The 63,823-nt window shown below is 38.3% G+C and overlaps 2 protein-coding genes and 1 long non-coding RNA gene across 6 annotated transcripts; 1 reads left to right on the plus strand and 2 right to left on the minus strand.

Moving 5' to 3' along the window:
* The first annotated feature begins 11,080 nt into the window (after positions 1–11,080).
* On the plus strand, positions 11,081–27,286 carry LOC5575223 (succinate dehydrogenase [ubiquinone] flavoprotein subunit, mitochondrial). Of its 2 annotated transcripts, none has more exons than XM_021854488.1 (4): positions 11,081–11,349; positions 17,606–19,357; positions 25,726–26,219; positions 26,910–27,286. In XM_021854488.1, the coding sequence occupies exons 1-3, from the start codon at positions 11,305–11,307 to the stop codon at positions 25,903–25,905; spliced, it is 1,977 nt and encodes a 658-aa protein (XP_021710180.1). In that variant the 5' UTR covers positions 11,081–11,304; the 3' UTR covers positions 25,906–26,219; positions 26,910–27,286. The 2 variants fall into 2 exon arrangements, with proteins under 2 accessions (XP_021710180.1, XP_021710179.1); XM_021854487.1 differs by having other exon boundaries at positions 25,726–26,112.
* A 3,409-nt stretch (positions 27,287–30,695) lies between these two features.
* LOC110678883 lies at positions 30,696–31,256 on the minus strand. Of its 2 annotated transcripts, none has more exons than XR_002502017.1 (3): positions 31,083–31,256; positions 30,798–31,022; positions 30,696–30,735 (listed from the first exon to the last, which is right to left on the minus strand). It is a non-coding gene; the product is annotated as an uncharacterized LOC110678883 (long non-coding RNA). The 2 variants fall into 2 exon arrangements; XR_002502016.1 differs by having other exon boundaries at positions 30,798–31,009; positions 31,083–31,255.
* A 5,145-nt stretch (positions 31,257–36,401) lies between these two features.
* LOC5573615 (acyl carrier protein, mitochondrial) lies at positions 36,402–51,937 on the minus strand. 2 transcript variants are annotated; one of them, XM_001660897.2, is made up of 3 exons: positions 51,608–51,937; positions 51,418–51,531; positions 36,402–36,743 (listed from the first exon to the last, which is right to left on the minus strand). In XM_001660897.2, exons 1-3 carry the CDS (start codon positions 51,770–51,772, stop codon positions 36,564–36,566), a joined length of 459 nt encoding a protein of 152 aa, XP_001660947.1. In that variant the 5' UTR covers positions 51,773–51,937; the 3' UTR covers positions 36,402–36,563. The 2 variants fall into 2 exon arrangements, with proteins under 2 accessions (XP_001660947.1, XP_001660948.1); XM_001660898.2 differs by lacking the exon at positions 51,418–51,531 and adding an exon at positions 51,214–51,339 and having other exon boundaries at positions 51,608–51,932.
* Between the last annotated feature and the right edge of the window lie 11,886 nt (positions 51,938–63,823).

Raw genomic sequence — 63,823 nt, forward strand, 5'->3', positions numbered from 1 at the left:
AGAAGGGCCCGCTGAATGGATATCACCAATGGTGGTAGTCCCTAAAGGAAGAGACGACGTAAGAATATGCATCAATATGAAGCATCCAAATGAAGCTATCCAACGGGAGCATTACCCGTTGCCTGTCATCGACACCTTTCTGAATAAGCTTAGAGGATCTAAGTTCTATTCACGATTGGACATAACGTCCGCATACCATCATGTCGAACTTCACCCCGACTCAAGATGCGTCACAACCTTCATGTCCGGCATAGGCTTGATGCGTTTTAAACGCCTTATGTTCGGCATTAACTGCGCGCCCGAAATTTTTCAACGGATCATGACGGAAATGCTTGACGGCATTGAGGGCGTCATCGTCTATATTGACGATATCGTCGTATCGGGGAGGACCAAAGAAGAACACGACATGCAACTGAAACAGGTTTTAGAGGTGTTAGAAAGGAATAATGCCATGCTGAACATGAGTAAATGTGTCTTTGGAGTCGAAAAACTAGAAATACTAGGCTTTGAGGTGAGTGCGTCCGGTATAAGTCCATCGGAGGAGAAAATAATAGCAATCAAAAACTTCCGACCACCATCATCAAAGGAAGAAGTCCGTAGTTTCCTGGGATTGCTGAATTTTGTTGGTCAGTTTATCCCAAATCTCTCTACGAGGACAGAACCCCTGAGAAAGTTTCTTCGGGGAGAAGTAGATACATTCGGTAAGGAGCAAATGAGTTCGTTTAACGACTTGCGGTTGGAACTGTGTAACAACGTTCGGCAGTTAGGATTTTTTGACTGCAATGACGTTACCGAAGTGTATGTGGACGCTTCTCCTGTCGGTCTCGGGGCTGTTCTTGTCCAACGAGACAGCAAAACTAAGGTAGCACGGATTGTATGCTTCGCCTCAAAAGGCTTGACAACGGCCGAAAGAGTGTATCCACAGACCCAGTAAACATTTTGGCTGGTATATTTTTTGCTATACATCATTCTATATGAATCAAATCACTCGTATAAAATGCATGAAAACGATATATACACACCAAAGTGGAGGCCATATACGCACTTCCCACGACTTTTTCAGACTTTCCATGGTCAGCAATACGATGCCACAAAATTCCGATAAAAATAAAAAAAAAAGTTTCCAGCGAGACTCGAACACCAGACCTTTGGATCCCTAACACAGTATCATACCACTACACCACAGACTGCTTCATGAATAAGGAGTGATTATTTGCCAATATGAAAGGAAGCTTGCTCTACAACACACACGTTTTGTTGTTCTTTGAAGCCCACCGCCAGAAGATACCAACCTCGGGTGGTAAATTTCGCTAAGTTATTGCGATTTCATTTGATGCTAGTCTGCATTGATATATGATCTGTCAGTTTATACAACTTGACGCGATTCTAGATTATACAATTTACGGCATTGGTCTGTTGTCAACAAAGTTTGTCGACAATGAATCGTAGTGGAGAATTATATACAATTTGTGTTAACATTTATTCGTTTTGATTTGGCATATTGTGCGATTCTGATTTTTGATGTATGAATATGAGATTTTTGGCACACATTCTTATACGATACGTGGTTCACTGGGGACGCAGCGTGAAGCGTTAGCTGTTGTATGGGCCGTGGAAAAATTTTACCTGTACCTCTTCGGCATCCGGTTCACGATTTTCACAGATCACAAAACCCTTCAGTATATATATGGCGGAAAGTACCGTGACGGAAAACGTGCGTGTTCAAGGGCAGAAGGCTGGGCGCTCCGCTTACAGCCGTATGACTTTGAAATTAAGTACATCCCGGGATCGACGAATATCTCGGATGTGCTTTCTCGTCTGGTGAGCGAGCCCGGTAAACCGTTTGATGAGCATGCCGAACATTTCCTTTTCGCCATAGGAGAAGGACCTGTGGCGATCACATTAGAAGAAATCAGACATGAAACTGTTAAGGAAGAAACGCTCACAGCAGTAATGAAGGCACTGGACACCAAGCGTTGGTCGCCGGAACTCTTCAGGTATCAAGCATTTGAGAAAGAACTTGGAGTAATCGACGGTATACTGGTGCGAAATGACCGCATTGTCCTTCCGGCGAAACTTCGACCAAGAGCACTAAGAATTGCACATCGTGGACATCCTGGGGTTGTTGCCATGCGAAGAAATATCAGAGAGAAAATTTGGTGGCCGTGCATGGACCGGGACGTGGCAGATGCCGTGCAAGAATGTGCTGGTTGTGCCGCTGTCAGCAAGCAGCATCCTCCCGAGCCAATGGTGCGTAAAGAAATGCCGGACCGTGCATGGCAGGAAATTGGGATCGACTTTTTCTCGGCCAAAGAATGCGCAACGTTTTTAGTAATCGTAGATTACTACAGCCGTTTCTTGAAAGTGATTGAAATGAGAACCACAAATGCTGTTAAAACTATTGAAGCACTGGAAACGGTGTTCCGTGAACAAACTTTTCCCGAAACCATTCGTAGTGACAACGGCCCACCGTTTGCGAGCGAGGAGTTCGCAAAGTATTGTGAAAGCAAAAACATCCGATTGGTTCGCACCATACCCTATTGGCCGCAAATGAACGGCCTAGTAGAAAGGCAAAATCAGGGGATCCTCCGGGCCCTACGCATTGCGAAAGTTACCAATTGCGATTGGCGGAAGGCAGTTGAAGATTACGTGTACATAAACAATACTACACCACATTCGGTAACCGAAAAAGCGCCACTGGAACTTATGACCGGTCGTCCAGTCAAGGATCTTTTGCCCTCCTTAAGAACGGATCCTCACTGGCAGCGAGATGTGGAGGTGCGAGAAAAAGATGCGATGAGAAAGATGCAAGGAAAACACTATGCGGATGGGCGCAGACAGGCCAAACACTCCGAAATCGAAGTGGGTGATTCTGTGATGCTGCGTAATTTCGAAACTGGTAAGCTTGAACCAAAGTTTAGGCTTGAGGAATTCACAGTTGTGAAGAAAAATGGAAGTAACACAATCGTTGCTAATAAAGAAGGGATCATGTACCGTCGATCTGTTACGCATTTGCGAAAATACCCATCTTCTTCTAAGAAGAATGCTGCTGAATCTGGAGAACAAGACAATTCAAACGAGAGTCCGACTGTTCATGTGCCGCATGATCATTCAATGAAGCGGAAGCGAGGCGATGACGATCTGGAGCCTAAGGCACTGAAACGTTCAGTACGAGAGAAGAAGATGCCGACCAGATATTTGCAGTGATTTTTTTTCCTACCGATGTAATTAAAAAAAAACAGTCTAATAAAATTATCATTCCTCGTATAACTTTGATTTTTGTTGGAGAAGGAGAGAGATGTAGAGTCTTAGCCTTTGAGTTTTACACAGGAATTTGATTAAGTGTACATCCTGGAATTCCACTACTTCTAAAAGGCTGGTAAATTGAAGTGTAGAATCCATCTCCTCTGAATAGCCTTTATGCACAAACGTCAAGGTCAATGTGTGAGTGTGTTCGAGTTCCTAAGCGGTTAGAGGTGAAACTCGTGGACGACGATTGACTCGGCCACTTGGATTCAGACCAGCGTAGCGTAGTTGGCAATACCCGAACCGACTCAACACTATGGGAAATCTTTATCTACCATCGGTTATTGGATCGTCAGATACGAACAAAATGGGATCTATAAGAGAAAACAGCGAAAGCAGGTATATAAGAAATTAAGTGGTGCAATGAGAGAAAGGCTGGTGGATCTTTACCGTCGAGAACCTGTCCTGTTCCTTGAAGAGGCAAAGCAAAAATTCCACAGAAGATTTCAGTGTGTCATCCATATGTATCATCCTTCACGAAGCAGGGATGACATGGAAGTGTATTGAGCGGAGAGCGCAACAGATCCGGGAGGACGAAATAACAAGATTTGTTCAAGAAATGTAGGCAATTCCCTGGGATATCTGTAATCTTGTGTTTCTGGACGAGGTCAGCTTCGACAATCGTGATATGCTACACAAGAAGGGATACAGCGTGGTTGGACAAAAAATCCTATATCGTGGAGAGTTTTGTAGAAAACCACGAGTGTCCTTTTTATGCTTCCTAGGTATTGGAGGAATGCTAGAAAGCTTTTGGACCGAGGGAACTTTTAATCGAAAGAAGTTTTTTCAATCTTGTCGTAACTTTGCTTTGAAGAACAGAGAGGTACAAAAATATCCTAGATTTCATTCCGTCTGGATTTTAGATGGGGCAAGAATTCACTGTGACGTGAATATAATACGATATCTAAGATCAATCGGCATAATCCCAATTTGTTTACCTGCGTATTGCCCTTTCTTCAACTCAATTGAGGTTATTTTCGGTTTGATTAAGAGAAAATTGAAGAAAGAACACGTTGAAGGAACTCCTGTTTTACCAGACGTTTGTGATATTATGACTCGCTTCAGTTTATCCACGCGCTAAAATTTTTGGGCACTGTGGGTATCTACCTGGCGGTACATTTTTACCAGAAAAAGGTCTCCAGCACGATGTACTAAACTTTGACTTGAGTATCCGAACCAGATAAATAAATGAAGGCCATTTCTTTCAGAATATAAGAAATAAAACAAACAAAGAAGCATATATGACTTATTATTTTCATTACCTTGACATAACATGTGATCTTAAACCACGAAACGTTACTTATGTCTCTCACTGGTGATCCACGTCTTCACAATCAACTACAATATTTGCCAATTGCAGGCTCAATTCCGTCTCCTCTGGGCGAACAGCCAACTCCATGGAATCCAACAGATCGTTTCCAACTAATCCACGTCGTTCCATCTCTTCCACCTTTAATAAAGCCCCTTCCAACATATTTTTGCAGTCAAGTAAGGTCTTCTTCACGTTTCCAATTTCTCTCAGCCATCCACTGTTGTTATTCTGCGCGACGATCATTCCTTTATGCACAGCTTCCAATCTGCTTGGTTCTGACGTGGCAACCCATCGAAAATACTTCGATAGTTGCATTGGTGGTGCTGTAGATTGCTTCATTTCTCCCTGTTTAAATGCCGGTGCCGAATGGATGAAATTTTCCCACAGCAGCCATGAGCTGTAATGGCGTTCCAGGTGGGTATGAGTGCCCCGCAGCCAAGGGGTGGATCACTTCTGATGCATCTGATAAATTTGAATTATTTCATGCATTCAAATGCATTTAAATGCACACTTAGCAACTTCACATTCCATGGCATGCTCCAATGTTTATTTGCTATCCTAGTCTGAATGTCAAATTAATTTTCCCACAAGCTCAAGCAAGAAAAGCTTCTGCTCGCCCAAGAAAATAACGAAATTTCGTGCCTTAACCGATTATGACGATCCTTCGATCTGATTGACATAGGACTGACCCGCCTAGGACCCACAGTTCGGAACACTCCAAAAACCGTACTTTTTGCCGGCTGTGGAATGGACGCTTCTCACCAGCTTCTGGCACTCTTCGAATTCATTGAAGCGTCGGAAATTAGCATTTTGGGCTTCACTTTTCTATGTGCAATATTTATAATCCTTTGTCCGCTAATGACCAGAGTTTGATATCCAGTACCGTTAACTTCCGTCAGTCTGTAAGTTAGACCACGTAGTGACAGGGTACCCAGAAGCGAATTTTATGGTGAGAGTTGTGGTCTTGAAGACAAGGGGCCGTATGAATAAAATGTAGTAAAGTTGAGTTTACTACATTCTCGGTAGTAAACGCTATATGTGGAACACGAGTGGAATATGTTTGTGTCATTTTCCTTTCTACACCTTTCGAACATACTACAAACAACGCATTGCTATGAATAAAGGTAGCATTTACTACAAAGCTACTGGTAGTTAGCTTCAGAGGTTGCTACACATGCTTTGAGATTGCGGAATTGAATGGAATAATTTACTTTTGAGTAAAAATCATGGGAAAACGATATGAGTTTTGATATTTCGGAAGGTATTTTGAGTTTTGCTTAGGAATATCCGTGTGAATTCTGGCATTACGATAATTATGTTATTTTCTAGGAATTTTAGGATGTCGGTAGGAATTCAGATATTTATAATGTAATTTGAAATTTTACTTGTAAACTCTGACATCTCAGATTTCCTTTTGAATTCCGGAATTCCTGTAGGAACTTTGGGATTCCGATAGGGATGTCGGATTTTTTGTGATAATTCTGGAAGTTTAAATACCATTCTAGGAATATTGCGGAAATATTAGGAATCTGTTAAAAACTTTAGAATTGGGGTGGGAATGGGATTCCGAATATTAATCTCTTGGAATTCTGTGGGTATCTTTGAGACGGTATTTTTGTAAGAATCTATGAGATTGCGGTGGGATTCCTGCGAATTATTGTGTGAATATTTGTAATTCTGAAAACCAATCTTCGTAATTATTGTAAAAACCTTTAAGACTCCGTTGATCTTCAGTTCCGTTGGAATTTCAAAGCAAAGCTTTAATACAAGGGGCAAGACAGTGTTCAAAGCAGAGTGAATCTGGAGCAGCTCAGAGTAACTCTGAGCAACTCTGAGGAATTTGCGAATTAAAATTCCCACTCTTGAATCATCTTGATTTTGACAAAACGGTACAAAAAAACAATAATAAAGCAAACTCAGTCTGTCGAATCTAATCAGCGATAAAACATAAAGATGAAAAAATTTGAAGTGATTTCAAACTGTGAAGTAAGTAAATCCACATTATTATTATTTCAAATTTCCCTTATTTATTATGATTCTTTTTTCCTGGCAATTATTTCTTAGCTGCATACAGCAATAGATCCAGCGTTGAAGACATCCCTTGTGCAACAATCAAACGATAATCCTGCTGCTCTTTCGCCTACGCTCTGACAAGTCTGGAGATTAAAACCAAATCGGAATCAACTACCAAGTAAGAGCTGAAGCAGATGAATTTGCCCAAAACATGGGGAAAATTTCTAGAAAAAGAAAGCGCCGACTCCTAACGAGGAAAATGTTTGTCCGAGAAAGACAAGAGACCGATAGACCTGAAGGAAAAAAACAGCAAATGCGTTGATTTTCCAGTGCCGGAGAGAAAAGTTCCGGATGGTTCAGTTCACAATTCGGGTAAGAAGCAGGAACTATTTCCTGTCGGAGATTTTACTTAGTTTCAATATTTGTTGTTGAATACTTTGATGTTACACTTGAAATAAAATGTGAATTGAAAATATTCTCATGTTCTTTTGTTGTTGTTTTGAAGCTCATAACGGAGAAGATTCGAGCTGAAAGACCATCTCTTCTCAGACAGTCGTTTTGTTCGACGCAGCATACGCATTGTTCTGCCGGAAAAATCCTAGCGGTTCGGCTACATCAACGGTGTGCATTCAATTTATATATAATTGCAATGTAAACCTTCAGCATACGTGTAATGACCAAATAAATGGTACACAATAGATCCACTTATTCATCGATCGAAAGTAATCATACACAACCATAGTCAATTTGAAGAGTAGCAGCTGGCGGCAGAATTTGATTTGGTCTGATTATGTCTGAGGCAAACTGAAGCATGCTGAGCAAACCTGAGCAACTCTCGTGTTTTCTGAGGAAAACCCGTTTAGAACTTCCCACCATGTTTTACCTTGGAATCACCCAAAAAATTTGTAATCTAAGTGAATTTGATGAATTATGAGTAACTCTGGAGAAAATATTCACTCGTCTTGAATCTGTCTTGCCCCTTGCTTTAATATAAACGATTTGAATGTCGGTAAATATTTTATAGATTTCAATGGGATTTTTTGTGAAATCGACAAGAATTTTGATAATTTCAAAGGGAACCATGGTGTTTTAGGGGAGATCCTCATTGAATTCTAACGACTGCCAATGGAATCACTACAATTCCCATAAAAATCTCGACATTCTAAGTTCTAGACATTCCAAGGATACTATCAGAAACCCCACCAAAATAGCGAGAATATCGTAGAAACACTTAGAACTTCCGGAATTCAACATGCTGTTAAGAAAACACACGGGGAGCATCAAAATTCTACCGCAATTTCACCAGAATCTCAGTACTGGTGCTAGAAAATATGTGGTTCCAAATTTGATAGCTGTAATCTCAAGATCTCTTCATAGATGTTAAGCTAGTATTTAAAAATCATCAATCACTGGCGTTGGCGAAGGCCGAAAACCACCCAGAAAATTCTTTGATGTACCATCATCATAAAATCATAGACATAAAGAGAATACCAGACTAATCGCAAAATTACACTACAAATTTTGTCAAATAACAGCACCTTCATGATTTGTGCAAATTGTCGCGTAATCGATTAGATTCCATGCATTTTCTTCATATGCATGATTGTATTAATTTTAGGCGTCACTCTGAATAGATTGTTCTTTACGTGCAGAATCACTCTGCACTCTGAATGGAAATTTCTTAACGTGCAGCTTCAGTCACTGCTCATGTTCGAAAGTAGTAAGTACTACATGTTCGAAAAGTTTTTTATTCATACCAAAAGTGTAGTAAACTTTGTGGATTTTGTTTTTGAGTAGATGCTACATGTAGTAAAGTTCAAAATTTTTTATTCATACCACCCAAGGTCTGTTATTCGATGACCCACACACTATTTAACCCCTTTACATAAACTTGTGTCCCTAAATCCAAACGTTGCAATGATTCGACGTTCCGGTGAAGAAATATTCATCCTGTATGAAGGAGAAGAACATCAACCTTAGGAGGTTATAGTTCATTTCCTGTCCCCAAGATCCCTGAACAACATTAAAGGAAATAAAACACGTCATTAGGACAAACAGTTTCATATTTGTTTCATTCTGTTATCCTAATTTAAGAATGTATGCGCATTTCTATTTGCCACCAGTAAGTCGAAGTCTGTAAGTTTATCGGGAAGTAAATTCTGAGAGTTCTGACTAATCCAGATTTGTTCACAGGAGTTGAAACAATGTATCGTACTGCTTGTCATGGCCGGACGCTTCAAAAGGCGGACAGTGGCCTTTTTATTCTTGCAGTCGATCACCATTTCCCCTCTGTGCATCTACCATATCCATAGATCGTTATTAAAATCCTTAGAAAATCAGATGCCTAATGACTCCAAGGTCTAGAAATGGCACCAATTAGGCCTCTAAGTTTAATTTATTTTGTCGCATCAATCTTGATCTTGATCTAAAACGAATAAAATGTGTGATAATCGAATAAAATGAGTGTGGAGGTAGACAGTTTTGAAATTACCACGATGACGCGTTGCTATAGCACGATACAATGGTATGGTCCATGGCTATGTTGATAAATTTATAGAAAAAATGCATTTAATGCAAATTGATGTGCATTAGATGTGCATCGAACAAGTGATCCACCCCTTGCCCGCAGCTCATCCGCTAAAGCAGAATCGTCTCGGACTGAATGGGCTCCAGCACGGTCTGTGTTTTGTGGTTAGAGCAGCTTAGGGTTTATTCACAAATTTCATAACGCCAAAAATGGCTATTTTAGACACCTACCCACCCCCTCGTAACACTTTTTGTATGAATATTTTACAAATTTTGTATGAGCCATAACATCACGAGGACACCCACACGCAGAAAATAAAAAACACTAAAATGATAAAATATCATACTAAAACTATATTCAGTCCATTCACTCATTGGGATGCATATTTGCGCAATATGATTTGCTAGTATAATCAGATTTTATATCGGCGAAAGTATATTCGGAAATTATTAATTTAATGCATAAATCCGTAAAATCCTCTAAACGGATTTAAATTTACCATTTTGATTTGTTCTGAAAAAATCAAAACAAATAATGAATGATAATTTTGAAAATAATAAATTTTTGTCTTTATTCACCAACAAATTATTGCGGTCTTGTTCCAGACAGTAGTGCCGTCGTTTCGCTCCAAGTGAAATCCGTTCCTCTTAGTGCCAATCTTTCCAGCTTCTCAAGGCCACCGGATTCATCCACCTCCATGAAGTTCTCTGTAAATAGTAATATTTTGAAGAATAAACACAATAAACTTTGCAGCCAGTGAACTCACCTTTACATACAATATCGCTTCCGGTGGAAATTTCCCGAAGAATGCTTTTTAGGATGAAAGCTGCACACTTAAATTATTTCACCGAACTCAGTAAAATTTTTCACCGAGAACCCAACAGCTGAGAGCTCGGTAAATTTTAACGCCGAATCTCGGTACTTATTTTACCGAGATTTCGGCAATCCGAATTGTTTGCCGAGATCTCGGCGAACGTTACCGAGATTCGGTAAACGTTTACCGAGATCTCGGTAAAAGTTTTACCGAGAATCGTCAAATTATTACCGAGATATCAGCTGTTGGGTTCTCGGCGAAACCGTTTAAGTGTGTGGAGGAGAGCCGATGGCACGGCGGAACCAGTTTTCCTGGAACTTGGAACCTGGTTACTGATTCAGCACAAATATTTTTACAGCCACGATGAACATTAAGAATACAGGTAATACACAAAAAATGAAGATTTTAATGAAAATTTGGCAAGATATAATATTTTCTAGCGCGATAGCGTGGATTACGTACGATTACAGAACAAGTTTGATTTCACAAGCCTCAAGTGTAGCGTGAGCCAGCGGATATAAGGCAATCCATGAGACAGCTGCGATCAGCTGGTTTTTTGTTTACCATGAGTTTTTGACGTTTCGCGATTGGAGTGACCTTTCGATTACAAAAGAAAAAGTAAAGCTCTGATAACACTCGCATGCTTTGTTTACCCCTTCTTTTAAGTTGCATGCACACTTTTAGCTGTCAGTCCTATCGCGGAAAGTCCTCAAGGATAGCCTTATACCCGGCAAAATGTAGAACAAAAAAAATGCATGACGAAGTATAAAAAATGTATATTTTAAAATCATTACAATGATTAAAGGAGGATTATATTATAAATGTAATATATAACACACTAACTAGTATTTTCGTTTTTAACCGTGCACCTTTAACCCCCTTCAGCGTTATGAAATTTGTGAATGAGCCCTTACGTAGTATTGCTTGATGTTGAGCACTTGTTTGCACATTGGTTGACCAAACGTACACATAAATGTAACCCTCCCTTCAAGAAACCTTGGGGTAGAACAAAAACCGTAACGGTCTCTCATTTTGCTGTCATTTCGTGATCATTTTGACGGCACGACTGTCACTTGCGTGTCGGCGGTTCGGTTGTGGCGTTTTCTTTTTGCTTTCTGTCTGTATACGCTTTTCGTTGCCAGTGAGCAGCAGACACACGCGTTCACGGTTCTTCTTTCGCGAGTGATTGAACTGCGCGACGGCGGGTGGATAATTTTAGAGGTTTTGGGCTGAGAAGCACTGTGTGAAAATTTCCACCGATAGATTATCCTCTATCTGGTGGTGTGTTTAGTGTGTGATTACGAACGACTCCTGATCGGTGATTCGAGCGAAATGTTGCGATTGCCATCGCTAATGGCCAAGAGCGCCCTGTCCGCGGTAAGTAAAACGGAAATCCAGGTGATTTTTGGATTTGCAACATTGATTTACCACACAAAAGCTCCGAACAGGAGATTACACAACGTCAGAGGAAAAATTTTCTCGCTGATATGCGGCCTCAGATGCCGATTTTGCTTGTTATGTAATCTGATGATTAGTCGGTCGAATGTTTCTACTAGATTCAGCGGAATATTTCCAAATTCTATGTTTTGTGATTAGGTGATTAGCAAAGGTGAAAAAGTAGATCATTTTGAATGTGAATGCTTTGCGAAATTCGGAAGATTTGCGTTCTTGATTGACGCACACAAAATGCATTTCCCCGGGGACGGGCAATCTCTCTCTCGAATAAGAAGGTTATGGCTAACAGGGCAAAGATAGCAAATAAAATCTTATCTCTTATCAAACTTTTGAGTGTATTTTTAACTGTTTTACTTTGAATCTCCGTTAAATTTTGAGTTTCAATGAATTTTGACTAATTAAAGGGTAAGAAACCGGCTTATTTCTGAGGAGAGACCTATTCTTTGCACTCTCGGCAGAGGCTTCGAGAAGGTACCGTAAAACGGGGTAACTTTGATAGTTTTTTCGAAGAAAACTTGAATATTTATGCATGCTGTTTCAAAGAATTAGATATTATATTTTTAAAACAAGTACTGGCATCCTAGCAATCGATTGCAGTTGATAGATTGCCAAAAGATTTATTTTGAATGGATATATAATTTTTCATATAATCGAAAGTCGGTTTTCTGTTTTGGGGTAACTTTGATAATGGGGTATGCATCGAACAAAATTGAATGAATAACGAACATTTGTAGTGCATTGCATACCTCTAGGCGTTTAACGTTATATGGAAATTTCTGACTAAGATTACAAAAATGGTCCCAGTTTGTGAAAAGGCTATTCGCTAAGAGATTTGAGACCGTATTCAAGTTCTATGATAACTAGGCTGTCAAAGATAAGTGGCCAACTATTCAAAACTACATCAAATAGTGATCGTAGAACAGATTGTTTGTAAGCGTTTCGAAAATGCTAAAATCGTGTCAATTTTTAATATTCGTATAAAAAGCCTCAAATGTTCTTGATTCAAATGAAAACCACTCTTACATGAAGTGTCATACTAGTATTCTTTAATTGTGAATTCGTTTTGCTTAACTGATTAACAGAAATTATGATATTTCGTTTAGTATGTAGTAGGTTACGCACTATCAAAGTTACCCGCATTATCAAAGATACCCCGTTTTACGGTACCTTTAAAACTGGTTTAGTTATTTTCAACACTAAGCTCACTGATTCAAGATGTTATTTGGTAGCTAAAATCGAATAAAAAACTATAGAATTATTATTAGAAAGATTAAAAGCTGTGTTAAAAGTTTACAAGAGCATGAGATGGCCCTCTACCGAGTACCAAAAGTTGATCTACAAAGTCTTTACAGAACTAATAAAACAACTTAATTTAATTAAATTAAGTTAAAGAAGGTTGAAAGAAAGTGTTGAAGAATTTCGCCTTTTGCCATTGTTGTAAAGTTTGCGCAAAACTTATCAAATCGTTCGGAATCTTCCAAAGTTGTTTTTCGCAGTGGGTAGGTATCCATTGGTATATTTTATGATACTATAACATTGCACATAAAACCATTCCTCAGAATTTCATTTCCAAGACTATTTCTCATATTTTAATTCCCTGTAGAATACACAATTAACCAGAAAACCAAACCCAAGGAGCTGGTCATATAGGGGGATTACAATTTCCCGTCAGTAAACTAAATGATCATAGAAAAAATATGCATATATGAATTTTAATTTCCAGATTTTATTAAGTTTTTAACAACTGCGTATAACATAATTATTTTATTCACTTCAATTTCCAGCTACTTTCGTTGTTTACAGTTGCCACACACGTTATCCAGAAGCATATATTACAATTATAAACGTGATTAATTTCACCGAAATTTTCCATAATTACTATCTCTATTTCTTATTCAGAAATCAAAGGTGTATTTAAATCATATCTTACTAGAAGGAATAGGGGAAAGTGGGGCAGTTTGGCCACCTTAAAGAAAAGTCGATAAAAGTGCTGAAAATATTATGAATTTTTCGAATGTTTTTAGATTCCCAACAATTTTTAGATGAATACACTAGATCCGCATGATTTATTAAAGATAAAGTTCACGAATGAATGATTGATTTTTCAAAATTTGTGGAGTGGATTTTTTACTGATGGGGTGATATGAGCACCCCATTTTTGATTGCAAAATAATCTCGTATAATCTAAAAATTCAATTATGTTGTTACTACAGTTGAAAGTTATTACTATTTATAAACACTCCGTGCAAGACGATAATTTTTTTTTAAGAACATTCTAACAGTCAAACATCATTATTCTGAAATGATGAAAATTTAAAAGAGTCATTCGGGGCAATATGGGCAGTTTTTTCGGACATCATTTATTTAATTTTCTTTGAGTTTTGAACACTGACTTATAACATGCCAATTTGCTTCATTTCCTCATCAGCTTTGGGGTTGCATGTTATTTCAGATGAAAATTCAAGAATTTATGTAGTTTTCAAGGGGTGCTCATTCCACCCTATTGGCCAAACCGCCCCGACTACCCCTACATTTCTACTTTCTACTACTTGTTCAATAAAGACTCGAGCGATAACTCGCACTACATTCATGATTCAAACAAGTGAAGTGTGTGAAGTGAATCATTACTTGACAGTTATTGAATAAGTGCAAAGATGCATGCGTAATGCAAACAATGTTGGCTTTCGGTCAAATTAGGGCAATGTTGTAATGCTTGTGGTTACATGGGATATTTTTGGTAAGTCATGCATTTCGTCTTCTACCATCTGTATTGTTAAGCACAACATTCAACCGCTAAATAACGGCGATTTTGACAAATGTTTAGTTGGCACCACACAGCTATCATCATATGGTCATTGTCTGTAACAAGTGCCGTCAGCAATCATATGGGAGCTTATAAATCATATGGAAATTGGTAAAATTCAAATTTTATAGCATAAAAAATGCTAATTCGCTTATACCGTAAAGTGCCCTAATTCAGCGCATTGCCTAATTCTGCGCATTTCATACAAAATTATTTACATATGGAAATACACATCTATACTTCAGCAACTTTTAACGCCATTTGATGCGCCATTTGAAGTTTGAATCACAAATAAAAGCAAATAGAGCAATTTTTCGCGGCGTAAAAAAATAATCAGTGGAGGCCCGTCTGAGTAGACGCCATTTTTTCAATTTCCTTAGCGTCCGTGCTAAGACTGTACGATACAAACAAACGTGATTTCTATATTGAAAATGTTTTGTTATTTATGCAATATTCTATGAAACTACTTGCTACAGATGTGTTTCGTGATGCTTCTATGAAATCTTATCAAATTGAGATTTATCCCAAAAAGTATTGCGCGGCATTAGGGCACGTCATTTTTCATAAGTCCCTAATTCCGCGCACTGCTATTTACAGAACAACAAACAAGTAAAACATGCTATATTGGTCTTCACAGCTGAATATTTATCTGAGGAAGTATTTTCATGCATAAATACGTTTCGCAAACAACCGGAATATCGGGAAAGGCCACTTACAGGGAAACTAGCGGCCGTTCAGAAACCACGTGGTCATTCATGGTGGGAGGAAAAGTTTGTCCAAAACCAAGGTCCATAAACATTTGTTATTGTATGAACAGTGCAGAATACGAATATACAGACTTAAATTATTTCACAGGAATCCGTGAAATTCAACGTAATCCCAACAGCTGAAAATTTCAGTGAAATAAATTAACGGAGTACGGTAATTTTTTACAGTTTTCGGTAAAATTTCACCGCAATCCGTTGAATTTCGGTTAGATTACGGTGAAATTCACGGATTACGGTAAAATAATTTAAGTGTGTAGAGGTAGTCGGGGCGATTTCGCCAAACTGCATATTTTTTTTAAATTTCTTCTGGAATAACATGCAACCCCAAAGCTGACAAGGAAAAGGAAAAAATATCAACGTCTTCGCAGTCGCGAAACGTCCAAATGCTGAAAAATTGAAAAGTATTGTATTCAAAATAAACTGTTATAAAAACCTCAGTGTTCGGAGCAGTTTTTCCAAAGCTGCTGATAAATCTAAACACAAGACAATAGTTATTTCAAATGTCTGCAACTTTTTCTGGCATAAAATTTCACTTCAAAGGCTTTTTATGTTTCGGTGTGATGCAATCGCAATTGCATATTTGCTGGGATGTTCATGTGAGGGTTTGCGCATGATTGATACAAACACAGAGGAATAAGTAAAAAACTCAGCAATGACAGAATAAGAAGACCGTCTTCACGAGTCTCGTCTCAGGAAAAGACTATAACAAATGTGTATCCTTATTTCATGTGATAGTCAAAAAATTATAAAAAAGTCTACGTTACGGCTCATACAAAACTTTACTTTTTTTTCATACAAAAAGTGTTGATAGATGACAAAAAGCGTTAGATAGATGACGTCTTCGGCAAAATTGATCAGTAGCTTATGGGCTATCATTATTATAGCCAAGAAATTCGGGATTTTGCCACTAGGCGTCGCTAGTGAGCATAAAACATTTGTTTCGCAAATATCTCAGGAGCCTGATCACTTAGAAAGATGGTGTCTTCGGCAGAGTTGTTCAGTAGCTCAAATTCTTTCTTAAAGTTGGAGATTTATTAAAATAATGATAGTCCCTGAGCTTCTGAACAACTTTACCAAAGCTGCCTGTCGAAAAAGTCAAGATCCTGCAGTATCCGCAAAACAAAAATTTCATGCTCACTAGCGCCGCCTAGTGGCAAAATTTTGAATCAATTAGCTCGAAAAATGATAGCCCTTAACTTACTTAACAACTTTGCCGAAGACAACATCCTTCTAAATGGTCAGGATCCTGAAAAATCTGCAAAACAAAAGTAAAACTTCCATGCCCACAAGTGCCACCTAGCGGTTAAATTCCGAATTAAATGAGGTACCATCAGATAGCGCTTCACCTCCAGAACAACTTTACTAAAGACCCCAAGTTTCTATATTATCTGGATTTCGAGATATGACGATTTCAATCTGTGGTTTCCTTGAACCGTACATAGTGCGTTCATTATTATGCGACTTCCATGTACACTTGCTGATTTTACCGTATTATAAAGGGTCACACTGTAAATAAAAACTGTCAGGTATTGTTCTTAGGAAGATTCTTGAGGAATACATTTTGGTTTGGCGTCGATAGATATCTTTGTTGCAAAATGATAGCATATAAATCACAATTGTTGTACAAAGTACAACAGCACGACAGCCCGAAGGTTAAGCAATTTCAACGAGTGCACTTTTTCAAAAAAGTCATAATTGTAACGTGTGAATACAGTCTAGTTTATATTTTTGCCATAATCTAAAACAGATTTGCTAGCGATCCACCCATAAAGCTTTTTTGTTGATGCAATACTAATTTTTAATTAAGCATTTGAAATGTTTTATTCGTTAACTGCGCTGAATTACGGCACTTTACGGTATTTAGTATTTGATTTTTGGAAAACATTTTTCTTGATTGTTGATCCATAATATGGGCCAGGGAATGATTGTTTACCATGGTTATGGATTGTAGTTATATGAAGAGGTTTTTCTCAAAGCGTATTTTCGAGCCAAGACTAATCTTGGTCTAAACCAATAACTGACAGTATTATTCATTCTTGGTTTCCATACTGATAGTTCTCTAAGCCAGCTTATCAGAAGCAGAAATCGCCAATAAATTACGTCGTTTTTTTCGGACGAAGAGAGAGGTTAAGGGAAACTTGGCGATTTATACTAAAGTTATGATTACTGTTCATGAAAAGTGTGACGCAACAGGGTGAGCGAATTAAGAAATGATTAAATGTTACGTAACATAATTTATGGATGGAAGTATATACCAAGACATTTGGAATTAGTTGTATTATTCGTTTTAATCGAACTTTTTTTGTTGTAATTGAAAGTTACTTTTCCAATAGTTTTGTTTTCAGTAGGTTTTATAAAGAATCCTACAGGACTTCTTCCAAGAACATCCACAAAGGTATATATTCCCATTGGCGTAAATAAGGGGAGTTAGGGAAGTCTTAGCCCCCCATAGAAATCTTTAAGCCTTTCCTAGGAAATTTAAAAACTCCCCTTTAGATTTGAGTTCAAGTTACGCTAATGCATATTCCAGAGTTTTTGAAGAACAATTGTGAACATAACAAGAGCAGGTAATTCATTGCATCTCCTTATCTTGTGCTCTCTTCAACAGGCTCGCGGACTGTCGGCCGCCACGTCAACGCAGCGCGGATTGCATTTCACCGTCGGCCAGAACAATGCCAAAACGAACCCGGGTGCCATCTCGAAGGAATACCCGGTGGTAGATCACACGTACGATGCCGTGGTGGTCGGTGCCGGCGGGGCCGGTCTCCGTGCCGCCTTCGGTCTGGTGGCCGAAGGCTTCAAAACGGCCGTCATTACGAAACTGTTCCCAACCCGGTCGCACACCGTAGCGGCCCAGGGTGGAATCAACGCAGCTCTGGGGAACATGGAAGAGGACGACTGGAAGTGGCACATGTACGATACGGTGAAAGGGTCGGATTGGCTGGGAGATCAAGACGCCATCCACTACATGACCCGCGAAGCCCCGAAGGCCGTCATCGAGCTGGAGAACTACGGTATGCCGTTTTCGCGTACCCCTGACGGTAAAATCTACCAGCGGGCGTTCGGTGGACAGAGCTTGAAGTACGGAAAAGGTGGCCAGGCTCATCGTTGCTGCTGCGTGGCCGATCGAACTGGACATTCTCTGTTGCATACGTTGTATGGCCAATCGTTGAGCTACGATTGCAACTACTTCATCGAATACTTTGCCCTGGATTTGCTGATGGAAAACGGACATTGCGTCGGAGTGATTGCTCTGAACTTGGAAGACGGTAGTATCCACCGTTTCCGATCCAAGAACACCGTGCTGGCCACTGGAGGATATGGTCGTGCCTACTTCTCGTGTACCTCGGCTCACACCTGTACCGGCGATGGAACTGCTATGGTTGCTCGCGCTGGACTGCCTTCGGAGGATTTGGAATTTGTTCAGTTCCATCCGACTGGAATCTACGGCGCTGGTTGCCTCATCACTGAAGGTTGCCGCGGTGAAGGTGGTTACTTGATCAACTCCCAAGGCGAACGATTCATGGAACGTTATGCCCCAGTGGCCAAGGATTTGGCATCCCGTGATGTCGTGTCCCGTTCGATGACCATCGAAATCCGTGAAGGTCGCGGCTGTGGCCCTGAAAAGGACCATGTCTACCTCCAGCTGCACCATCTGCCCCCAGAGCAGCTGGCCCAGCGTCTGCCTGGTATCTCCGAAACTGCTATGATCTTTGCTGGAGTCGATGTGACCCGTGAACCGATTCCTGTCCTACCAACTGTGCATTACAATATGGGCGGAGTCCCCACCAACTATAAGGGCCAAGTTCTGACCGTTGACTCCAGCGGTAACGATCACGTTGTTCCCGGATTGTATGCTTGCGGAGAATCTGCATGCTCGTCGGTTCATGGCGCTAACAGACTGGGTGCTAACTCCCTGCTGGATTTGGTTGTCTTTGGTCGTGCCTGTGCCAAGACCATCGCTGCGGAGAATCGTCCCGGAGAAAAGATTGCCGACATCAAGCCGAACGCCGGTGAAGCATCGGTTGCCAACTTGGATTGGGTTCGCAATGCCAACGGAGCTGTTCCTACCTCGACCCTGCGACTGAACATGCAGAAGACCATGCAGACCCATGCTGCGGTGTTCCGCGAGGAGAAGACACTGCAGGAGGGTGTCCGCAAGATGGCCGACATCTACAAGACCATCAAGGACGTTAAGGTTTCGGACCGGTCGCTGGTGTGGAACTCGGATCTGGTGGAAACGTTGGAACTGCAGAACCTGTTGCTGAACGCCAACATGACCATCACGGCCGCTGAGAACCGAAAGGAATCGCGTGGTGCTCATGCCCGCGAGGATTACAAGCACCGCGTGGACGAATACGTAAGTAGATAATTGTACACTCCTGATTGTTTTTTCAACATCATTATCATTGACGACTTTCTCACCAGGACTGTTTTTTTTTAGAGATTTGATTTCTATGTTAATGCAAGTCTCTGTTTTCAATAGAAGATCTTCAAAGTATTTTATTTTCCTTTTCCATCTGGTTCTCCAGGAATTTCTTCATGTATTTCTCATGGGAATGCTTGAAGAATACTTCTAGTAATCTCTCTAGGGTTTCTACTAGAATACTATCAGGAATCCCTCTAGGGGATTCCTCCTTAAATTCCTTCAGCGGTTTCTCGAGAGATGCGCAAAGGTATTTCTCCAGAATTCTCTATAAGAAATTTTTCAGCACTCCAACGAGACAGAAATTACTCTGGAAGGAATTTTCCCATGATTTCTCCTATTACATTTTTCAGTTATCGTTCCACAAATTTATTAACATTTGCACATGAGTTCTTCCAAGAGAATCCACACAAAGGTTTATTTCAGATCTTTTAAGAAAATTCGTTCGAGGATTTTTCCTGGAAACCCAACAAGAATCCTTCCAGGGGTTTCATCGCTAGTTATTCTTCCATTCATTTTCATAGAGATTTCTTTCAGCATTTATCCGTTTTTTTTTTCGAGAATTGCTTAAATTACTTGAATTCCATTAAAAACTCTCCCAGGATGTCCTGCATAAATTAGATGAAGGATTGTCATGAAGTTGCTCCAGGCATTTCTCCAAGTATTTGACATGCATTTCATACAGGAAGTACTCATGTAGTTATGTAGATATGCCAAAAACAAGCCAATCTTCTACGCAGTATGATATTTTTTGACTAAAATTACCAATAACAGTTGCTAGCAAAAAGTACAATTTTCAAGTAGTATATATCTATCTAGAAATAGACCAAAATGTCATTCACACCCCTTTGAATTTGGGTCCCTCAATTACTTTTTCAGAAATTTCTCCATAGATTAAAAAAAAGGCCAATTATTTAAAACATTCGTGCAACAATCTTAGAATCTCTGGGGTAAATTCTAACGTTATTCTCAAATAAATTTCTGGTTGAAATGTCAATGAAATCTAAATCGAAAATTTTGTAGGAATTTCTAAGAACTTCTTGGAGTCATTACTGTAAGTTAAAAGTAATTTCTGGAAAAAATGAATTGAATACTTGTAGGTATCTCTTATTAGAGGAAGTTCGTGAAAAATCACTATATGAACCCCAGAATAAAAAAATCGGTGTAATATCTAAAAGAAATTTCAGACGAATGCCCTAATTAAATTCTGATAAAATTCTTGGAGAAAATCATGAAAAAATACACATAGTAATACAATCGATTAATTCCCATAAATTTTTAGTTAGAGTAATGCCAGATTTTTTAAAAAACTTTTTGGAAACCCTTCCATCTGATTCCTATTTGATGTTTTGATTTCTGTTTGGCCTTTTTCTGATATTATGGCTTTAAGGTTCCTATTTTCATGGCACACAGTCGCTATCAGCCCTGTCTCTTTCAAAATCATACATCATTCTCTCTGTATTTCTTCGAATATTTTTCACAAATCCCTTTAATTTACCTTAAATTTTTTTTGATTAAAATTCTGTTATGAATTTCTTCAAGTATCACTTAAAAAATCCAATTTGTTTTAGAAACCGATGAAAATTTTTAAACGATTTTAAGCCTTGCAAATGTTTCAAAATAAAATCATGTTTGCACATTTGACAAATGATCTCCAGTAAAAAATATTGAAGAAAAAAAACTGGGAAAATTTTCTGAAGATAAAGTTTTGTACTCTAACTCACTTTCTACAGTTCTGTAAACAATCCCATTTATATAGGAAATCCAATGAAATATGGGACTGTTCTGCGAGTAGGTGTGGTACAACCGAGTGAAAGAAGTTTCAAAAAACAAATTGTGAAAATAGCTCTTTAGAAATACCTAGAAATATCTATTAGAGTGATTCAAAAAATTGTTTTTGCTCCACACCACTCATTTAATTCTAGATCAAATTGTGAGTGCCCTCCCTAAATTTTAGCTCATTTAAGTGAAAACTAAGACTGCACAAGCCCTTCAAAGTTTGTATGGGAATTACTATGGGAAAATCAAGCAATTCATTGACATGGTCGTAGTGTTTGCCCATGTGCACTTGATGGTTAGAACAACGCTGATACTGTTAGATACATTCGTCAGCTACACAGCCCATAAAAGCATAATTGTCCCTTATGAATCTTTGAACCCACATCTTTTTCCGTCGTAACATCCATGTTTTAATATATACTTTACTATGCATACAAAAATTAACACACTTTGTTTCAGAATGTTGTGGAAAATATAGGGTGTCCCAGAAAGTATGGGCACGACTTTGATAATGAAAATCATAGTACTTTTCCAAACAATCAAATAATTTTATATTTTTGTATTTTTCTATACGTTATTTCAACCAGCATCTGTGATATATTTGTTTAATTTAATAATCGTTTACATAGAAAATTTTAATTTTTAGAAAATCAATTCTTATCTGGTTAGCACAGACCCTACATTGTTTTTGTTGAAAAAAGAAAACTAGTAGAATATGTTTTGATAAACATCTTTCGCCGTGGTGAGTTCACTTCTAGACCAATGAGAAACTCTTGGAAGACTGTCTTGTTAAATTGCTGGAATAATTATCGAAAAAAATCACGAAATAATATTTCAGAATTCCTACGAATCCTCGGGACAGAATCGTTGATAAATTGTGTATAGAAATCATTAAAATTATTTCTGTAGCATTTCCTGGAAATTCTGAACTAACTTTTCGAAGATCTCGTAGAAAAATATTCTTAGCTTAGCTTAGACTGACTACACATATCAATGGTTGCTATTCCGTGATTGACCGAAGTCAGTGAAAATGCACAAAGAATAAACTAGAAGTTCGACTGGGATTGGCCATAATCTTCTTCAGTGTGCATAATTCAGTGCCATTTATACAGGGTCAATAACGGCGCCGGCCACGTCCTTGCAGTCAGATGGGATTGGGGGAAGGAATGTTAGTGTGTAACCTTTGCTATTTGGAGACCGTGTTTGCCTCTACATCTCCACGGGAGGGATGTTTGTTAATGGGGAGGATCGTTGGGTCACAGGATTCACTTTGATAAGCGATTAGACCATGAGATATAAACATTCTTATATGTAAATATAATATTTTCATTTGATTGAACAATTTCTATGTAGAGGAAAATTATACCGACACTTGAGGTGACGAACCATCCAAAGTTTGTTGAATAAAGTGAACCTTTCGCAAGTCTACACTTGTAGTGTCGAACCATTCAAAGTTTGTTTTAATTACAACAATAAAAGTAAAAAAATGGAGAGTTTAGAAAAAAAAAACATAAATAATTAATGAATCAGACTCACAGTGACGAACCATTCATATTTATTTGAAAAATCATATTAACGATTAAATGTGCAGTCATACATATTTTATAGATTAGAAATAGTAACATGAAACGAGCTCACCAATTGATCTGTCATCCTTGACTGAGTAGCAACAATCCACTTTCAGCTTCACTCGTTTGCTCGGCAATATAAAAGCACTCAGAGAAAATGACGCGCGACCCGAGAGGGAAAACAACTGACGACTTCTCGGACTTTCTTGACGCACTGCCCAGGAGCAAGCGTCAAGGTCGAAGGATCAAACACCACACAAAAATATTCAGAGGAGTCTGCTGCAGTAGCAGACTCTGTCTGATTGAATGCAGAAAAATCCGCGGATAAATCTCTGTAAGAAATTTCTGAAGCAACTTAGCGAAAAAACTATCTTTTTAAACATTTTTGAGGATAAATCCTCGTAGAATTTCATGGAAGTTTCTATGGATAAATAGGGTCCTAAAGTCCTGTCTCAATTTTAGTGCCAAACGCTTAAGTTCAGGCCAAAAACACATGTTTACTCAATTTTTTTAGTGTTTTCCATTTGTTTAAGTACAAAAAAACATGTTTTTATAGATTTTGTCACACCCCTTGGTTTAAACTTAAATTTTGGGTGTATTTTGTTTTACGTGTCCCTTCCGAAATGTCAGATAGGAACAACCCCAGTGTTAAAACTAAAACCCCTGTGGTATTTTTGTCGACTAAGCGAACGTCAAACATGACCTCAAATGTCAAGGTTCATTTATAGACCCAATTTTTAAATTAAAATTATAATATGATATATCCGTTATTTGAGCGGGAAGAATTGCTAAAGAAGTTGCAGTAACATGCTCTTTCGTGTTATTAAATGAAAACAAGATTTCATTAAACATTTTAGGACCCTATTCCCTATAAATCAAAAGATATGGTAGAATTCACGGTAGAATCCCTGGAAACAATGTTGGAATAGGGCGATATTTAAAACTGAAAAGCCAATAGATGGCTCTTATTCAGTGGTAGTTAAAACGAAATCCTAAAGCAAAGAAAGCACCACGGAAGATGAACTAATAAAAAGTTATGTATTCACTTTACACTTGATTTCTTATCACCACTTTTTTATCCAGGTTCCTAATTGCAAGTAATTTACGTTTTTCATTACTTTCCATACGTTTTGACAGTTCTACGACTACCATTCTTCCATGCGCTTGTGTTGAAAGTTTGAAAAAATTGAGAATCCAGCGTAGCGCGATAAGTGGGTGGAATACAAACAACAGTGTCGTCGCTCGGCGGCCAGTGAAAGAAACTGAATGTTCGAAAGGTTGTTGCCTGTACTTTTTGCCGCTGGCGCCAACTGTTAGCGTTTAAGAACGCAATAAACAGTCGTTACCCTATTCTAGTAATTTTGACATTTATTCGCAACAATGAAATATTATCGTTGAACTATTGAACGATTTCCGAGAAGAAAATCGTGAATGATTTCACTAAACATTCCTTAAGAAATTGTTAAAAGAATTTCTGGGCAATTTGTCGGATGATTTTCTGGAGGTGCCCCTGAATGTACTTATGGAACTCTTTTTAAAAATTAGGAAAAATAGAGAAATCTATAGTAGAAACAGTACTATTTTCAAAGATATTTTTAGAGCTTTAGAGATTTACTAAGTGAGTTTTCTACGGACTTCGTAAGAAATCCCTCCGAGAATTTAGTTCAAGAATTCAATTTGGAATTTACTCCAGAAGTTAGGAGTTCAAATTCCATCGGTCTATGATATTTTCGTAAAGATTTTTTTCTAGGTTTCCCAGGGGTATCTTCATGTTTATCTGCCAAACGATATACGAATGGAATTGGTCAATTGGCAATGAAAGCTCTCAGTTGATACCTGTGGAAGAAACCATAAGAACACTAAGAATTTGTAAAGCAATCAACTGGAAAAATGGCTGTGAAACGTTAAATAAACTTTTTGAAAGTCGTTGGTGATTTTACTTGACAAATTAGAAATGTTTAAAAGAACTGTACTGCCCCTATGTACATGCAGAAGTAATTCCTGTAGAACATACATAGAGAAATGTGTGAAAGCACTTCATGAGGGATTCTTAGTTGAATTTACTGAGAAATTTCTGGAAGAGTTCTGGAACAATTCGTGGAAGAAACTGTGGACGAACTCTTGAAAGAATCCGCATAAAAATGGTTGAAAGAATAACTAAAAAAATAGAGGAAATCTGCGCAAGAACTCCTGGAAGAATCCTTAAGGTATTGCGGAAAAAGCCTGAAGGGAATTCTTCAAAAAATATTTCTACAGTTTCGTATTCACTGTATTTCGAATTACTGAAAGTTCTGCTATTGTAATAATTAGAGAAGTCGAAGGGAGAGTTAGTGGAAAATACCTGTAAGAACTCCTGAGATCTTCTTCTCATTTCTGGTGTTACTTCTCAACTGGGACAGAGCCGGCTTCTCAGAGAAGCCCTAAGAAGTCAAGCAAATGTTCAAACCAAAAAGATCCTCGACATACGGGATTCGAACCCCCAACTCTCAGCTTGGCCAGGCTGAATACGTGCACCTTTGCCATTATGGTTTTTTTTGGCCCTTTAAATCCTACGATAGTTTGTAGGAAAACTTTCAGAATTTGAAAACTGATGGCATTATTATAAGTAGTAGCGCAGAAGTGTTCAAAGAGTAAATTCTGGAGGAGGGCTTCCGAGGATCCCTTTAAAAATTATTGGAAGAATTTCTGGAGAAGTATTCGAGAAGAATTTTTGCCAAGAAATCTGGGAGTTTTATCTGTGTCATGTCTACCTATCTCAAAAATCTGGTGACTTTACAGACCTTTCATTTTAAACAGAGACTTCATCAACACCCATTGAACTAGTGATCATGCCTCTAAAAAGACACCTGCGCCCAGCCCTAAAATTACAATGAAAAACCTAGGCACAGAACTCGCTGGGCTTCCATCCTCAAGAAAAATCCTAGCTACACCAATGACCATCTTGTCTATTTACAGGACTACAGCAAACCCCTGGAAGGCCAGCAGAAGAAGCCAGTTGAAGAGCACTGGCGCAAACACACGCTGACCTGGATCGATCCGGAGACGGGTGCCGTCAAAATTGACTACCGACCGGTCATTGATCAGACCCTGAGCGAGGAATGCAACACCGTGCCACCGGCCATCCGTTCGTACTAAGAGCAATGCCGTTTCGAATGTTTCCCCACAAAGCAACAACACCATCAACACACTGCATCACAGCGTCAGGCTATCTGTACGGAAACGATTCGTATTTCGTCTTGTGGCATGAACAGGCGGAGGAACATACGTGCCACGCGTGAAACGGAGAAAGTGACTAAGCAAAAAGAAGCAAAGCTTACGCGACAGAGTATTATTTGTGAAGATGTGAGTAACTAGGCGAAAATAATCTAGAAATAGGTATTCAGCTAGCGCCAATCAATCACATGGTTTTGCTGCAATCAGCCGTCACGCCACTTTGCCATGAAACGGAGGTGTGTTCTGTTTTGCTAACGCTTATCTCCCTTATAATTTACATACTTTGTAACCCGTAAACACCCGGGACGATCTTAGTTTGCTTAAAATGCTATAAATTGATGAATTCCTAATATTTTAGGTACTTTTTTCTTCAAAATCAAGTGGAATGAGAACATTTTTGAAAATAAAATTTCTTAGGTCGATTTTTTTTTATTTTAGTTTGATTTTTTTTATTTCAGTTTGAAATTATCAGATAGGACAACTTAAGTGTTACAGAAAATTATTTTCTTCAACTTTTTTTTCCATCGAAATATCAAAATAAGATTGCACACCGTCAGCTTGTTACGGAGTAATAGTTAACAGACTAACAATCTTTCGCTGTATTATACAATAAAGCTTGATAAATCTCTGGAATATCTTACCTATCGTAATGTTCTTAATGGTCCCAAAGGCTTATGCATGAGTTTAAAACGTTAATTCACATTTTTAGTAAAATATACAAATTATTTTCACTTGTCAAACTTACCCACTTACGCCGCGGTACCTTGACTAAAAAGATTTAAACACCAACTTGTAGCATTTTCAGCAATAAAGTCCTGGGTATTCATGGGTTAATGTAATGTGATACGGTTGGTCGCGCTCAATAATCATCTCCGCCACGGGTGATCGCCACTAATCTGTTGATTTATTTTCCCACGTCGTTCCAGATCCAGAAACTTCATGATAGAACCCTAAGAACATCTTTATCTCATTAGCCGGAAACTGTCTCATCGTCGTTACAATCAACAAAAGGTCACACCCATGGACATCGTCGAACATTTGCAAATTAAGAGCGCCTTGGCAGTTTACATCGCAAGCCCCCACCAAGGAGCAACAAGGAGGCACGCCGATCCAGTGAAGTCTAAATTGTGCTTAACTTATTTTAGGACCTATTTAACAAAAAAAAAAAAACGTGCTGGTGGACATGGTTAACTCTTCGGATTATTATTTATTGTTAATAAGCGTTTCACGGAAAGAAACCATCAACGTACTTCTACGAAGCAAAGCAAATAAAATTTAGATTCGTAAACCTAAACTCTTTAAATTGATTTGGTGTTTTGTTTTCCGATGATTGGCATTTGAAACAAATTCTTAAATATATTTTCAGTGGATTCGCTTATTCTCCAAGTTCTGCTACTTTGCGTTCCTTTTTAGAATAAGTTTCATCAATGCACAAAAATAATTGAAAAATATAAAAAAAAATACTAATAAGTGGGTTTCACTATAATTTAATATGCGCCTGATACATAAAGCTTGCATATGATGATATTCATAGGGAATACCCAAATGTTTCCCTCGGATAGCACTTTGCATAAGGTCAAACAGGGTAAGTTATTGCAAAGAGCTACGGCGAAACGATTTCTAATATTACGTAATTCTGAATCTTCTATCACTGAAAATTCCTTCATAAGTATCATTTTGAACATTACATTCATTTCTTATATCTAGATGTTCTGTGTTCGATAACACTAACATCCTAATTCGATGAAACTAAATTAAATTTTTATCAACATTTTGTTAACGACTTTTTACATTTTATTTGCCGTAAAGACTGGACTCGAAAAAAATGAAACATCCAAAAATGATCACCAAAAATTAATTATCAATCGGATACTTCTAAAATTTTCAGGGATTAAATAACTGTATATTACCTATGGTTTGACATAATTTACACAGCGTAACAAAAATGACATTTTTGCGTGTCTCAAGGATCAAATTATGTGTCTCAAGTAGATTTGGGGTTGCTGAATCTGATGCCATTTTCAGAAATGTTCCAGCACGTCACAATTTTTAGCTACAGGTCGCCAAAGTTGTATAAAACACTGTTTTTATTGATGTTTAAATAAAATTTAAAGTGTAATTTATCAAATTATTTTGTGATCTAATCTACCACCAAGCATGCTATTTTGCACTTACACTTTCATATTAGATATAATTTGTTTGCAATTGTACGATTAAATTTAGATTAAACCGATTTTTTGACATGCTTGCTGTCTCCATACCAAAAAATAACTTTTTCGCATCGAAAGTATTATAAACTTTGCCGATAAGTGTTGTTATACACATAAAGTTTGAATTCTGTAGCAAATTTTTTTTTCGTGTGGTATTCAGTTGGAGCTGCCTGACAGCTTAACTTGTCAAGGCTGAACCCTCGGCCTGGCTTTTGCCAAGTTTCCCCTCTACCAGGACCAATACTCAGACGGACTAGGCAATGGCGCCCACATGAGCACTGCTTTTTTATTAGTATTGTGACGTGGTAGTTTTTGAAAAATACCCATATTCCCTTGCTTCTGAGAAAAGGAAGCATTATGAAAATCAGCAGCTCTATCAGAATTTGTTTTAAATAGTAGTGTAGTAGTGTCATTACTAATATTTGGGTTTATTCTACGACTGGCGTGAGGTGACAATTGTCGGTCTCGTATAGCGAGGTGACAATTCTCGACTCGAGTGAAGTGACTCTCCATTTGATTTACACAGCGAGTCACTTCATTCGAGTCGACAATTGTCACCTCGCTATACGACACCGACAATTGTCACCTCACGCCAGTCGTAGAATAAACTCAATTGTCTAGTCGGAATGGTTTTGTATAATTTGTCATTCAAGTGATATTCTGATTACTCCTGTCTTCTACGTAAGATTAGAGTCTTAAATGTCAATTGTTGTCAAGTCTTAACAAAATTAGGCTGTTTAGTAGTAGTTCTAGTTAATTTCATTTTTTGTTAAAAGTATTTTATTGGTCATTACGTTCATATATCCTTAAAGAAAAAAGTCACTTTCCTTGTCTGTTCAACAATTTTTCGAAACTAGCAAGTGTACCCTAATGATCGATCTCAGCGTCTTATTTTCCATAGTCATTTTTATAGTGAATATTGAAGAGTAAAGTTACCTTAGGCTTCTATTACAGTCTCCTACAAGATTCACTTTTCGGTGGCAAATTCAATGCTTCACAACGCCTACTTTCTACTTGTAAATTTTGCGAAAATGAAGCTGGAATTAGATTATTTATACCGTTGTTACAAAAGAGGTATTTCTTTTTATGGCAATGTAAAAACCATATTAAAATAAGATTGTCGCCACTTATATCTACTCAGTGAATCTACTAGTAATTTTCCTCAGAGTAATATTCCATAAGTCGTACATGATAACGATGCGTCTAGCTAGCTAATAGTAAGAGTGGCTACGGATCATTCTGGTTAGCAAAAGGCAAGCTGAACGTTACCAATAGTATTAATGTCCACTTCGAATAGATTTATTATTTAAAATGAGCATCAATTCTTTCAATGACGCAGAATGTCCGTTGGATCACATCCGAGATAGATATTATTGCGTCTATGCCATATAAATTATGACGCGGCTTTAAGCAAAAAGTAAGAGGTTGTTTCCGAGATACGACCGCCAAAGTGACGTTGGATAACTTTAGCTTCTTCTATTTCCTGGCTTGAGACCGTCACGAACTTATGAAAGATTTCTAAGAGAACAGCACCAATTTTCGACCCAACACTAATTTTCGATACGGTTCGATACAAAGTAGGCCATTGTATGAAAATCCGAAAATTGGCACAGAATTCTTGTAGGTCGAAAATAAGTGCTCTTCTAATCAATTTTCACACTATTTGTTGCATGACAATTCTGACCTATTATGAACATTTTGTGTTATTATTTGGTTGGTTCGATGAACACTTCAACCGGTCGATGGAAGAAGAAGCATGAGCGGTAACTTTTGCTCAACAAATATTCCGTTTGAAGGTCCATGCATGATCCAATTAGATTGATTGCTTAAGTGGGTTCCGAAGCCTTTCGATACTCGTCGTATTCGTGGCGAACGCGCTTAAATTGCATTGAAGCACAACTTCAAACAACTGCCCTTTTCAGGGCCACAATTGATTAAATAATTTATTTAGTTATGCAATTATATCGGATGATAAGTTTTCAACCGAGATAAATGGCAAAAAAAGTTTAACAAAAGTTTCCGTTGTTCGGGTCGGGCGGCGGTAGCATTTTCACAATGTCTTACCAAATCGAAACGTCAACAAAGCTGTTGCTGATTAGTTTTAGCTCTGTGTTCGACGAGTTGATACTGATCGCTCTAGTATCATGTAGGCAGCGACGGCGACAACGGCATTATGCGATCATCTCTAAATACGAAACAAACCGGGAGGGATTCTTCATTCAAGTGCCGTTCGTAATTTATCCAACTCATGCACACACTGTCGACGATTGCCCCGCGCGCACACAATGGGAAATTTATTTCCCATTTATGGTTGCGTGCAAATGACTGACCAAAATCTGAATCAATCACATCCAATCATCAGTAATGTCGCTCTTCACGGTGGAAAATTCTCACAACTCTTTTAAAATGAAATTGTCGTCCTGAAAAGGACGGTTGGTGGTAGTCACCGTCGATCAAACTGGGTTTTCATTCCATTGTTAGTGTTCGGACACAGAGTGGTTACTATTTTTTGAAGCAGCGCGTTTTAGAGAAACAGCTCAAACTAAAAAGAGATTTTATTATTATCGAATTTTTGACTATTGAATACAATATGGATCATCTTACATATTTAGTTTCCAAACCCTGACTCTGAGAAAAGTGGTAGGTAACGTACGAATGAATGGTCTATACAATCTAAATAAATCGAAATTTAGCAATTAGAATCATTCAACGGCTAAATTGTGGAGGCTTACATGTGTTGTATATTGGAGTTCAACAATTCTATGGTGGTATCCGCAAGTACTTCGGGTTTAATGGTACAATTGAGGGGAGATAACCTATATTGGCAAACTACATATAAAAACAGGGCATTCTAACAACTATTTCACGAATTCAAGATTGTTGAATTACCTATCGAGCTTAAAGATATTTCACCAGTTCAACGACTTATATGTACCAAATTATAATCGGGAAATTCACAAAATCAATCATATTGCACATAGAATCAAGACCACCTTAAATACACCATTCGATGGCTATTACGAAATCAATAGTGGTTATCACGCCCAATGGTATGGGTGCCCTAGTGTAGATGTAGTTGTGAACCTTAGAGGAAAACAATATGCACTCAGTCTCGAAAAACACCCAGAAACCGGGTTTAAATTTTTCAAATTGGGTAATATTTACATATGCATTTTGGTGAGTCTGGAAAGCGTGTGCAAGTTTCTTTAAGGAAAACAAAATCAAACTGTGTATGACGAGCGTATGCTAGTCTACGTGTGTTCAAATGTCACTAAGCTCTACACGCTCGTTCAGATCTACTCAAAAGTGAGTAGATTTCGACTCACTTCGGAACAAAGTGGAACTGCTCAAAAGTGAGTAACACCATCGTTACTCACTTTAGAGTAACATTGTCAAATGTCAATATGGGAGTAACACTTACTCACTTCGTTTAATCTGAAATTTGCGAAAGTGAGTAGATGTCACTCACTTCAGGAAATAATAATTTTGGAAATAAATGTATTATGTTATTTATAAAATCAGAAGAAATATACAAAGAGCATAACATTTATTCATTATCTCATACATAATACATAATAATAATACATGATAAGGGTTTATTCATAAATTTCATAACGCCAAAAATGGCCAATTTTGACACCCACCCACCCCTTCGTAACGCATTTTGTAAGAATATTTTCCGAATTTTGTATGACCTGTAACATCTTGAAGACACCCACCCACCCCCTTCAGCGTTATGAAATTTGTGAATGGGCCCATAACAAGTTAAAAAATTGTGATATTTGTGTTGAAATTTTCGCTGCTCTGGAATGGATCCCCGGATGTTATAAATATCTGAGGCATTGATGAAAGTCATGGAGGATGTAGTTTGACCGATCCAGTAGCCTTCCCGGTTAGACTGTAAAGAATTGATAATTAGTCCAATAAACAGAACGACGGTAAAACTTACAGTTTATATTATTTGCGGTTATTTGATCAAAACCTCGGTCATTTTCAATCCGACCTCGCTTCACTTGATATCAGGATAATTGACTTCGCAGCACTAATCTGGAGTTCGCCGGTTGGACTTCCGAAGCGCTCTGCTGGCTCGGCTTTTATCTCGACTGTTTTTGAAAACAGTCCGAAATCACGGCGACGGAAGAAATTTCACCACAACGGAGGATTTGTCAGTTCGAGCGCGCGAAATTTTCACAAGTCTTTGACGTTTACAAAGTGAGTCAAATATGTTTGTGTTTACTCAAAAGTGAGTAAGGTCGTTTTCTTTCATGGTTGAGTAAAAAGTTACTCACTTTGATAAAATAAAGTTACTCACTTTTGACAGCTAACTTGAAACTTCAAAAGTGAGTCAAAGTTACTCTCTTTTGAGTAGATTTGAACGAGCGTGTATTGCCTTTCAATCGGACTGTCAGTCTCATCAGCGATGACAACGTATGTAGATTAGGCAGTAGGTACGCCGACCGTTGGTAGTGGTGGTAACAGTTAGACAGAAACACACCAAAAGATCACCGAATACGATTAAATTAAAATGCGGTCGGTAATTTTGTGCTTTCTTGTCCATCCTTGTATTCGATGGTTTGCTCACTCCTCCGACGGTAATTATCAAGGTTTCTGGACGCATTCTCCACGAATTCGATGGGCTAGCTGGATGCCAAGGGCCATGATGAGCGATTACACGGAACCCGCAGCTTTTAGCTTGGGAATAAACAGCAGCAGCAGCAGCAGCGACGAACGTGTAAAATTTATTCCGATATGAGTCCTTCTCCGGTTGCTGGTCAACGATTGACTGATGCGCGTCGAGTTTGGTTGGCTTCGACTGAACACGAGATAATAAAGAGAAGTAAGAAGAAGACCGAAAGGGGCGTTTCCCTTTGAATGACGAAAATGGCTAAGATATCGCGCAATGATGTCTGTGTCAGGAATACACAAGAAAAATGTGCTTTTCTATGAAAAATAAGACATGCTTCGATATTTCCCAATTTTTCAATAGTTTAGTCATGAGAATCAATAGTTTTCATTGTTGGAGTAGATTTGTAGAAAGATTTCCAATCGATTGGTGCAAGAATCTTGAAAATCTATCCGGGCGTTAGTAAGTTATTAACAGTCAAAATTTAACCACTTTTCGTGATGCGAGCGATTTATCGTTTTTCGAAATTGTACCCCAGTATGTTGCCGTAAGACGTTATCCAACATCAAAATGCCAAAATGTGATACCACCACTACAGGTTACGCTAAAGTGACCAGACATCTTTGGCTTCAATGCGGGACAAAATTTGTAAACTTTTGAAAATTAGTGTGAGGGTTCATTCGCAGATTTCATAACGCTAAACATAGCCATATTTTATACCCTTCCACTGAATGAATATTCTACTTTTTTCGTATGAGGCGAAACATTGTTTTTTTTAAATGCCCAAGTAAAATTTGAGATAATATGAAAACTGAAAAGCAGTTTGGTCTAAAATAATCGACAAATCGATAAAAGTTAAAATACACAGCATTGCGAAATAGCTGTGATTTTTTTTTTCGACGATTGTATTCTAAAAGCACGACTTTTTTTCAGTTATGCTATTTATTTCAATTTTACTTGGAGCTTTAGGTACTTATTTTAAGGAAGTTTTAGTTCACCAATATGACTGTTTTGCACTTTTATTCGAAATTTCACATAGGGTGCAGAGCTACTTGAGCACTTCCATGATTCACTTTGGCATGAGGGGTTTTTCTCGGCCGAATTGTCTGAAGCTTTGCAATAAAAAGCACTTCCATATTGCACAACCACATTGTGGATAAATATGAGCTCAGTAGCTTACAAAAAACCCCACTGCCGAAGTGAAATTTTTTGCCTGTCTAGTGTTAGTAATGACCAACACTACAACATCTAGCCGTTCGAGTCCAGGACGTTATGCAACGATTTGTCGTTTCGATTGTGTTGTTCACACATATGGCCCTCTGTTAAAACAAATTTTCAACTTCTATTCATTTCTGTCGTCGCTCGCTTGCGATTCTATCCATCTTGTCATTTCATTACTTTCGTTACTCCCTTTCACTCTGAGTATAGGTATTGTATTCACCGAAAAAAGCCAATAAATTTTCATAATAATATAACATTGAATAACATTTGGTTATCCCTACAATCCGGTACGTTTTCCGGGACGATTGGTGATGCGGGACAGGCTGCTTAATTCCGGGACTGTCCCGCACAATCCGGGACGTCTGGTCACTTTAGGTTACGCCTTTGGTTTCCATCATATGGGCTAATGGATTATGCCCTCCCATCGCGGCAAGGTCGCATAACCAAGGGGAGGGAAGTACGATTTGTGAAAGATACATATCTGAATATTTTTGCATGATATATATTCTAAATGATAAGACCTGAGTAGGTTTTCAAAAAATCGTGAGTCATCATCAAACGCGAAAGTTCGATATTAATTACCTCAGAAATGATTTCATAAATTTTAAACATAAACGGAGATGTTGACAACTTCCGCTACCTGAGTATACCATTTTTTATATAAGACGCAAACTATTAAGACCCACCATGCTTTTTTTAGTGGAAAAAAGTTCACCAAAAATTAGGCCAGCTATTTTGCCAAATCAAATTTCAGACATTGCCAAAGAACTTTCTAGGAGAATTGCTTCTGAATTCGACAGTGATCTCCCTCTTGGAACTCCTAAATTTATTTTCCAAGTATTCTTCCAATATTTCTCCAGGAACTCTACTAAGATCATCTCCACAACCTCCTCAACGTTTTTCTCTACACATATTTTATTAATATCAAAGAAATCATTTCACCGCGATAGGGTTGTCCTCAACAGTTTTCCAGAAGGATGGGTTAATTCTACGAGTGGCGTGAGGTGAGAATTGTCGATCTCGTATAGCGAGGTGAAAATTCTCGACTCGAGTGCAGTGACTCGCCGTGTAAATCAAATGGAGAGTCACCCCACTCGAGTGGAGAATTGAATCGCTATACGAGACCGACAATTCTCACCTCACGCCACTCGTAGAATTAACCCTCATTTGAACTGGTCCCACGTTCGAATGCTCTTTCGATCGAAAACCGTTTTGCATTCCCGTTTACGCTAGTAACATCACGTGGGCCATGGATTCGAACGAATAGCATTCGATCGAAAGTTGGATCCGCCGTAAACGAGAATGAGGGTGAATAATTCGTCGGCGATGAAGTGTCGTTTTATTTATATACAGTCAAAGCTCGTTATAACGACAACTTTTATAACGACAAAAGCTCTCTATAGCGACATTTTTCGGTTCCATGAAAAATATTTCAATGTTATATCTATTCTCTATAACGTCTTTTCTCTATTGCGACGGTCCCTTGCGATGTCGTTATAACGCGCTTCGACTGTATAAAAAGAAGCATGAGGTATGACTTGTTGATTACTTATATTCACCCTCATTCTTGTTTACGGCGGATCCAACTTTCGATCGAATCCTATTCGTTCGAATCCTGAGCCCACATGATTTTGCATGAACGTAAACGAGAATAGGAATGATCTGTCGCACACCCTTCCGGAACCGGTTCCGGAATACTCTGGCCAAATCTAAGTGTTGGTCCTCTTGATGCTTTTGTAAATCGAAATGAATCATGAACCATTAAATTTTACCCGTATGAACTTCTGAATATAACATGTGCCACTTAATTCTGAAACAGGTTCTAGGTGCTCAGAATGATCAAATTTACAAAAATGTCCAGAATTCCATTATTTTCATATAAAACAAAAAAATAAATAAAATTGGCTCAAAAATGGCTTTTTGAGAACGTTTCAATGTCATGGGTAATTTTTTACCCTTAATGCAAAATGTGTAACTTTCACTAAATGCATTAGAAGGTTAAAGAAATTCCTAGTCAAAATCTTAAAGAAATCCTGAACGACAATTTGAGAGTAAATCCTAGAAAACAGTGGAGGCATCTCTATAGAAATTACTGCTTGAATTCTTTAAGACGTCTTGCGCGAAAATATATGACGAAATCCTAGCGAAATCGATGGAAGAATCACATGGAAGGAACTGGATTATTTTTTGAGAAATCCGTGATCTTTATAGGAGTTGCTAAAGCAGTTGCTGGCGAAATCTCTGCAATATTTGTAATATTTCTGATATTTTTGGAATCTAGAGTAGAGCTTAGTTCTTTTAATATATGTTACATTTATGATTTCAATGATTTCTCTATCATTTCTACATTCATGACCAACCTATTTCTGGCCGTTGAATCAAAATTTTATTTCCTTTCATTTACACTATAATCTACACAATGTGTTCTTCGGTATCTTTAAACAACATATGCAGCAATCCAGGCAGCAACGATATTCTACCACCCCCAGAAGGCGTTTCCCATTATTCGCCCCGCATCATCAGACTTACTCGTAGATGTCCTCCTTGTCGGCAATGTACTGCACAATGTCGGCCGGTCTGAACAGTTTCTCCGCATCTCCGTCGGGGATCTCGAACCCGAACTCATCCTCCATGGCCATTATCACTTCGACATGGTCCAGCGAATCCAGACCGAGATCGTTGATGAAATGCGACTCCAGGGTCAGCTAGAATGAGCGGAATATGGGGTTAGACGGGTGTATTGAGAATACGATGCTCCATTTACCGTTTTAAAAAAGCCATCAAAACTTTAAACGACTATACCTAGTTCCTATACATCTCTGGACCAATTGAGAAAAAAAATCTTTAGACGAAATTTTAAATCACGCCCTTCCATTCCCACGACTTTGGTCGACTTTCTTTGCAAAAAATAAACGTTTTCGTAAAACATGCTTGAACAAAGAATATTCTCAATAAGAGCAATATAAAAGACAACTGTTTCTTAAAGGTACATCTATCGGAAGCTAAATAGGAGTATTTAAGACACGATCGAACATTATGCCGGAATTCAGGTTTAGTAATAAAGTTCAAGCGTGTGCTAGAATAAAGGCGTATTAGGGCATGATCGATTTCTCTTCATAGATCCTCTCTTCTGTGAATGAAGATGACCAAGCGGTCTAGAGTGAAAAAATGCTAACGACGTTGCATATTGTCAATTGGGGTCCTTCCTTAGCCGAGTGGTTAGAGTCCGTGGCTACAAAGCAAAGCCATGCTGAAGGTGTCTGGGTTCGATTCCCGGTCGGTCCAGGATCTTTTCGTAATGAAAATTTCCATGACTTCCTGGACATAGAGTATAATCGTACCTGCCACACGATATACGAATGCGAAAAATGGCAACTTTGGCAAAGAAAGCTCTAAGTTAATAACTTTGGAAGTGCTCATAAGAACACTAAGCTGAGAAGCAGGCTCTATCTCAGTGAAGACGTTAATGTCAAGAAGAAGAAAAAGAAGAAGATCGATGAAGAGGATATCATACGGCTTACACTCTTATTCTAGCACACACTTGAGTATCACTTTTTGATTTCGGGGGATCTGCACACTTAAATCACACACTCAGTTGAGCTCGGCTAATTTTCATTCTTTTACCGAGATCCGCACAGCCGAGCGGTCAGCAACTGAATTTTAACTGATATCTCAGCAAAAACTCAAGTTTGTTTATAGCAGCACCTTCGGGTGCCGCTGACATCAAACGTCAGTTTTGCTGAGATGTCAGCAAACGAACTTTAACCGAGATTCGCACAGCTGATTTCGGCATTCTGATTTAAGTGTGCAGAATGCCGAAATCAGCTGTGCGAATCTCGGTTAAAGTTCGTTTGCTGACATCTCAGCAAAACTGACGTTTGATGTCAGCGGCACCCGAAGGTGCTGCTATAAACAAACTTGAGTTTTTGCTGAGATATCAGTTAAAATTCAGTTGCTGACCGCTCGGCTGTGCGGATCTCGGTAAAAGAATGAAAATTAGCCGAGCTCAACTGAGTGTGTGATATGTTCCCTGAAAGGTTTCTGATAAAATCCCTTGAAGGTTTCTGATGAAAAACAGTTTCTGGTGACAAAACTTAAACGTTTTTGATGAAAATCCTGGAGGAATCTCTTTGACAGTCCTGGAAGAATTGTGATGAAAATCCTGATTTCAGATGAGATCTTTTTTTTATCTTTATTAACGAGATTTTTAGCCCTGGGCTAGTTCATCTCGGGACCAACGGCTTTACTTCCCTTCCGAAGGAAGTCGTCACTACAACTTTTTTGTCAGTGACAATCTCGGGGATGGGATTCGATCCCAGGACCTCGGCGTGAGAGAGATGAGATCTTTGTTTCTTATGAGAATCCTAGAAAGTTTGCATAAGAATAGTGGAAAGATTTAATGTGAATCATAGAAGGGTTATGATGAAAATCCAGGAAGGAATTTTTGATAATCCAGAAAGAGTTTTGATAAAAATATCAGATCACAATACTGGAGACTGAGAATCCTGGAAGGATTTCAATTAGAGTCCTTGAAGGATTTCGATTACAATCCTTAAAGGATTCTGAATCCTTCTGGATAAGAAGCCTGGAAGGATTCTGATGCGAATATTTGAAGGACTGCTGTTAGATGAATTTTGATAAGTATCTTGGAAGAATTCTGTTGATAATCCTGGAAGAATTCTGTGGAGAATTCTAGAAGGATTCCGAAGAAAATCTTGAAAAATTGTTATTACAATCCTGGAAGGAGAATTCTGAATATAAATTTGGAAGGGTAGGGGCCCAGATAGCCGTAGCGGTAAACGCGCAGCTATTCAGCATGACCATGCTGAGGGTCGTGGGTTCGAATCCCGCTGGTCGTGGATCTTTTCGTAATGGAAATTTTCTCGATTCCCAGGGCAATGATTGGAATGATTGGAGCAATAACTGATATACCGTCAACGCACCAGTAGCCCGCTCACAAGTTTAAAAAGCAACAGTACTTGAGTAATTACATGAAAAAAACGCTCACAGTATCAGAGTGTCGACTCAATTTTGCAAACAAAATTCCCTGACTTTCCAGCCGTTTTGCAGAAAAAAAATCCAGACCATATCGATTTGTTTGTTTGGTAGCGTTGGTGTTTTAGGTTGTATGAATAAACCAAGCAATAGTCTTTACTTACTCAAATACACGTTTCAGGAAACTTGCGATGAGTTTCTTCAGGTTGATATGATAAAACTGAGCACTTGAGTATTTACTTTTCAAATTTGATAATTCGTATTAATGAAATGAAGCGGTAAAAGCTGAGTAGAAGCTCAGTAAATTCTGAGTCAGCTCCTTTTCATTTTCAATTGAAATCTTCAAGCGCAAAAGATACATCCAAAATTGTAAAAAAGAGTAAATCATACGGATATTGAACTGCCTTAGATATAATTTCACAAATTTCAGGCATAAAGGATAATTTTGGACACTTTCCGCTACCTGATTATACCAGTATGTATTAGACGTCACTTTATTATGACCATTCACTATGCTTTTTGATTGGAAAGACTTTCCTCCTGAATTTGGCTATATCAGGCAAAATAACAACCATTGTCAAAGAACTTTTTTTGGAGAAATGCACCAAGGAATTCAACATAACATTCGCAGAAATTCGTATTTCAATTCTAAAATGTATTTTTCCAAGTACCTATTCCACGAATACATCTTGAGGAATTCTTCTAATATCTCTTCCAGAAGCTCCTCAAATTGTTTGTCCGCATATGTAGGGTAAATGATGGCTTCGGCACCCTGAGGGTATTTTCGGCAACACTAACTTATCGTCCTTGTTTAAATTTATCTATGGAACAAGAGTTAACTTCAATGTACTCAACATATTCCTTAAACTATAATCCTCCATGTAAATCACATCTTTCGCAAAAATATTATATAACATGGGATTTATCATTAAATCAAATAAATGCTTACGAAATTATCGTCATTCGTGAGCTGCCGAATAAAACAACACAAGAACAGCTTAACAAAAACTCACCACTTTAAAAGGTCCGATTCTCAGCTCCAATGCCCATTTTTTCACACAAGCTACGCACCGATCACTTATGCACTATTGAACTTTTGATTTGTATATAAAGCACTCGAAAATACTTAATTGTTATGCTTTAAATCACAAATTGAAATTAATGCACTTTGATTTCCTCGGCAATCAATTTTTATTGCTGGACTAGGTTGCCAGAAAACCATGTTCAATTGCGGTGTATTTATTATTCACGATTTAAATTCACCGAAAAAATAGAACACAACTAATTAATTTACTGGAATTAGCCAACAAAGCATGCATTGGTAACAATTGAGCCTTTTAATACTTTCTAATTAGTAGATTGTAGGGCATAATCTTCAATATACTGAGAAACATATAAAAGATACGTCTTTTAATAGTTGAACTTTTTTGGCAACACTCCTGTTGTTCTACAGGCAATCAGAGGATGATGTTTTTGTGTCAAGTCATAGGTGAATTGATTTGCAAAGGGCCTATTCTGATTTTCTCATACACTGAGAAAAATAGGAACGCAAATCAATTTTACTGAAAAAGTTGATCCGAATGGATCGAACAATATTCATAAACCAGTAAAAAATCGTGGAACATTGAAAACAAATGTGCAAGTACCGTCGTTGGGGGTGAGATTTGGCCAAAAATGCGTAAGTCCTCATTTATTTTTGAACAAATTTCGCAATTTGACTTGATGTGTTCAGCTAAAAAAAAAATATGTATTCTCATTGCAAAAATATATTTCACGGGCAGGCATCAAAATTATCAGATAGACGATGATACTATCATCTATCTGATAGACAACTGATACTACCAGTTCAGCCAGATGATACTATCACTTCTTGTCCATCCTGATAGTATCAATGAGAGAATGGTTCCTATCAGAGAAAGAGGATAGAGTGATAGTATCCCTATCCCAAAAAAATCTTATGATGATACTATCAGTACAACATCTCTCAGATAACAATGATAGAGGTTCTATCTTTATCAATTGATAAAAATAGAATAAAAATTGTTGGACGATGGGTATAGAAAATTAACTAAATTCCATATTTAGCAATCCAATGTGGCGGCTTCAGGAGTGTAAGAATTGTTGGAAACTCATGCAATATGGATATTTTCGGAACGGGCACGATGAGGGTATGACGAAAATTGATATCCGTCGCCATTTTGAAATCCAAGATGGCGGCCTCCGGATTAGTAAAATCATTGAAAACCCATGCAATATGGGCATTTTCGGAACGGGCGCGACGAGGGGATGACAAAAATCGATGCTCGACGCCATTTTGAAATCCAAGATGGCGGCATCTGGTCAAGGAAAATTGTTGAAAACCCATGCAATATAGGTATTATTGGATCGGGCACGACGAGGGAATGATGAACATCGATATCCGACGCCATTTTGAAATCCAAGAGAACGAAATAGTGTTTTGTGCATAATAATTAATAAATTAAGTGTGCTCAAGTGTAGTTAAGGTGTCTCCTGTTAATTGTTGTACTTTGTTGTTGTGTATAATTGCCTCCCTAAAAATTCAACTGATTAGGCTGCCGACAATACGTAAGTTCCCCTATATGTCTTTAATACCATAAATAATTATTCCATAAACTGTTCTAGGAACTCTTACGCTATTTCTTCATAAACTTATCCAAAGATTTTTCTAATAATCTCTAAAATCTATCTAATCTAATCTCTAAAAATATGTTGTAGAAATTATTCAGTTATGAATTTCTCTTATTTAGAATTCATAATTATAGTTAAATAATTACAGGAAAACCATGAAAAATAGAGATCACATAAACACTGTTTCTAGAATGTTCATTTAAGTTAATATTTTAGGATTCCGATATGTTTTTTTTTTTCAGTTCAAAGAATCGTTCTCTCCTAGGAATTTTGCTAAAAAAAATTAACGGAATGAATTCTGGAATGGAACAACCCGCTAATAATACGTTTTCTGATGTTCTTCTTGAATTGACCGTGCCTCCAGCAATGCTAGAATTAACTTCTCTAAGACTTTTCAATGAGCATCTCCAAATAATCTCACTATTCAAGGATTATCGAGGAGATTCCTTCAAACCAAGTTCCTGAAATTTTTGCTCCCATGGGTTTTCTGGATTCTCAAAGAACTTTTTTTCCTAGAATGAATTCGATATTTTCATATTTTGCAAAAGTAAGTTTTCTCATAGTAAATCCCATACAATCGTGTCCCAGACTAATGTACATAGGGGAAAGTGGAGCAGTTTGGACACCTTAAGAAAAAGTCGATAAATGTGCTAAAATTATTATGGAATCTTTGGATTTTTGCTTGATTTCCAACAATTTTTATAAACACTCCGTGCAAAATTATTAAATTTTCAAAAACATTCTAACAGTCAAATTTAATTATTCTAAAATGATTAAATTTGATAAATCCATTCGGGGCAATATGGGCAGTTTTTTCGAACTTCATTTATTTCTTTTTCTTTGAGTTTAGAACACTGACTTGTAGCATGTCTATGTGTGGGACAAAATTTAGATTCTCGCTCCAGTCCACTTTTTGGATTGCATTAAGGTCCCATAACAACTGTGCAAAATTTCAGCTCGATCGATGAAACTACATTTTAGCGCCAGCCGTTCAAAGTTTGTATAGGATTTACTATGGGAACACTTACTTTTACAAAAAAAAAAATCGCCGAAAGTCGCCCATTGACCTCTATAAAAATTCTGAACACAGACCTCGGTAGGTATTTTTACGATGAAGAATATTGTCGAAGACCGCGAAACAATCCGTCACTTGTGAAAAAAGTTATTCAATGAAAACCTATTCACAAGGCGACGTTGATTAACACGTAACCCCCATGGTAAGATTTTTTGTATGAAAATGAAATATAAATTGTATGGCAAGTAAGAAATCTCAGACCGCCCCTCCCCCCATAAACCCTTACGTAATTAATGGATCGCCCCTTAGCGGTCTTGTTGTTCATCGTAGAAATACCTATCGAGATCTGTGTTCAGAATTTTTATAGAGGACAATGGGCGACCTCAGGCGATTTTTCTTTGCAAAAGTAAGTTACCCATTGTAAATCCCATACAAACTTTGAACGGCTGGCGCTAAAATATAGTTTCACCGATCGAGCTGAAATTTTGCACAGTTGTTATGGGACCGAAATGCAATCCAAAAAGTGGACTGGAGCGAGAATCTAAATTTTTCATATAACCGTGTCCCATGCTAATGTCTATTGCTTCATTTCCTTGTCAGTCTCTCACGTATCGCTCTCTGTAACTATCATAATATGCAGCACATTATGAGAGCCTGCTTATCGAATACTGCTACAACTTTGATCAGATCGGGGGGATAACAGTGCATGATAAAACCCCTCTGAACAAGCTCCAAACCTGGGGGACGCTATTGTTATCGAAAGTTTGGGGATTGTTTATCGTGCCAGTAAAGTAAAACAACTATCCCAAACGGTAAACAAGCGAGAAAAATAGATTTTATCATCGCTCTCTCTTTGGGGCGCTCGTTCGCTGCTCCTATTTATCAGACTTGATACAACTTGCGATACATTGCCGATCATGAACCGCAACAGGTGGGATGTTTTTCTTCGCTTGCTTTGATTGTGCTTCAAAATCAAATGAGAGCGAATTGTGCAATGCCTGGAAAGGACCATCGAAATAGGCAGATATCGAGAAATAAAACAAATGTTTAATGAATACTAGATTGAAAATCACTCCGTAACCAGGAAAACTAAAAACAAACAGACGTCATTTCATCTTTGCAAATTGTTTTGAATCCTTAAAATTCAGTCTAGTAACCTTTGATAATGGGTATATCGACATACGGAGAAAAAATCCGGAATGAAAATCACATCGAGATATTTATGGAGAGCGAAAATGTATGCAGAATAAGGGAACTGAAAATTCTCATTCGATTCTCATCGACGTAGGAAGAGATATCGAGATAAAGAACATCGAGATGTGGAGAGTCGACTGTATCTCGAAATCCTGGTAATTTCGAAACATGTGGTCTTCAGTAAAGTTGTTTTGGAGGTGAAGCGCTATCTGATGATACCTCATTTAACTCAGAATTTGACCAGTAAGTGGTAATAGTAGGCATGAAACTTTTACTTTTGTTTCGCAGATATCTCAAGAGCCTGACCACTTAGAAAAAATGGCGTCTTCGGTAAAGCTGTACAGTAGCTCATTATTTAAGACAAGAAATTCAAGATTTTGCCATCAGGCGGAACTAGTGAGCATTAGAGTGCCTATAAACAAGAGTGACGTTATGTTCCAGTTTTAACAGGTCTCCTGCTCGATTGGAACGCGGGTTTGTATGGCAATGACAGTTCGCCGCTGTTCCAATTTTGACATTGACGCCACTCTTATCTAGATCCACTCTGGTGAGCATGAAACATTCGTAGCTTACGGGCTGTCATTTTTTCTAACCCATTTCAAATGGCCTTAAGGCGACATCCACACATTACGTAACGCTTTAGGGGGAGTAGGCTCAAGCGTTACGGATCACACAAAAAATTTAAATTTTGCATACAAAAAGCGTTACGAAGGGGGGAGGGGGTCAAAAATTTCCAATTTTAGCGTTACGTAATAAATGGACGCTGTCTAACCTGAGACGAGACTCGCGGAGACGGTCTTCTTTTTCTGCGATTGCTGTGTTTTTTCTTCTTCCACTCAGTGTTTACAGCAATCTTGCGCAAGCCGTTCAAGCTCTCACATGACCATCTCACCAAAAATCTATTGGGTTCGCTTCACACCGAAGCATAAACGGCATTTTGAGTGAAATTTCATGCCAGAAAACGTACCAGGCATTATAAATAACTTGTCTTGTGTTTAGATTTATCAGCATCTTTTGAAAAACTACTCCGCTGACTGAGGTTTTCAATAATAGTTTATTTTGAATGCAATACTTTTCACTTTTTCAGCCATTAAAACGACGGGCTGCATTTGACGTTTCATGACAGCGGTATCTGGGCTGCATATGACGTTGATATTTTTCGTCTTCGCGAGTCTCTCTCAGGCCTTAACCCTTTCTTTCCCACAGCTTTGTTCGACAATTTAATTGTCAAAATGGCATTACCGTCGTGTGGGGTAAGAATGGGCCAAAAAAGAATATGTACGATTTATTTATTGAACAACTTTCGCAATTTAACTCCAATAAACTTCAAATTTGGTGCGTATGTACTTTAATGGTACTTTAACAACTGCCCAAATAGCCGTAGCGGTAAACGCGCAGCTATTCAGCATGACCAAGCTGAGGGTCGTGGGTTTGAATCCCACCGGTCGAGGATCTTTTCGGGTTGGAAATTTTCTCGACTTCCCAGGGCATAGAGTATCTTCGTACCTGCCACACGATATACACATGCAAAAATGGTCATCGGCATAGTAAGCTCTCAGTTAATAACTGTGGAAGTGCTCATAAGAACACTAAGCTGAGAAGCAGGCTCTGTCCCAGTGGGGACGTAACGCCAGAAAGAAGAAGAACAACTGCCCAAAATATTATAGAAAAATATTAATTCACTTTGGCGCTATAAGTGAATGAAAAATGACCCAATCTCACCCCATAGAGGGGGTGACATTGGGTCACTGTCAGTGCTGTTAAATGTAAAAATTTTGGAAAAATTCAAATGCTCATAGCATCTTTCTAGTAAAAATATAGCAACAGCAAAAATTGCTAACTGATAGTAATTCGGAAAAGGTCACCGGGAAAAATATTTTCCGATGACTTTTTCCACAGGGAAGGATGATATTAACGATATTCAAATGTCAAAGTCACGTGATATTCATGACATTTAACAGCTCTAGTCACTGTAATTGAAATAACTTGTTTTTGAGAATATGGTTGCAAAACCATTCACAGCTGAAAAATATTGATGAAATACGATGCAAAAAAGACGAAAAGACATCTGGGGATTATAGCAAAAAATTGAAGAGCTATGATAAAAATCATGTAAACCCAGCATTTATCGTCAAGTTTACACAAATTTTCTTGTTCTTCCCCTCAAATTGTCTTCAAAGTCTAATTCCCATTGCCATAAAGCCTATTCAGTTTCCCTAAAAGATAACATAAACATTAATTATTTTAAACCTTCGCAAGTAGTTAAATTTCGGTGCGACATTCCACGACATTTTAGGCAGATGTTGACGTCATAATCCCGGTATTTCAGCGATCCAACTCATTTGTACTTCCGTGAGTTGTTTAGATAATATAAAAACACTAATAAATAATTGAATTGATAAAAAAAATCCATCTGATAAAATATTATGATGTTGTTGCGCACGAAACACAGTTGCTGGTTTGAGAAGTTGTCAAAATGCGTTGCATTGTTATTGAATGCACGGAATCCTCAACTAGACTTGTTTGATGTTTCAGCGATGATGTATTTAGATTGAATAAACACATCTTAATGAATAATCGTAAAACGACAAAAAAGTAGACTTGTGATTTCATTCATCATCGTTCTTCCCTGCCCCAATCTCACCCTCATTTTTAATGTTTTTGACACTGTACCGAAAAAAAAGTTTGTTTTGTGGAAAAATCAAATAGATTCCGGAAAATACGTGTGAAGTGTAATGAAAAGACTTTCAACCTTCTACTAATACCTATAACAAAAGAGAATAAAGTACATGCGTTATACTTTGCACAGGAGCAATTTAATATTGTATATTTGGTCTAGTTTAAACATACAAGTTTGTTGAATTATTACATTTATTACTATTTCTTAAAATGCATATTGTGATTAATTATGTGTAATAATATGTTCCCTAACATATGAATTATAAATTTTAGTAATATCAGCGTTATTAGCTGGAATATTTCATAAGGCGGCATCCACAAATTACGTAACGCTCTAGGGGGAGGGGGAGAGTAGGCTCAAGCGTTACGGCTCATACAAAAATTTAAAAATTTTCATACAAAAAGCGTTACGGACGGGGGGAGAGGGTCGAAAATTTCCAATTTTAGCGTTACGTAATAAATGGACGCTGCCTAAATAATATTTTTCCGTTTTGACCCAATCTCACCCCCCAGACCCATTGTCACCCCCATCGACGGTACTAAAAAAAGTGCTTGAACAAAAGTTGTTGCAAATAAGCTAAATTATTCAAAATCACTCAAAAAAATTATTGTTTTTCAATAGTTAGTTGATTGTTTTTCAATAGTTTGACCCGTAGGTCACTTATTTCGATGTTTGATGAGACAAATGAGCGCATAAATTAATTCCAATCATTATTGAGCTAATCGTATCAACTCGGTTCAGCTAGCGTTCGACGAAAATCGGTGGATCACCTGTGCTACCATGGGAAAGAGAGGGTTAAGCTACACTGAACGGAATCTCCCGCCACAAATTGAATGATTCCTAATTCATTAGGCTGCAAATCTCCATGTTCATCAAACTGAATGAATGTGAGAACATATGATGCATCCAACGACCATTGAACAAAAATCATCCAATTCTAGGATGATTTTCAATTTACATACGAATGAAAATAAGTAGATTCTTGGATAATGATAACACAGATGAAAAACATCTATTCTATGACGGATTTTAATTTCTTCTATGTCCCATATCGAAAATCATTCAATTTTCGTCTAAAATAACATATGGATACCAAATGATCCAAGTTATCAAATCATCCTTGTAAACTGTAAACAAACATGGTGGTAGCAACGTGGTGCGGTCGGTATTTATGAGCAAATATAACTAGGTAAGTGCATGCTGTTTGTAATAATTGTACAAAATTATCTTTTCTTAGCATGTGTTTATCAACCTATAGGACACACGATTCGCTGATACCCCACAACCCGCTGATATAGATAATGCACAAATCGCTTATGTTTTGGATTGAATCATGGAGCTGTGTTTGGACTATCGAAGTGTTTGTTGCACAAAAACTTATAGCGATTTTAGATGATGTTTTCGATACTAACGATAGAATAAACTTATTAATCTTACGTAAAACCACAGACAAACAGACGTCACACTCTCATCATTGCTCATCGACCACCTTTTTAACGGTCGATTCAAAAATATTGTAAGTGGCCAATCCGCCACCTGCAGCGCTCGCGTCGTTTTTGTTCGTGTTTGACGTTTACACACTACCGCCATCTGTTGGCCTGTCGGCCAAACACACCAATTTTAGCATTGGGCGTATATACCCTCGTGACTATGATTTTGATCGAGATTTGTTCTAAGTGTTACGTCTGTTTGTCTGTGGTAAAACCATCAAATATTGGTCATTATTTTTGGAATTCAAATTATTCTAAATGATAAACTAGCATAGCAGGGTTTGTTTACATGTTCATATGAAAATCATTCAATTTCATCCATCTTCTAGGAAGCCTAAATTCATTTTAAGATTGGATGATTTTCATTCAGCGCGATTTGTAAACAGATGATTTCCACAAAGATGAAAATCATCTTGAATGTGTCTGAAAATAGGTTTGGGGCTCGGATGAGCCAAAAATCATTTAATTTGTGGCGGGAGATTCCGTTCAGTATACTGAACAGCTCTAAGCAATTTTTCTAATGTCGTTTTCGTTTTTAGGAACTGGGTCGGTGATCAACACATAAACAAACCAACGTCAAGCAAATTGTAGTTCGGTCGAACCTGCATCGGGTTGGGGTTGAAACTGTGATTCAGAACGGGTTGATGAATTCGACATAAGTGTTTGGGCTCCTAAAATATTTTCGAACAAATGTTTCATGCTCACTGACGTCACTTGCTGGCAAAAATTAGAATCAACTACATAGCCCTTGGAATATTAAACAATTTCGCCGAAGACGCTATATTTTCAGGTGGGCAGGCTTCTGACATATCTGAAAATCAAAAGATTCCGGCTCACTAGCGCCGCCTGGTGACGGAATTTCGAATTTGAATGATCACCGCATTCCAGCCCTTGGTCTCCTGAACACTTTTGTCGAAGATGGTTTTTCTATATTTAATCTTGATCGCGAGTTAATTCATTTTGAACATAAAAACCAAGGGTGTTCTACTAAGTACTACGCGCGACTACTCGCGTTACAAAAATTCACGTGACAACCGAAAGGTTAATAGCACAGACAAACAGACGTCACACTCTCATCATTGGCCATCGACCACCTTTTAAACGGTCGGTTCAAAAATATGGTAGGTGGCCGATTCACCACCCGCAGCGCTCGCATCGTTTTTGTTCGTGTTTGACGTTTGCACACTACCGCCATCTGTTGGCCTATCGGCCAAGCACACCGATTTTAGCATTGGGCGTACATGTCCTCGTGACTATTATTTTGATCGACATTTGTTTTAAGTGTTACGTCTGTTTGTCTGTGTTAATAGGGTTACCATATTTGCTCTCAGAAGTTTTAATGGATTGGTAAAATTTACCAGAATTATAAATATAATTGTCTTATAGGCTTAATTAAAAACTGCCAAAATTATAAGCTTTTCATGACGAAGGACAAATTTGTACATTTTTGTAAATATCTTCAGTATTCAAATGAATATTCTTACGGTTTTTATTGTGGTGGCTATTTGAGGCATCCTTTAGCAGATCATAATGACACTAGACATTAAAAACTGTTTTTGAGGTCAAAACCGGGGTGGCTCATATTGCCCCATTGCCCCTACTACAAATTAATAATTTCAACATTTTCTTGCAAAAAATGTCTGATTCTTACTCACAGCCACTTTTCCTACATTTAAGGTGAAACATCTCGGAATGCAAAGATGTCTGGCACAATGTCCGTCTTCTCCACCTACTCACGTTTCTTTTTTTTTTATATCTTTATTAACGAGCCTACTCACGTTTTCAAAGGCACAAAACTGGAGGAATAGTTGGCAAATGTTCCTGAGCTTCTTATTTTAAGCTTTCTGCTAGTGCACAAAGCCAAAATAAAAAGTGCACTGTTATGGAATGCTTTCTTCGCGAGTTTTGTTCCTTTGAAGTTTTAGTGCAATCTTAGAAGTTGATTCCAAACTGTTTCACCTTAAATTAAGGTTAAGTTTTTCAGGGAGACACTATTTTCAACTTTTCATTGAAGATTTTACGAAATTTAACTCTTATTTACCTCACCAATTCTGTAATGTTCTGTCTTACTATATTCAACATTGACTCTGAGTGAATCGATTTTCACAATCAATATTTTTTTCAAACTACATTTACTGTACCGATAGTCGTTCGACTTTTTGTAATAATATTGTCCTTCAAATAAGGTTTGTTGAAAAAAATCTTTTTTTAGTACTTAGCAAGAATATTCTTAAGAAAATGTAGAACAATATGAGTTTATGAAGAAATCAGAAGTACTGAGAAGAGTGAAACGTGGATCTAAATAGACTCTCAAGCATTGTCTTTGATTTAAGTTTCACACTTAGATTTTTTCACGAGCTCGGCTGTGCGAATCTCGGTTTCCCGATTTTAACCGAGACTCAGCTAACAAATTCTCTGGTTGCTTAGCAACGAAGCACGATTTACTGATACTCGGCTTTTATTTGCTGAGATCTCTGGTAATTTGTTTGCCGACTACTCGGCTGTGCGGATCCCGGTTAAAATTAGCCGAGATTCGGCATTCTGAATTAAGTGTGTTTATTAATCTCTTGTTAAAACATTTTATTCAACCAGTGTTTGTCGAAAATCGGTGAATTATCTGTGTTATTCTGGGAAAAATGTTGATCTGGTTTCTTCAACGGGTTATTTGATTTGTCGATTATCGTCAGTAATATCTGAAAAAAAGTACACTTGAGCCCGTTATGCAAAAAAGAATAGTACACACATTTTTAAGGCAAAAAAGAGTACTTGTACTCTAAAAAGAGTACGCCTGGTAACCCTAAAGGTCAATAGCAAAATAACTGACACTGCTTCCACAACCGTGCAATAATTGGCAATTTACCCTATTGCAATGTATTCGTATTAGTGTATGTACGTCTAACGATTTTCCTAAAAATCGCTCCAGAGGTGAAAGAATGTAGAAGGTGTTTAAAGTTTTGATGGATATTTTTTGTTATAATAACGATATCAGAAACACCGTGTGGTGGAGATCGCCTCAACGATGCCCGGGGATATCTTCGGGGGTTGGCAACTAGGAGTCGCAGCAGATTAAGCTACGGTTAGAACCGAAAACAAACCCCGAATCCGGATGTGGCCACCTCCGTCCCCGCGAGAGCTCAAGTGTGAACACGTACCTTCTCCGGGTTGACTTTGTCGTAGAGCTTCAGCACCAGCAGCACTCGTTCCTTGATCAGCTGGTGGGTGAGAGGTTCCTTAGCGCTGTAGCTTCTGGTGCACTCCAGTTGCCAACGTCCGCTTTGCTGCATTCCCCCGCAAGGCATCCGGAGGGGCACAATAGGAAGAAACAAAAATAGTAAAAAACAATAACATTAGCGCACCTTATCGGCAGTAACTTTGTCGTAGGCAGCGACCACTTTCAGCACCCGCTCCCGGATTTCCGGAAGCTTCGGCTTCGAGCAGTAGTATCGAACGGAACGCAAACCTTCCCGGCACTGCAATAATCCCAAACGTAAATTCAAATTATTACATAAATAGGTCTCGGGCTAACTTGCCCAAACGATTTCTAACCTCAAAGTTTGACAGAAGGGGCTGAGGCTGGGCCAGAAGAATCCTCTGATTACAACTTCTCTGCTGCAGAGCCGAAGACGAAGAGATGGTACGAATGGCTAGTGATCGAAGCAGTGGATTGTTCCGGCACGCCAACGTGCGGATGCTGTGCACTAGGGACGCCATATTTATTCTCTTCCTGGACCGTTGACCGACGACGGACACACCACGGATTCGCACTCCGGAACTACGGATTACGGACAAACGCGACAGAGAAAAGTTCGCGACTCGAAGAAAATATTCTTGCTGCTGAAAGTGCGGATCGAACTGCTCTAGATCAGTTATATAATTTTTATGGAGCGGCAGTGTTTTTGTGCGGATTTGACCGGTTTGACAGATGGGTGACAGTGTTGCCGAAAGACGCAAAAATAACTGGAATGATGGCTGCGTGCTGGGTCACTTACACTCAGAAAAGTTCTATTCGATTTAGTAAATACAAATTAACAATATTGTCTGTCTCAAGATAAATCCAATTATGGCGATTATCTGCCCATGTCTCCAAATATAAGCGCAGCGGTCACTGATCATACAGAACCTCCAACTTCCAAACACAGTACATGCACTAGACAGCAAGCACACTCATCGTGTTCAGTTGCTCCTGATATTTATCACTAATACATAGATACACTTCTGTCATTCTGCGAAAACCACGTGCTTTCAATTTGGGCGGGAAAGTTTTTCCATTCATTTCACCCTGCGGGTGTCAGTTCGCTGTAACGGCTGCGGGCGTACGACCGCCGCCGGACTCTAAAAAAACATAAGATGATCAATATTTCTCGCACACTCTGAGATAACGCCCTAAAAGCCATTGGTAACGACGTGTGTAGCTCGTTGTTTCTGAGCAAATGAAAGAATAAGCACCCAAACCAACATCGCGGGCAGGTAGATAATGATCTTTTCATAGCGTTATTAAATAACATGAAAATACTTTAAAATGCTCAGAAACAACGAGCTACACACATGGTTACCAATGGCTTTTAGGGCGAGATCAGAAGTTATGCGAGATTTCTCGAAGACTTATTCAAACAGACTCAAGTCAGAAAAGTTAACAAACTTACTTTATCAATCCTACACACCTAATCGTAGAATTTTACTTCGGTAAAGTTAAACGCCGAATTACACAGTAAGGAAAAATTACCGACTTCGGTGATTCGTTTACCGAAATCTCAACAGCTGAACTGTCGGTAATCGTTTAGGTAAACGAAAAAATTACCGACACATCTGTATGCTAGGACAGGAGCAGCAACTGTCAAATTTACCGACTGATCGGTAACATTTACCGAAAAAATGTGTGGGGTTTGTAATTTATTTTACAGAATAACTGTATTTTTATTGTTAATTATTTCCACGGATTTCTCTTTAAAAGAAACGACAAAAACATGTCTTCTATTTCAGTTGATATATTTGATTGTTAAAAATCATTTGTTCGGCCTAATCTTGCTCTCGTTGATGCTCACGGAAATCCAAAAATCTGGATCCCGTGCCCAATAATCCTTCTGCTCGTGCTTCAGCTGGGATCAAATTCACGTTCTACAGTTGCGTGTAGAATGATGCCGTTTCTGGAGCACGACATGATTTTACGATAGTTGAGTAGGTATCGACCACATTAATTTGGTTTTTCATATAGGTAATTATGTATTAATCCAGCGCCTGTCGAGTGTAAGTAGCCATCAACATAATACGTGCCATCTGAAAAAAAAAAACATATTTTGCTTCGTGAATAGGACACCGAATAATTTCTCTCCAAGAAATCTTACCTTATAGCGTGGCTGCTTATACTTAGCGGATATTCTCATCACGATTTTAATTAAAACTAGTGGCCCCGGCAAACTTCGTCTTGCCATCAAGTAGGCTGGTGAAAAACGCTTATGATCGTCCTATATAAAATGACTGTTTCGTTCGCACTCGTTTTTTCAACTTTCCCGGTGAATATTCTGGGATTTTTATACACACAAACACGTCGGAACCCTTGACGAACAAAACTGAGAAAGAAGCATTCAAATCCGTTGACCCGTTTGTAAGCCATTTCGTGACATACAAACACCATTCCATTTTTATTTATATAGATTGCCACTAACACCTGGTTTTACCACTCAGAAATGCGAATCGGAACACAAGAGCTGAATGGAAACAAAACATGGCGGAGTTGACGTTTTCGCTGCCCATGTTACCGATATCGGTAATAACGGTCATGATTTACCGAAACTCAGCTAATAGTTTACGGACTTCGGTAATCCAGCTTTTTAAAACCGCTAATGGATGCCGCAAGCAGGCTCGCTTTCTGGTAGGGATCGGGCGATTTGACGTTTGGCTTGGGTCATTTCTATTGAACGGACCCAAGCCAAATGTCATATCGTTTAATCCCTACCAGAAAGCGAGGCTATTTGCGGCAGCCATTAGCGCTCGTAAAAAGCTGGATATAGCTGATTTACGGATTAATCAGTAAAATATTTCACCGTGTTCGTTAAATTTGTGAGAATTCACAGATCGTTCGTCTTTTTATTTACGGATGTCGGTAATCAGGCTTTAAAATACCGAATTATCAATACATTTCTAGATCACCGATTTATTTCGGTAATTTTTTTTACCGAACTCCGAGTGTCTGTTTAAGTGTGTAGGCCCGTAAAACATATTTTTACTGAAATCTCGTTCAATTTTGACAGATGAGCGATATTGACAGATACAAATTGACGAAAATCGGTAGTTTACATAAATAACTAAGACTCGGTAATCTATTTTGCCACAACGATCAGCAAACAAATATTTTTACTGAATTTCGGCAAAGTGCATCTGTCAAAACCGACAAATCAGAGCTGCATAAATTAACATGTGCTTGGAATATTTTAAACCGTTCTTGAAAAGAGGGAGTGCGCTTACATGTAGGTATTAACATAGTTTATTATATTATTCATTAATACTGCCGTTCTACGCATATTTGTCCCGCGTAGTAGGCGTAGAAGGACAGCATACGAGTCAGCTCAGTTTATGATTTTTTTATAACATTTTTAGGAATATTCCATGCAACTTCTACCCCTCGCAATGAAGGTGCTGCGAAAATGGTCACTATTTGCTTCAAATAGAAGCTCACAAAAATTTTTCAATTGGGTGAAATGTGAGATGTGTGATACGCAATAATACATTTAATTTAAGAGGAAAATAACCATCATCGTTTCACAAATTTTCAAACCCAGTTTTTTTGCTCAAAATTTAAGCAATGTTCAAGAAAATCTATCATTGCATTACACTTGCTATCTGGATGGCGATGATAGATTTTTATGAGGATTTCTCGAAACGAAAAAACTGGTTTTTCATTTTTGATGATTGCTGATGATTGAATGATGGATTCTTGAGCCTTAATAAATTTATTTTGATTATTAAAATGTATGTTTATTTTTTTATTCTTATTCTTCTTGCAATCAATAATCTAATCATTTGGGGTTCATTCATTTATTTCATAACGCTAAAATTGGCCATTTTGGACACCCACCCACCCTCTTGTAACGCTTTTTGTATGAATATCATTCAGTTTTTGTATGGGCCGTAACATCGTTAGGACACCCACCCACCCCCTACGGCGTTACGAAATTTATGAATGGGCCCTTGCCGAATTTCGGTAGTGATGTGCCGATATTTTCAGCAACGGATTACCGATATTTTCTTCAAATTTTGACAGCTGCAATTTTTGCCGGCCTCGGCGAAATAAATTAAGTGTGTACGTGTTTCGCAGACGAAATTCTACACGTTCCGCTCTAAACTAACTTGATTTTTCACTTACAGAACGTTTAATTTCCGGATTTACAAAATGACGGAAGTAAGATTCCCCACTTTCGCAACCTAACCACTATTTTCGCCGCTCCGTTGTATGGGAGACAAAATGACTTAACCACGAATCAAAACAAAACACTACTTGAATCGATTTTACACTGGTACAAAAACGTCGTAAGTAAATGATTGAAACGGCTTATCATTTTGTCATACATTTTTTGTGGGAAATGATAGGAACTACCTAGTGTTTTAAGGCGAGCTGATTGCATGCAAAATTTAAGCGATATACACGGTAAAACATGTTTAAAAGAGGATTCATTTTAAAACAGTTTTAGAAGAAAGGTTGTGATTCTTCATAATTACCTTTCTCAAAACAGTATGAAAGTTACTTACGTCGATTTGAAAAAGTAATCGAGATTTTACAATTTATGCGAGATTTTTGTTTCTCTCTAGAGTGGGCGCTTGATTTTTATGTCAATTTGGCGATATAATTTTTGACGCTCTTTTTGTTCTATTTTCTCAGATATTGTTTAGCTAAGAAGAGCTTTGATTACTTGACATATATTTGAGACGGCTCAGTTTGAGATTATATTATGCATATTAAGGTGAAACATCTCGGAATTCAAAGATGGTCGTCACAATGGTCGACTTGTTACCCTATTCACGTTTTCAAAGGCACTAAACTGGAGAAATATTAGGCAGCCGTTCCAGATCTTCTTATTTTAATCTTCCTGCTAGTGCACAAAGCCAAAATAAAAAGTTCACTCTTGTTGGATGCTTCCTTCACGAGTGCCTTTTAAGTTTTAGTGCAATCTTAGAAATTAGATTACAAACTGTTACATCTTAAACGGAACGAATCTGAAGTGTATAGATGCAATGGTTATAAAGTTGTCATTGCTTGAATTTTCCAAATAAAGTTCGTTAGAGTCGTTATTTTTTGTTGGACACAACGTGTTAACATATTTTCACACCATGACGCAAAGATTGTCTTGCTGCTCTGCGTTCCGAAGTGAAATAATTTAGAAATTAGCAGGGCTAGTAGCGACTGAGTACCTTTGAAATAGGAATACTTCAAAGACCTTATCTCGCATAACTTGTGATCTCGCCCTAAAAGCCATTGGTAACCGAGTGTTTCTTTACCGAGATCTGCGCAGCCGAGCGGTCAGCATCTGAATTGACTGAAAAGATCTCTCAGTACCGGACACCTAAGCCGCTGAATTCGTAATTCAAACACTATTTATTTTATAGGTATTTGGTGCCTATTTATGATAATTGTTATCGTTTTTGTAGCGCATAAAAATAAATTTGAAAATTATGCAGAAGGGCGATAGTGATGATGGATCGTGTGAAAGAGCGTAGCAAAACGGCAAAGCTGATGATTGTCAAACCAGAAGGCAGTGTTGCATTTGAACGCGTTCAGTTTGCGTTCTAGTTCAAATTTTTGAACCGCACTACTTATTAACCACTACTTATTCTTACATTTACAGTAATTAATATCAAACATTGTATTGAATAAGGAAAACAAATTTAAAAAATAAAGGGGGGGGGGTGCTTGATATGCTACGTATTTTCCAGGGGGGAATACCAGCATTTGTGACGAAATGCTACGAGGAGGGAGGGGGGTGTAAAAAATCAGTGAAAAAATGCTACGTCATTTATGGACGGCCCCTTATGTGTTTCGGCAAATGAAACAATCGGAAGACGAGTCCGTCGAGAAATTTGTCGGTCGTCTACGAGAGCAAGGACGTTTGTGCGATTATGGGGCTGTACTCGACATGCGTGTTGCAGAGCAGGTCTTCGATAACAGCGTATCAGATGAGTTGCGAGAGGTTATCATCAAAAAGAAGTTGATCAGCGTTGAGGATATCGTACAAGAAGCACGCATCCTTGAAACAGTGCATCGCAATAAAGAAGAGATGAAGAAGAACACAGTGCCAGTGGATCAAAGCAATTTGAACCTAGTACAAAAAGGAGCGAACAAGGAAAGATGTTTTCGGTGTGGAAATATCGGACACTTTGCGAGTGATAAGCGTTGCCCAGCGAAGAACAAAGTGTGTGATAGTTGCAAGCTGGTTGGACACTTTCGTAAAATGTGCAAAACCAACCCGGATGACCGAAAAATGAAGAACAAAAGAGGGAAGAAAGTGTGGCCAAGTTCAAGATTCAAGCGATGAAGGTGGTGTTCGAGCGCGTAGCGATTCCAGCAGCGATGATAGTGACGACGATGTGCAGCAAATTTATGCAACGGGAAACAAACATGATCTGGTGACATGCTATACAGGTGGCGTGAAACTAGATTGGATTATCGATACCGGAGCTCATGTGAACGTGATCAGCCGCAAAACTTGGCGATACTTGAATGAAAGCGGGTGTAAATACAAGGAACTACAAAAATCCAGAAAATTCCTCAGCGTATACGGCGACGGCAAACTGAAAGTTCATAAAATATTCAGTACGGATATTGCAACACGTTCAACGACAGTGTTCCACGAGGTGTATGTGGTCGACAACGAAACTGGCGCTAATTTGCTGAGCAAGAACACATCGTTGGAATTGGGAATTCTGGAGATTCGCGGGGAGCTGTTCTGTGTGCCTGGCAAGGAAGAGCTGAAAGTAGGAAAGGTAAAAAACTTGCAGGTAAAAATCAACATCAACAAAGACGTAGTTCCAGTCCAGCAACCCTGTCGGCGTCTGCCGATTCCTTTGCAAGTCCGACCGCATATTACCGCTACAAAAGACTGATGTTCGGTATGAATTGCTCCGCAGAAATATTCCAACGAGAAATCGAGCGAATTTTAAAGGGAATAAAAGGCGTTCGAGTATTCATTGACGACATCCTCGTGTATGCAAGAACGAAAGCAGAGCACGACACTAGCGTAATTCAAACACTATTTATTTTATAGGTATTTGGTGCCTATTTATGATAATTGTTATCGTTTTTGTAGCGCATAAAAATAAATTTGAAAATTATGCAGAAGGGCGATAGTGATGATGGATCGTGTGAAAGAGCGTAGCAAAACGGCAAAGCTGATGATTGTCAAACCAGAAGGCAGTGTTGCATTTGAACGCGTTCAGTTTGCGTTCTAGTTCAAATTTTTGAACCGGGGATCAAGTAGGCTTGCACATTGAGCAGTTCAAAAATTTGAACCCGTAGGAGCTGAAAATTGAACGCGCAAAGAACATTGTTATTATGGCAGATTCAAAACAAATTTCAACGCGAAAAATTTACAAAAGATATTATGGAACGTTTTAGATTCCACACATTTTGAGTAATTTGAACTCAATACAGTTTGATGTAGTTTTTCCAAGTTTTGAACATCATTGTGCATTTCGAATTGAACGAGCCGTTCATGAGCAGTGTCAGAATCTTGCACGAGAGTTCAATGTTTGCTGCGTTCTCGTGCAAAATTGGAACGCGTTCAGTTCAGTTTTGGCTCGCGTTCAGTTTGTAATGCATCACTGCCAGAAGGACGATTTCAAAAGGCGCAATCGCTGCTGTCAAACTGAAGGAGACGAAAAACCGAGGGGCGCAACAGTTTTAAATTTTAATGAATGGCGCATGATGCATTTTTATTTATTTTGACATGTTGTTCATAATATGAAATGAATCAAATGGTTTGCTACAAAAGTAATATTGTAATTGACCATACAAAAATGCATTATGCGATTAAATCGATTGGAAACATAATATAAAATTGAAATTAATTTTGCTGAACTTCAAACCGATTTTACAGAGAATGTATTAGTGTACATTCGCCCTAATTCTGACTCTGTATTGATTTGTTATGGTGCAGCTATATGACTATGCAGTTAAAAATAGTCTAATATATTGAGGCAATGCATTTTTATATTTAAAACATCGTTTTTTTGCTCATGTCTAGGTGGCTTATTTTGAACCGCCCCTCCATTTTGAAAATAATGTTCTATTTTCCAATAATTTTGTTTACGAACAAATCTAATTCGCGCATGAATTGATTAAAATTATCAGAAATTTCAATGGATTGGTAAAAATTTCCCAAATAATAAAAATGATTGTCTTATAGCCTTAATTGAAAACTGCAAAAAAAAAAAAAAAAAAAAAAATATATATATATATATATATATATATATATATATATATATATATATATATATATATATATATATATATATATATATATATATATATATATATATATATATATATATATATATATATATATATATATATATATATATATATATATATATGTCTATATATATATATATATACCACAGACAAACAGACGTCACACTCTCATCATTGTCCTTCGACCACCTTTTTAACGATCGTTTCAAATATATTGTAGTTGGTCAATCCACCACCCGCGACGCTCGCATCGTTTTTGTTCGCGATTGACGTTTACACACTACCGCCATCTGTTGGTCGATCGGCCAAACACAACGGTTTTAGCATTATGGAAGCTTTTGAAGAAGCATGTCCTCTGCGGTCTGTAAAGACTACAAGAGGGACCCCATGGTGGAATTCCGATCTGACTAGACTCAGGAAACAATGTAGAAGGAGTTGGAACAGACGCCGTTCAGCTGGATCAGAGTCGTTCAAGTCAGCTCGCAAGGCTTACAAGAAGGCTCTTCGTTCTGCTGAACGATCCGGCTGGAAAAACCTTTGTACAAATGTTTCCAGTTTGAGTGAAGTCAGTCGGTTGAACAAAATTCTTGCAAAATCTAAGGATTTCCAAGTTAACGAAATTCGCTTACCTAATGGTGACTTTACTTCTTCCGATGAAGAAGTTTTAGAATGTTTATTCAATACACACTTCCCCGGATGTGTGGACATAACATCTACGGATGAACCAAATGTCTTTTCATGTAGTTACGAGTCTCTGGCCTCGGCTCGCAGTATCGTAACTACTGAATCGATTCAATGGACACTTAATAGTTTTGCTCCTTTCAAATCTCCAGGAGCGGATGGGATTTATCCTGTTCTGCTCCAAAAGGGATTTGAGTTTATCAAACATGTTTTGAAAAAGCTACTTGTAAGCAGTTTTGCTACCGGGTACATTCCCAAATCCTGGCGTGATATTACTGTAAAGTTTATCCCAAAAGGAGGACGTGCGTCGTATGAGGAAGCGAAGAGTTTTAGACCAATCAGTCTGACCTCTTTTCTTCTGAAATGTCTGGAACGCATTATCGATCATCACATCCGTGATGTTTATTTGGCAAACATGCCTCTTCATGTGAATCAACATGCTTACCAATCTGGAAAGTCCACTGTGACTCTTTTACACAAAGTTGTATACGATATCGAGAAAGCATTCGCTCAGAAGCAATCGTGCTTAGGTGTTTTCTTGGATATTGAGGGTGCCTTTGATAACGTGTCTTTCGATGCCATATTGGAAGCCGCACGAAACCATGGGCTACCTACAATGATTACCAATTGGATTCATCAAATGCTCAAAAACCGACATCTCTTCTCGACATTGCGTCAAGCAGCGATTCGAAAATTGAGTGTTTGCGGATGCCCCCAAGGGGGAGTCTTGTCACCACTTTTGTGGAATCTCGTAGCAGATACGCTATTGAGGCAACTCAATAATTGCGGTTTTCCAACTTATGGATTTGCCGACGACTATCTAGCTCTGATAGTTGGTATGTGCATAAGCACCCTATTCGACCTGATGCAAAGTGCTCTTCAGGTAGTCGAGAGTTGGTGTCGCCAATATGGCCTTTCGGTTAACCCGAATAAAACATCTATTGTTCTTTTTACGGAAAGACGAAACCGCGATGGAATTCGACCTTTACGTCTTTTTGGCACTGAGATTAATGTGACTGATCAAGTAAAGTATGTCGGAGTCATTCTAGATTCCAAACTTTCATGGACACCTCACATTGATTTCAGAGTCAAAAAAGCTTGTATGGCCTTCGGTCAATGCCGGCGAACCTTTGGTAAAACTTGGGGCCTCAAACCCAAATATATCAAATGGATTTACATAACAGTTGTTCGACCAATATTGGCATATGGATGTCTTGTGTGGTGGCAAAAGGGCGAAGTGAGAACAATCCAATCAAAATTGGGCCATCTCCAAAGGATGTGCTTGATGGCGATGTCTGGTGCGTTCTCTACAACTCCCACAGCAGCGCTCGAGGCCCTTTTCGACGTTGCGCCACTACACATATATCTTAAACAAGAAGCACTTTCTTGCTCTTACCGTTTATGGGTACTGGATCTACTGGAGAAAAATCCAGTGAATCGTAGATCTACACACACTTCGTTGTTTCCACTTTTGGTGAATTGGGACAAAATTGTCCTTGCTCCAAGTGATCTCACAATTGCTTGTAACTTTCCTTACAGGACATTTACCACACAATTCCCTTCACGGGAAGAGTGGACGTCTGGCTATTTGGAAAGAAGTATATCAAACAATATAGTATGTTACACTGATGGCTCCCTTCTTGAAGGTAGAGCTGGTGCAGGAGTATATTCTCGTGAGCTAAGGCTGAATCAGTTTTACTCACTTGGTAGAAACTGCACCGTTTTTCAGGCGGAAATATTTGCTCTTATGTGTGGAGTGCAATCAGCACTTCAACAGCGCGTAATGGGTAAAGTCATTTACTTCTGTTCAGATAGTCAGGCTGCTATAAAAGCTCTCGCTTCGGCCAACTCAAGGTCGAAGCTTGTTATCGCATGTCGAACTCAAATTGAGGAACTGAATTCAGTCAACTCTGTAAACCTTGTATGGGTACCTGGCCATTCTTCCATCGCTGGAAATGAATTGGCTGATGAGCTAGCTCGCGATGGAGCATCGCATGACTTCATTGGCCCTGAGCCGGCTATTCCAATTTCGAAGTGCTGGGTGAAGCTTCAGATAAACTCTTGGGCGGCAACTCAGCACAAGCAATATTGGAATAGTTTGGAGTCGTGTCGTCAAACAAAATTGTATATTACTGAGCCATCTCCAAAGGTGGCGAAGTATTTAACAAATCTGTCAAAGCAGAATTGCAGTCTCTTGGTCAGAGCGTTGACAGGCCACTGCCGACTCAACTATCACATGGCAAATATTCAGCGTGCTGACTCATTTGTGTGTGATAGTTGTGACTCCGATTATGGAACTTCGTATCACCTGATATGTAACTGTCCAGTTTTTGCGCAAATGCGATTCCAATTACTTGGTAAACACTTATTAAGTGAAACTGAATACAGAAGCCTGAATCTTCAGGACATTCTGTTATTCTTAACCCGCTGTGGTAATGAGCTATAGGCTCTCTTTACGCTCATGCGTTTTGCAGTGCCCTTTTTAGGGCGCTGTTCGAACCCATTGTGGTATGGAGCTACATGCTCTTATTTCGCTTATGCGATCTTCCCTCTTCAAGGGACCCCACTCCTATTTCCTCCCATCTTTCCCTTCCCTTTCCTCTCCCATCGGGTAGATGATGAAATAGGCTCAAATATGGCGATGGCACAAATCTCCCAACTGGTGGGGAACGTGCCTTTGGAGCCGGCCTTCTGATACCTGATTACACACTACCGCCATCTGTTGGTCGATCGGCCAAACACAACGGTTTTAGCATTGGGCGTACATGTTTTCTCGACTATGATTTTGATCGCGATTTGTTCTAAGCGTTACGTCTGTTTCTCTGTGTATTGACTGTTTAATGATAAACTTGCGACGATCGACGCGCCACCATATTTCATATAACGGAGGTTATTAGAACTAACTTGGAGGTGATGATTTGGAGGTTATTTAGCAATTTGGAGGTTAAAATCACCTCCAAACACTAGCGATTTTGCGGTGGGATGTTGACGTTTGATCACGAATATACTTTCACCAAAAATCTGTGAAATCAATTCAAGACCAACAATTGAAAAGGCCTCAAGTCCAAAATGTAAACAAATCGGGTTTCTGCTGATTTAAGTGCATAAGAGCCTATTCTTACTGTAACATACAATAGTCATGCAAAAATATGCATGAAAGTTGAAAAAAAAAACATTTTTCTAAAAGGCCCCATCTCATTTCTCGATAATTAGGATATTAATCGCAAATGCGGCATTTTTCCAAAAAGGCCCCATTTCTATATTTACTTGAAACCGAGTTGAGGCCTATTAAACAAACATCAAAATTGAAACTAAAATTACGAAAAAATGTTTCAAATTTACTAAGCAGATACAAGTTATACTTCAGCTGCTCCGCTCCATGTATTATTTTACACAGCGATAGTCTCAACGGCGAACATAATCAAATTTTCCGTCGGGTTCCTGTGGAGTGATGTATTTTGTATCATACTACCTAATAATACCTGTGTCAGCATGTCTGTACTTCACGACTTATTGATAACAACACGATTTCGTTACAATTGCATAAAACATAACGTTCAATTGAAATATTACTTCAATTGAACAAATATTTCCATATAATTGCTCGACGACACTCTCGCTTA

The sequence above is a fragment of the Aedes aegypti genome, chromosome 3, assembly GCF_002204515.2.
Source record: "Aedes aegypti strain LVP_AGWG chromosome 3, AaegL5.0 Primary Assembly, whole genome shotgun sequence".
Taxonomy (NCBI): Eukaryota; Metazoa; Arthropoda; class Insecta; order Diptera; family Culicidae; genus Aedes; species Aedes aegypti.

Coding starts and splice junctions, on each gene's coding strand:
- LOC5573615 (XM_001660898.2), bottom strand. CDS start 51,772: ATGGCGTCCCTAGTGCACAGCATCCGCACGTTGGCGTGCCGGAACAAT. Junction 51,340..51,607: donor CCCTTCTGTCAAACTTTGAG/GTTAGAAATCGT, acceptor GGGGGAATGCAG/CAAAGCGGACGTTGGCAACT. Junction 36,744..51,213: donor ACAAAGTCAACCCGGAGAAG/GTACGTGTTCAC, acceptor CGCTCATTCTAG/CTGACCCTGGAGTCGCATTT.
- LOC5575223 (XM_021854488.1), top strand. CDS start 11,305: ATGTTGCGATTGCCATCGCTAATGGCCAAGAGCGCCCTGTCCGCG. Junction 11,350..17,605: donor CCAAGAGCGCCCTGTCCGCG/GTAAGTAAAACG, acceptor TCTCTTCAACAG/GCTCGCGGACTGTCGGCCGC. Junction 19,358..25,725: donor AGCACCGCGTGGACGAATAC/GTAAGTAGATAA, acceptor GTCTATTTACAG/GACTACAGCAAACCCCTGGA.